General features: G+C 35.2%; 3 protein-coding genes and 2 non-coding genes across 5 annotated transcripts; 1 reads left to right on the top strand and 4 right to left on the bottom strand.

The window, feature by feature from the left end:
- The first annotated feature begins 387 nt into the window (after positions 1-387).
- On the top strand, positions 388-494 carry LOC139887229 (small nucleolar RNA R71). The gene has a single exon (XR_011773068.1). It is a non-coding gene; the product is annotated as a small nucleolar RNA R71 (small nucleolar RNA).
- An 8,478-nt stretch (positions 495-8,972) lies between these two features.
- Positions 8,973-9,079, bottom strand: LOC139886766 (small nucleolar RNA R71). Its single transcript, XR_011772633.1, has one exon. It is a non-coding gene; the product is annotated as a small nucleolar RNA R71 (small nucleolar RNA).
- A 33,460-nt stretch (positions 9,080-42,539) lies between these two features.
- Positions 42,540-45,162, bottom strand: LOC139844235 (3-ketoacyl-CoA synthase 2-like). Its single transcript, XM_071834459.1, has 2 exons — positions 44,557-45,162; positions 42,540-43,340 (listed from the first exon to the last, which is right to left on the bottom strand). The coding sequence occupies exons 1-2, from the start codon at positions 45,160-45,162 to the stop codon at positions 42,540-42,542; spliced, it is 1,407 nt and encodes a 468-aa protein (XP_071690560.1).
- A 6,348-nt stretch (positions 45,163-51,510) lies between these two features.
- On the bottom strand, positions 51,511-52,932 carry LOC139844225 (uncharacterized). Its single transcript, XM_071834449.1, has 3 exons — positions 52,702-52,932; positions 52,294-52,620; positions 51,511-51,996 (listed from the first exon to the last, which is right to left on the bottom strand). The coding sequence occupies exons 1-3, from the start codon at positions 52,930-52,932 to the stop codon at positions 51,511-51,513; spliced, it is 1,044 nt and encodes a 347-aa protein (XP_071690550.1).
- Positions 52,933-53,280: 348 nt separating this feature from the next.
- On the bottom strand, positions 53,281-54,061 carry LOC139844215 (uncharacterized). The gene is made up of 3 exons (XM_071834440.1): positions 53,954-54,061; positions 53,561-53,716; positions 53,281-53,415 (listed from the first exon to the last, which is right to left on the bottom strand). Exons 1-3 carry the CDS (start codon positions 54,059-54,061, stop codon positions 53,281-53,283), a joined length of 399 nt encoding a protein of 132 aa, XP_071690541.1.
- Between the last annotated feature and the right edge of the window lie 18,028 nt (positions 54,062-72,089).

The raw sequence follows: 72,089 nt of genomic DNA, 5'->3' as shown, positions 1-72,089 counted from the left end.
TTTATGTATGAAATATTCTCTCTTTGTTCGATTGTTAATTCAATACTGAGACAATCTTTTGTCAAATGTGGTCCTCCACACTACTCACAACTAATTCGTATTGAGTGAATATCTTTAGTCATCTTTTCCATTCGTCTCTCAACAGCATCTATCTTTGCGGAAATGGAATCTAAGTCATGGCTAGAATCGGCTCTAGCTGCTTTAGATGATCTAACTATATCTTTTTCTTGGTGCCACTCATGTGAGTGGGAAGCAGTGTTATCAATAATTTTGTAAGCATCAGTTTCGGTTTTCTTCATAATAGAACCACCAGCTGCTATATCTATGTCTTTCCTTGTAGTGATGTCGCATCCTTGGTAGAATATTTGTACTATTTGACAGGTGTCTAAACCATGTTGCGGACATCCTCTTAATAACTTTTCAAATCTTGTCCACGCCTCATATAGAGTTTCATTTGGCTTCTGTGTAAACGTAACAATTTCTGCTTGAAGTCTTACGGCTTTAGATGCCGGAAAGAATTGTTTAAGAAATTTTTCAACTAAAACATCTCATGTATCAATCGCCCCTTCAGGTAACGATTCCAACCAATCTTTGGCTTCTCCCTTTAAAGTCCAGGGAAATAAAATGAGATATATCTGTTCATCCTCCACTTCTCGGATTTTAAATAGTGTGCAGATCCTATTAATGGTACGAAGATGTTCATTTGGATCTTCCTTCGGCGCACCACTAAATTGGCATTGATTAGTCACCATGTGTAGAATTTGTCCTTTGATTTCATAATCTGGCGCATTAATGTCTGGATGAGTAATTGCGTGACCTTGGCCAGTGCGTTTAGCTCTCATTCGGTCTTCCATACTTAAAGGTTCCAGATTCTCCATAATTGAATTTGTTGAATCGGAATCACTAGAGGATTCTGATTTAATGGTTCGTTCCTCAACAATTTCTGTTTGAATGATTGGTGGTTCCGAAGGAAAATTTAATGGTTCATGATCTACGAATCGTCCCTGAATATTCTCCGGATTCTCAATTGTGAGGTCGGGTTCAAAAAAATGGATTATCGGAAATTTGAACTGGAGTACTTGGTCGACTGGATGACGATTCTAAAGAAAAATCAACGGCGGTAATATTTGCTAAATGTCTTGATCTAGTTACAGGTGGTGAACGTACAAAAGGTGGTGAACGTCTTGCTCGGTGCATTCACTGAATATCCTATTAGTTTTTTTTTAAAAAGAAAGAAAAATTATATAAGTTATCCAATTAATAGACTTTTCTGATTTTGCCCACGTTTCGAATAGCCAAAAGATGTAGCAGAGGGGCAGGATTCGTTTGGTCTCAATATAATTGAGGACTGTTTGGCTCCAATAACCCGGTCCACGTACAAATCCAACTATTACTACGAACCAGAAAATTTTGATGTCTATCAATTTAACCACTTAAAATAAATTTTCGTAATTTTAAGAAATTTAGATAAGAAGTAGAATAAAAATCTATGTCCTAAAACTAGAATAGCGAGAAATAAGAAAGAAAAAGAGTTCGTCGAAAAAGGTCGAAAAAGAAAAATGGTTGAAAAATAAAAGGTGACGGAAAAATAAAAGAAACTTATAACACTTAAAAACACTTGACTAACCTAACCTTATTACTACAACTAACTTAAAATTATAATCGCAAATTGAGATTACTAATTGGAATGATAATTGATACATAGGTAAAAGTCGTCTAAAAATATTAAAGCTTACAGGAAAAACTAAATCCCAAATGGAAATAACTTAAAAAGAAACTAAAACTTAAAAAGGCGTCGCAAAATTCTAAAGTACCTGAATCTTAGTCTAAAGAAAAAGCACTTAAGGAATTCTACGGCAAAGCCTAAAAATCTAGAAGTAAAAATAACTATGGCAAAAACTAAGTTTAAAACTAAATACTAGCGAAGAATACAAATATTACGCTAAAACAATTAAAAAGGGAAAAAATATAAAAATATACTAAAAGTTGTAAAAGGTACAATTTTTATAAAAATATTATTTTTATATTATTTATTTTATAAAACTATTAATTTTATATATAATAAAACTAATTAAAATTTAAAATACAATTTAATTTAAAAACTTAAACTAATTATATTAATAATTAAGTAATTAGGGTTTATTAATAATAATAATTATAAAATCCGTAATTAATGCGAAATTAGGGTTCTGTCACGTGTGTCAGAGTGTCTCCGCGAGTCGCGGTATTCCAAGCAGCAAACTCCGCGAGTCGCGGGGTTCCAATTTTCAACTCAGGTACAGTTTAAAATTTGACGCGTTTTTTTTATATGTTCTAAATAAACACAAAATATTTAAATAAAACTTATATTTTTATAAAATAAAAATAAAGAAACTTTATAAAACTTAAATATTTAACAAACTCTTAAAAATATTTATATTTTTGTTTTCTTTTTATATTTTCGAATAATTAAAAACGTATTTTTTACAAAAACGTATTTTTATAAAAGTAAACTAAAAAAAAATCTTTTTTTTATTAGCGTTGCGCTTCCGGCTTTTAAGCGAATCCCCGGCAGCGGCGCCAAAAATACTTGATAGTTAAAGCTAAGGGGTATAAAATACTATTAATTTTTAGCAGGAAATACTATTAAATACGATACAATTTTACACAAGATGTTTATTTATTTATAGAATGCATATACTTAAACCTTACTACAACACTTATAGGTAGTGTACCTAATCGTACAGTAGTGTAGTTTTTAGTAAGTCCGGTTCGTTCCACAGGGAAAATCTTTAAACAAAGCTTAACGCTATATTAGTTTACTTTTATAAAAATACAAATATATATATATATATAAGTAATATTATTATTATAAAGGGGGGTTTTTACCGTTTAATGACCAGTTTGTCAATTTTAAAACTTTAGTCGTAGTTAAAACCAAATGTAAAATAATAAATAAATACAAGACTTAATTTAAAGCGTAAAATAAATAACGATAATGAAATTGCGAATAATAAAAGTGCGATAAAATAAACTTGCGATAATTAAAAAGTACGATAATTAAAAGTGCAATTAAATACAATAACAATAAAAATGCGATAATTAGAAGTGCAATTAAATATAAAATAAAAGAAATTAAATATGAAATAAAAGAATTATGCTTATTTAAACTTCCGTAACCATGATGTTTGACGTGTTGATTTTAGCTTTATGCCCATGGGTTAATTGTCCTTTGTCCTGGATTATTTAATATGTCCGTCTGGTTTTTGTCCATAACAGTCCATCAGTCATAAATATAAAGTGCGAGTGTCCTCGTCAAATTATCCTTATACCCGAAGTTAAATATTCCAACTAATTGGGGATTCGAATTGTAACAAGGTTTTAATACTTTGTTTAATGAATACACCAGGTTATCGACTGCGTGTAAACCAAGATTTTACTACTTTGTTAACAATTACACCAATTACCCTTGAATGTAATTCACCCCTGTTTCAACAAGTCTATTAACTATTAATCCAGTTCCGTATCCGGTAAAATGAATAATTATTGATATTTATAGATATCCCGCCCACCGTACCCAGTCAAGCGTATGTGGTTATATATAAATACGTCGAATTATAAGTTTGTATATTAAATTAACAAGGTATTGTTTAGTTAATATAAAACCCATTAATAGCCCATAGTCTAATTTCCATAAGTGTCGTTCTTTTATCCAAACCCCAATTATGGTACAAAGCCCAATTACCCAATTTTAGTAATTAGCCCAACATCATGATTACTTCGGTATTAAATAAGCATAATAATAACTTAGCTACGAGACATTAAATTAAAAAGGTTGAACATAACTTACAATGATTAAAAATAGCGTAGCGTTACACGGACAGAATTTCGACTTACACCCTTACAACATTCGCTAACATACCCTTATTATTAGGATTAAAATTAAATTAAAATTAAAATATAAATTATAAATATAAATATTACGTATATAGATAGAGAGATTGATGGATATTGGATGATTTTTGCGATCAGAATTCGTTTGCTTTTATAGGGAGTTTCAGTTTTTGGGGCTCCGCGACTTGCGGTAATTTTTGCCTTCAAACTCCGCGACTCGCGGAGTTTGAAAATACAGCTCACCCTCATTTGGTTTCTTTCTTGCCGACGATTTATAAATATATTATAATATATATATTAATTTTAAGAATTAATTATATATTATATTATATTTATGTACATAGTTGACTCGTAATTTTTAGTCCATTGCGTCGAGCGTTGAGAGTTGACTCATGTCCCGGTTCCGAATTTTCGAACGTCCTTGCGTACAATTTAATATCTTGCACTTTGCATTTTGAATCTTGTACTCTTGTAATTTCGAGACGTTTCTTATCAATAATTGGAACCTCTTTGATTGTCTTTTGTACTTTTGAGCTTTTTGGTCGTTTGCGTCTTCAATTCGTCGAATCTGTCTTTTGTCTTCACCTTTTATTATTTAAACGAATATCACTTGTAAATAGAACAATTGCAACTAAAAGCTTGTCTTTCTTGAGGAATAATGCTATGAAATATATGTTCGTTTTTAGCATTATCAGGCTACAACCGCGCAAACGTTACTAGCACTCTAATGTCTTGCTATGGGACGACCTTTCTATCATGTCTTTGGATAGAAATTTGTCGAACCATTGTCCTCTTTTGCTTCGGGATAAGGTGGTTGATTTTGGGCCGAAACCATTCAAAGTTTTCGACGAGTGGTTTAACAAAGATGGGGTATCAAAAATCATCAAGGATGTGTGGGAACTACCTGTAAAAGGTTCTAAAAAGGATTGTAATTTTCGTGATCGACTTAAAAATGTCAAAAATGCTTTAAGATCTTGGAGCTCCTTGACATTCGGTGGTTTGGATGGTGAAATTAAAGTGCTAAAAGATGAGGTAAATATGTGAAAAAGTAAAGCGGAATTAAATCTTATCAATGATGAGGAGCGTTCTCAATGGTTAGATAGTAGGAGATGGTGGCTTGAGAAAGAAAAAACGAAGGCCAATATATTGAAACAAAAAGATCGGGTTCGTTGGATTCTTGAGGGGGATTGATAGTATTCCAAATGAACATATAATTAGGCACAATATCCTTCCAATATGTAAAGTTTTCAGTTGCAATTGTTCTATTTTCAAGTAATATTCGTTTAAATAAATAAGTGCGAAGACAAAAGAAGAAAACGACGATTTGAAGACGCAAATGACCAAAAAGCTCAAATGTACAAGATACAATCCAAGTGGTTCAATTTATTGATGAGAAACGTCTAAAAATTACAAGAGTACAAATTGCGGAACGCAAAGTACAAGATATCTCCGCGTACAAAAAGGCGAGCGAAAATCCGGAACTGAGACGTAAACCGAGCATCAACGCCAATGGTCCTAAAATTACAAGTCTACTATGCACATGAATATAATATAATATATATAATTTAATATAATTATATATTATTAAATAAAACGTCGGAAAACTAGAAAATAAACTGATGGGAGCATGTCAGGCTGGCCATGCGATCGCATGGGAATAACACTGAAAAGCCATGCGATCACATGGCCCTCAGGATCAGTTCACATCTATAAAAGCCAGCGAATTCTGCTCGAATGATACACCATTTTTTCATTTCTTTCTTTCATTCTCTGTAAACATAATATATATATATTTATATTATAATTTTAATTTAAGTTAATTTTAATAACGTTGTGGTTTAGTTGGGTTATTGTAAGAAATGTTTTACGGGTTTTAAAGTCAGAACTCTGTCCGTGTAACGCTACGCGATAAATAATCACTGTAAGCTATGTTCTTCCTTTTTCAATTAATGTATCTTAACTAAGTTATTATTATGCTTATTTAAATCAAAGTAATCATGATGTTGGGCTAAATATTAAGACGGGGTTATTGGATTTTGTACCATAATTCGGGTTTGGACAAAAGACCGACACTTGTGAACATTTGGCTATGACTATTAATAGATGGGGGGTATAGTCTAATTGAGCGACAACTCATTGGAAACTGTTGAACCTATCTTCAAATTATTTAATCTAATAATTATTAAAATGATTACGAATGTCCTATTTAGTGACATTTATACGACATCGTTTACAATCATTTAATTAATCAATTGGATTGGGTAATTGATTATTCATTTTGGCCAAGTGAATAAATTAATGTATCATGGATCAATTAAAACAGGGGTGGATTACATACAAGAATAATTGGTGTAATTGTTAAGAAAGTATTAAAACCTTGGATTACACAGTCCATAACCTGGTGTAATTATTAACAAAGTATTAAAACCTTGTCACAGTTCGAATCCCTAATTAGTTGGAATATTTGACTTCGGGAATAAGGTTAATTTGACGAGCATTTTATAATTATGACCGATGGACTATTATGGACAAAAACCAGATAGGTATCAAATAAACCAGGACAAAGGACAATTAACCCGGGAAACAATTAATTAAAATCAAAACGTCAAACATCATGATTACGGAAGTTTAAATAAGCATAATACTTTTATTTCATATTTCATCGCACCTTTATTTACTGTCATTTTAATTACTGCAATTTACTTTATCGCAATTTAAATTCTGTCATTTATATTATCGTCATTTATCTTTACGCTTAAAATATAAAATCTACAAACCGGTCATTAAACGGTAAAAGCCCCTTTTATAATAATATTACTATATATAATTATATATATTTTATATAAATATAGTTGTTAAAAATATAGCGTTAAACTCAGCTAGCTCCCTGTGGAACGAACCGGACTTACTAAAAACTACACTACTCTACGATTAGGTACACTGCCTATAAGTGTTGTAGCAAGGTTTAGGTATATCCCATCCGTAAATTAATAAAACTTGTGTAATATTTCATCGTATTTCGTAGTAAACAATAATAGTATTTCGTACACCGCCGCTCACACATCAAGTTTTTGGCGCCGCTGCAGGGGAAGCGAAAGCGAAACGCTATATTCTAAAAAAAAAATTAGTTTTTAAACTATTTTTGAAAAATATATAAGTTTTAAAAAAAATATAAAAGCATAAAAAAAAGAAAAATATATATCTATATTTTTAAGTGTTTAAATTAAAAAGTTTACATTTTTTTTATTTCTTTTGTTAAAAGTTATAAAAACTAAAGTAATTTTTTTTAAAATATAAGTTTTATTTAAATTACATATTATTTTCTATAAATATTAAACTCAGAATATATATATATATATATATATATATATATATATATATATATATATATATATATATATATATATATATATATATATATATATAAGTAAAAGAGTAAACAGGCCGAGAACTGTAGCAGCCCAAGATCTGAGCTAGATCCAGAAGCCATGCGATCGCATGGCCTAGACACGTAGAACTCATGCGATCGCATGAGCCTGTCTGACAGGTCTGAATCCTCTGACGTACGGATTAGGGTTACGTTTTTAATTATTATTAATTAATTAATTAGTTAATTAGGGTTTATATTTAATAATAATTAGTTTTAGTTTATTTAATTTTGTATATTTAAGTTTTAATTAGTATTATTAATTATAAAATTAATACTTATTAAAAATAATAATATAAAAATTATATTTTTATAAAAATAAGTAATTTTATCATTTTTGTCTCTTTTATTAAATTGTATATTTTTATTGTTTAATTGTATATTTATCGTTCGTAATTAGTTTTTAACTTAGTTTTTGCCATAGTTGTTTTATATTTCTTGATTTTTAGGATTTGCCGTAAAATCCCTTAAGTGCTTTTCTTTAGATTAAGACTTAGGCGCTTTAAAATTTTGCGACGCAGTTTATATATTTTAGTGTCTTTTAAGTTATTGCCGTTTTGAATATAGAATTCCTTTTAAGCTTTAATACCTTTAGACGCAAGTTTTAATTTTTAGTTTTTAGACTTTTAAGTTTCGACGCTCTACTTTCTTATTATTATTTTTCGACTTTTTGTTTTTCGACGCTTGTTTTTCGACCGCTTGTTTTTCGACGCACTCTTTTTCTTTCTCATTTCTACGCTCTAGTTTTTAGGACATAGAATTTTCTTTATTTTCTTTAAAATTTCGACAAAAAAAATTATTTTAAGCGATTAAATTGATAGACATCCAAAATTTTCTGCTTCGTAGTAATAGTTGGATTTGTTAGTGGCTGAGTTGTGGATTTTCTGACTTAAAGGATCCTGGCTCCCTGCTGCATCTTTTGGCTATTCGAAACGTGGGCAAAAGCAGAAAAGTCTATTAATTTGATAACTTATATAATTTCTAATAGGATATTCAGTGAATGCACCGAGCAAAACGTTCACCATCTTTCATACGTTCACCACCTGTAACTCGATCAAGACATCTAGCCAATATTGTCGCCGTTGATTTTTCTTTAGAATCATTATCTAGACGAACAAGTTCTTCAACTCAAATTTCCGATAATCCATTTTTTGAACCCGACTTCATAATTGAGAACCCGAAGGATATTCAAGGACAATTCCAAGATCCTGAACCACTAATCATTCCTCCTGAACCACAAACCATTAAATCAGAATCCTCTAGTGATTCGTATTCAACAAATTCAATTATGGAAGTAACGGAACCTCTAAGTATGGAAGACCGAATGAGAGTCACACGCACGGGCCAAGGTCACGCCATTATTAAGCCAGATGTTAATGCACCAGATTATGAAATCAAAGGACAAATCCTACACATGGTAACTAATCAATGCCAATATAGTGGTACGCCAAAAGAAGATCCAAATGAACATCTTCGAACCTTTAATAGGATCTGTACTCTATTCAAAATCAGAGAAGTTGAGGATGAACAGATCTATCTCATGTTATTTCCCTGGACTTTAAAGGGAGAAGCCAAAGATTGGTTAGAATCGTTACCTGAAGGGGCGATTGATACATGGGATGTTTTAGTTGAGAAATTTCTTAAAAGATTCTTTCCGGCATCTAAAGCCGTGAGACTTCAAGGAAAAATTGTTACGTTTACACAAAAGCCAAATGAAACATTATATGAGGCATGGACAAGATTCGGAAAGTTGTTGAGAGGATGTCCTCAACATGGTTTAGACACTTATCAAATAGTACAAATATTCTACCAAGGTGTCGACGTTGCTACACGAAAAAACATCGACACAGCAGCTGGTGGTTCCATTATGAAGAAAACCGCTACCGAAGTTCACAAAATCATTGATAACACAGCCTCCCACTCACATGAGTGGCATCAGGAAAAAGATATCTTTTGTTCATCTAAAGCGGCTAGAGCCAATTCTAGCCATGGCTTTGATTCCGTTTCCGCAAAAATAGATGCTTTCGAGAGACGAATGTAAAAGAGACTAAAGATATTCACGCAATACGAATCAGTTGTGAGCAATGCGGTGGACCACACTTAACAAAAGATTGTCACATTGAGCAAATGATGGAACAACGTGAGAATGTTTCCTACATGAACCAAAGGCAGGGAAATAATTATCAAAATAATTATCAACTGCCAAGGCCAAACTTTAATCGAAATCAAAACATTCTTTACAATCCAAATGGACCCAACAATAACTCGTATAACCAACAAGGTCTGAATAACCAACCAACTCAAAATAACACTTTCAATCAACAAAGACCTAGCTTGTATAAACCACCACAACAAACCGAAGAGAAAAAGCCAAATCTGGAAGAAATGATGGCAAAGCTAATGGAATCTCAAACACAATTTATTGCAGCTCAAACCCAAACAAATGAGAGGTTTGATCAGTCATTAAGAACTCAACAAGCTTCCATTTTGAATCTAGAAAAACACGTAGGTACTCTTGCTAGCATGATGAGTGAGAGGGAACAAGGAAAGCTACCAAGTAATACTGAAGTAAATCCTCGGAATGAGAATGTTAATATGGTATCAACAAATTCTGAAAAATCAGCACCAGAAGATGGGAAGATGGGAAGATTTTAGATGTGAGTAACAATGAAGAAGTTACAACACCACCACCACCCGAGTATGTAAAGCCAGTGGTGGCACCGTACAAACCACCCATCCCGTTTCCAAGAAAAGGAGTTGAGTTTGAGCAAGTGATAGGTAATAAAGTTTGTGATACCTTTGGAAAGAAGAAGAAGAATAAGAAAGTGCAAGAAACAAAAATGGTAAAAATAAACCCGATGAACACAGTTCCACCAAAAGTTCCACCCAGGTTGGGTGATCCGGGTGAATTTATTGTTCCTTGTCTACTTAGTGATTGTGTCATGTATGATGCACTAGCAGATTTAGATGCGAGTGTGAGTGTTTTGCCTCTTTCATTATATAAGAGATTAGGAGTAGGTGAGTTAAGTCCAACGAAAATGAGTGTTCGACTCTTTGATCAAACCATTAGGCACCCAGTTGGAATTGCTGACAACCTACCCATTCAAGTAGGTAATTTAACCTTTCTAGTCGAATTTATTGTCATTGACATAGAAGAGGACCCAAACATTCCTCTAATTTTAGGTCGACCATTCTTAGCGTCCACCGGGGCGTTATTTGATGTAAGAGAGGGTAGAATGACACTTAGTAATAATGAAAAATCAATCACCTTTGTGAGTCGAAAGGCTAAATCTCCACCAACCAAAACCGTTGAATCAACAAAAATGATTGGTAAGAACCATATTGTTTTACCAACTCCAACGGTAGTGCTTAACAATAATAAAACACCTAAGTGTGGGGAAGATGAAGTAACACCTAATGATAACTTGATAACAAAGAACCCCGTTGTTGATACGAAATTAAATGACCCCGTTATTAACAGTTCAATGAAGAAACTTATTAAACGGATTCGCGATGCTAGAACCAAGGGGAACTTCAAGTTATGTAACCGGTTAGTATCCAATCTATCACCTAAAGAAAAAGCAAAACTAGTTAAATTTGTGGAAATTACACAGGAATCCGACCAATGGCTTAAAGCAAAAGTCACAGATATGCAAGTTGATTATGGTCCAAAAGAAATTGACGATGAAGTTAATCACAATTTCGACACTACAGCTACCTAAGTGTGGGAAGATTCAAATGTTCTAAAAAGAAAACGTTGTCTAGAGTTAGTTGTTCTGTTCTCGTGTAGTTCCGAGAATGGAATCCGATTTATAACAACCATCATTTTTCCTTCATGAAATGACAAAAAATGCCCTGAAGGTTCATTCTTTGTTTGTACATTATAACTAGGGTTGTTATCCGGATAAACTAAATGGAGTGATTAATACTAAAACCCTAATATTACTTAAAACCCTAAACCTAACCCTACCTATTACATACTAAACCCTAACCCTAATATAAAATTTATAATATAAACTATAGGTAATAAATTAAAAGGGACATTTATATATATTAAAAAAAAATTAGAAGTGAATTTAAAATTTATAAAAGATATGGACAAATAATGTAAATCAAATAAATACAATTTATTAGAATAAATGTAATTTAAAAAAATATATATAAAATATATAAATAAATGCAAGAATGCCAAAAAAATATAAAAAATATATATACTTATTAAATAAAATCGGCTATGAGATTAGTATAAAAGGAAACCTAGTTAACAAGTAATTACTAATCCTAATTAATGTCTAATACTTGTATCATAATCTTCACCTTAAACACCAAGTTTGATGAATCTTAGATTAATCCCAATACATGATTTGTTTCCTATAAATAGGCTCTTATTCTTCCATATTTGTACCACAAAATAAACCCCCAAAATCCCTAGTATTAGTCGACTTCTTCCTGCAATTTTTCCCTCTATTTTGGTCGACTAAAAAACATCCCCAATTAGCCTATTTTAGTCGATTAACTCCAGCCTCTTTTCCCTCTTCTTTTTTGATTAAAAACAGCTTTCCTTAAGCCTGCAAGTCGACATTCAAACCTCCAAAAATAGCCTCCTGTGTCTGCTGTGTTATTCGACATATATATACAGCCCATAGCCGATTATTTTGCTGCTGCAATTACGCCATCAAACAACCCTTTTAATCGATAACCTATTTCTGTTTTCTTGCTACAAATCACCACCAAAACAGCCCCTAATTGCCATCTACTACAGCCCATTTATCTCCTTCTTTCCTGCTATGTTGTCGTGATCAAACAGCCCAAAGGAGTCCACAATTATCTGGTTTCTTGCTGCTGCTGTCTGCCTGTTTTTCTGTCAAGTTTATTCTGGCCCAAAACAGCCCTTTTGGGTCATGATTTCTTACTGTTGCTGCTGCATCTATTTTCTGTTTTACTGCTTCGCGAATCATTCTCAATCCTTGGTCTCCAATCTTGCTTAAGGTAGTCCTAAACCCTAGTTAACTTTGTTCTTTATTTAATTACATACAAGTATATTAATAAGTATTATGTTATGTATAAGATTATGATAATCATAAAAGATGTATGATAATAAACTAGTTGTTATAATAAAGAGTTATGAATTGTGAATTGATCATGAAGTATTTAGGTTATGTTATAAGTGTTATGAGGGTTAATAAAGATGATTATTGAATAAGTATTAAGTATGTTCAAGAGGTAGGTGGTTAGTGAATGTGTAAAAAGAATGATCATAAGAACAAGCATTATGTTTAATAAGAATGGTTATAATAAATTAAATGTAATGGGTTAAGTTGAACTAGTTAATAAATATCATGTATGAATTATAATTATGGAGTAATAAGATAAAAAAAATATGATGATTAGTAATAAAGATAAAAGGTGAATGACTATGATTTTATGAAAGTGAAAGTAAACAAGTATGAATATATGTAAAGTTAATCAGAAGATTATGATATTGTGATGGGTAATGTTAAGGATAAAAGATTATGATTTTATGTGAAAAGTAATAAGGTTAAGTAGGGTTAATAATAGTTGATTAGTAAATAATAGTGATTATGATATAGATTATGAAAAGGAATTGTTTATGTAATAAAGATTAGGGTTAATGAATATAACTAGTAATTATGTTGAAAAGTTATGATTTTATGTATCGATTAGGTTAAGTTTATGATAAAAGTTTTGATTGTAAGATTAGTAATGTAGTAAAGAATATTGATAATAATAATACATGTGCATGCATGCATGCATACGTACGTATGTGCATGTATACACTGTATGTATATGTGTATGTGTGTGTGTGTATATAAATATATGCATACATGTATATGTATGTGTATATATGTATGTATATGTACGTGTGTATGTAAGTATGAATGTGTATTATGTAAGTTATGTTAATTTAGTAAATATAATAATGAAAAGTCATATATATATATATATATATATATATATATATATATATATATATATATATATATATATATATATATATATATATGTAACACCTACACCTAATGTATATATATATATCGTAAAGTTATGAACACATACATGTATAATAATAATAAAGAATATATATATATATATATATATATATATATATATATATATATATATATATATATATATATATATATATATGAATGTATCACATAGGTATAATTATATAATGATAAGTATACATAATAGTTGATTAATTAAATAATAATACTATTATTTGTATAACCTATACACTTATCTATATAGTAACACATAAGTACACTAAGTATATTATCACATATATAGATATAACTTTTCTCGAGAACGGTCACTGTTAATATAGTTTGCTATATTAATAAACAAACTTTATGTCTATTAGACATTAATTAATTGAACATTATATCTCTAGGTTGAGATCTCCGTGTTCAACACTCCGATCATTTAACTTGCGTGGAATATCTATCTGCTATTAAGGTGAACTTCATAGCCCCACTTTTTAACTTTCTCTATTACTTATTTTGAACTTTTGGGGTGAGACACATGCTTGCTTTTAAACTGTTTTACGCTTAGACACAAGTACCTGAAAACTGTTTAGCTGTGCTGACATGCTTTGTTTCATGCTAAATCCTTGCCATGATATCGTTAATTGCTACGTATAAAGGCAAGCTTAGTTATTGTGAATAGCGCTATTGAGAGTGACGTCTCTAACCATTTGACCATTGGTCTTTGATTACATAATAATGATTAAACGACACTGACAGTTCAAGGTGTCCTGGGGTAACTTTGTTTACGTCTCGATATCATAACTTCAGCATTTACTTTTGATAACTAAATCTTGTGGTCTAAAACTATTTATATTAAACCTATGTTGTTCACTCAACCTTTTTGGTTGACACTTTAAGCATGTTTTATCTCAGGTGAAGATTGCTGAAGATTGTGTGCTTTTTGGACTTTACTGCATTTGGAGTCCGCATTTTATTATGTAAAACATTTGAATTTACATTTAAATTTTGGATTTACAAATTATAATAACTTAATACATTCCGCTGTGTTAACACATTGGTTTTTAATTAAAACGTCTCATATAGAGTCGTTCTCGGTTATACATACTTGTGTTGTGATATTGTGAAGTCATATTTCCCCGGCCCTATTTGGGGGTATGACACGATTGGTCTTTTCCACTAGCAGACACTAAAGAACTAGTTTTCTCCCCCCATTCTGAATTTTTGTTTTATAGGTTTTTATGAAATTAATTTGCATTTTTAAATTTAATTTTTTTGTGATTTTAAAAAACAAAAATTACTTTATTTCATTAAGTTTAAAAAATGATTTCTAAAATTCATCGTAAGTTGAAGACTAGGTCATGGAACCGAAATTGCTTTATCCGAGGACGGGCTAAAAATTTTGTTATCATTATTTTTAATTTTATTGATCTAAAGTATACCAAAAAAAAAAACTCAAAAATCTTTGCTTTTAAAACAATCGCTTTAACGACAAATTTTAAATTTTGTCGAGGGACGGACTAGGTAAACATTCCAAAACTACCTAAAGTAAAAGGAAACAAAATTTTAAAAAATTATTCATTTAAATTATTTTAATAAATAAAGATTTTATAAAAAAAATAATAATAATAATAAAAATATTATGTATGTTTGTAGTTTATCTTATGTACAAAACAGAGTAAAACATCGCATTTTCAAAGACTGACATTAAGTTCAGCAAAAGCTACTAATTTTAACGACAAGACGTAAAATATCAAATGTGATATAAAACAATATGTTTGCAAACTCGGTATTTTTAATCGCTTTTCTACACTAATCACCCTCTTGAATTTATAATTATAGTATGATTTCATGCAAATGAGGGCATTGCAAGATCTCAAGTGTGGGGAAGGGTTATAAATTCTCTCGGGTTTACACTTGGTTTAATTGCCAAATTTTATGAAAATTTGAAAAAATTTCAACTAAATGAATTCAAAATCATGTTTATACATATTTATGAACGATAAAACTAGGTGATAATACCGAAATTATTGTTACCTCGGAAAGAACATAAATGGAGAAACAACCCAAAACGCTTGAATTCATTTAAAATGAAATAGAAGAGAATAAAAAGGCAAAGAAAAGAATAAATAAAAACTAAGTGTGGGAAGAATTTACCAAGTTCTTTAAAACACATATCACATATTTGGTACAGATTATTGCAGGTACTTTTGCTTTGGACTAAACTAATCACTTTTACCCGATTACCTTTGAAAGAATAGATAGATCTACACGATGAATCAATTCGATCATTAAAAGGAAGTAAAGTCTTCCAAAAAAGACACGCGCTTCTTGATTTAGGTCAGGAAGATTATGATATTGTGATGGGTAATGTTAAGGATAAAAGATTATGATTTTATGTGAAAAGTAATAAGGTTCAGTAGGGTTAATAATGTTGATTAGTAAATAATAGTGATTATGATATAGATTATGAAAAGGAATTGTTTATGTAATAAAGATTAGGGTTAATGAATATAACTAGTAATTATGTTGAAAAGTTATGATTTTATGTATCGATTAGGTTAAGTTTATGATAAAAGTTTTGATTGTAAGATTAGTAATGTAGTAAAGAATAATGATAATAATAATACATGTGCATGCATGCATGCATACGTACGTATGTGCATGTATACACTGTATGTATATGTGTGTATATATGTAAATATATGCATACGTGTATATGTATGTGTATATATGTATGTATATGTACGTGTGTATGTAAGTATGAATGTGTATTACGTAAGTTATGTTAAGTTAGTAAATATAATAATGAAATGTAATAAGTGTATATATATATATATATATATATATATATATATATATATATATATGTATCATCTTACGCTTATGTATATGTAACACCTACACCTAATGTATATATATATATATATATCGTAAAGTTATGAACACATACATGTATAATAATAATAAAGAATATATATATATATATATATATATGTATGTATGTATCACATAGGTATAATTATATAATGATAAGTATACATAATAGTTGATTAATTAAATAATAATACTATTATTTGTATGACCTATACACTTATCTATATAGTAACACATAAGTACACTAAGTATATTATCACATATATAGATATAACTTTTCTCGAGAACGATCACTGTTAATATAGTTTGCTATATTAATAAACAAACTTTATGTCTATTAGACATTAATTAATTGAACATTATATCTCTAGGTTGAGATCTCCGTGTTCAACACTCCGATCATTTAACTTGCGTGGAATATCTATCTGCTATTAAGGTGAACTTCATAGCCCCACTTTTTAACTTTCTCTATTACTTATTTTGAACTTTTAGGGTGAGACACATGCTTGCTTTTAAACTGTTTTACGCTTAGACACAAGTACCTGAAAACTGTTTAACTGTGCTGACATGCTTTGTTTCATGCTAAATCCCTGCCATGATATCATTAATTGCTACGTATAAAGGCAAGCTTAGTTATTGTGAATAGCGCTATTGAGAGTGATGTCTCTAATCATTTGACCGTTGGTCTCTGGTTACATAATAATGATTAAACGACACTGACAGTTCAAGGTGTCCTGGGGTAACTTTGTTTATGTCTCGATATCATAACTTTAGCATTTACTTTTGATAACTAAATCTTGTGGTCTAAAACTATTTATATTAAACCTATGTTGTTCACTCAACCTTTTTGGTTGACACTTTAAGCATGTTTTGTCTCGGGTGAAGATTGCTAAAGATTGTGTGCTTTTTGGACTTTGCTGCATTTGAAGTCCGCATTTTATTATTTAAAACATTTGAATTTACATTTAAATTTTGGATTTTCAAATTATAATAACTTAATACATTCCGCTGTGTTAACACATTGGTTTTTAATTAAAACGTCTCATATAGAGTCGTTCTCGGTTATACATACTTGTGTTGTGATATTGTGAAGTCATATTTCCCCGGCCCTATTTGAGGGTATGACACGATTAGTCTTTTCCACTAGCAGACACTAAAGAACTAGTTTTCTCCCCCCATTCTGAATTTTTGTTTTATAGGTTTTTATGAAATTAATTTGCATTTTTAAATTTAATTTTTGTGTGATTTTAAAAAACCAAAATTACTTTTTTTCATTAAGTTTAAAAAATGATTTCTAAAATTCATCGTAAGTTGAAGACTAGGTCATGGAACCGAAATTGCTTTATCCGAGGGCGGGACGAAAAATTTTGTTATCATTATTTTTAATTTTATTGATCTAAAGTATACAAAAAAAAAAAAAAAAACTCAAAAATCTTTGCTTTTAAAACAATCGCTTTAATGAAAAATTTTAAATTTTGTCGAGGGACGGACTAGGTAAACATACCGAAACTACCTAAAGTTAAAGGAAACAAAATTTTAAAAAATTATTCATTTAAATTATTTTAATAAATAAAGATTTTATAAAATAATAATAATAATAATAATAATAATAATAATAATAATAATAATAATAAAAATATTATGTATGTTTGTAGTTTATCTTATGTACAAAATAGGGTAAAACATCGCACTTTCAAAGACTGACATTAAGTTCAGCAAAAGCTACTAATTTTAATGACAAGACGTAAAATATCAAATGTGATATAAAACAATATGTTTGCAAACTCGGTATTTTTAATCACTTTTCTACACTAATCACCCTCATGAATTTATAATTATAGTCTAATTTCATGCAAATGAGGGCATTGCAAGATCTCAAGTGTGGGGAAGGGTTATAAATTCTCTCGGGTTTATACTTGGTTTAATTGCCAAATTTTAAAAAAATTTGAAAAAATTTCAACTAAATGAATTCAAAATCATGTTTATACATATTTATGAACGATAAAACTAGGTGATAATACCGAAATTATTGTTACCTCGGAAAGAACATAAATGGAGAAACAACCCAAAACGCTTGAATTCATTTAAAATAGAATAGAAGAGAATAAAAAGGCAAAGAAAAGAATAAATAAAAACTAAGTGTGGGAAGAATTTACCAAGTTCTTTAAAACACATATCACATATTTGGTACAGATTATTGCAGGTACTTTTGCTTTGGACTAAACTAATCACTTTTACCCGATTTATTGTAATACCTTTGAAAGAATAAATAGATCTACACGATGAATCAATTCGATCATTAAAAGGAAGTAAAGTCTTCCAAAAAAGACACGCGCTTCTTGATTTAGGTCAGGAAGATTATGATATTGTGATGGGTAATGTTAAGGATAAAAGATTATAATTTTATGTGAAAAGTAATAAGGTTAAGTAGGGTTAATAATGTTGATTAGTAAATAATAGTGATTATGATATAGATTATGAAAAGGAATTGTTTATGTAATAAAGATTAGGGTTAATGAATATAACTAGTAATTATGTTGAAAAGTTATGATTTTATGTATCGATTAGGTTAAGTTTATGATAAAAGTTTTGATTGTAAGATTAGTAATGTAGTAAAGAATAATGATAATAATAATACATGTGCATGCATGCATGCATACGTATGTATGTGCATGTATACACTGTATGTATATGTGTGTGTGTATATGTAAATATATGCATACGTATATATGTATGTGTATATATGTATGTAAATGTACGTGTGTATGTAAGTATGAATGTGTATTATGTAAGTTATGTTAAGTTAGTAAATATAATAATGAAAAGTAATAAGTGTATATATATATGTATCATCTTACACTTATGTATATGTAACACCTACACCTAATGTATGTATATATATATATATATATATATATATATATATATATCGTAAAGTTATGAACACGTACATGTATAATAATAATAAAGAATATATATATATGTATGTATCACATAGGTATATTTATATAATGATAAGTATACATAATAGTTGATTAATTAAATAATAATACTATTATTTGTATGACCTATACACTTATCTATATAGTAACACATAAGTACACTAAGTATATTATCACATATATAGATATAACTTTTCTCGAGAACGGTCACTGTTAATATAGTTTGCTATATTAATAAACAAACTTTATGTCTATTAGACATTAATTAATTGAACATTATATCTCTAGGTTGAGATCTCCGTGTTCAACACTCCGATCATTTAACTTGCGTGGAATATCTATCTGCTATTAAGGTGAACTTCATAGCCCCACTTTTTAACTTTCTCTATTACTTATTTTGAACTTTTGGGGTGAGACACATGCTTGCTTTTAAACTGTTTTACACTTAGACACAAGTACCTGAAAACTGTTTAACTGTGCTGACATGATTTGTTTCATGCTAAATCCCTGCCATGATATCATTAACTGCTACGTATAAAGGCAATCTTAGTTATTGTGAATAGCGCTATTGAGAGTGATGTCTCTAATCATTTGACTGTTGATCTCTGGTTACATAATAATGATTAAACGACACTGACAGTTCAAGGTGTCCTGGGGTAACTTTGTTTACGTCTCGATATCATAACTTCAGCATTTACTTTTGATAACTAAATCTTGTGGTCTAAAACTATTTATATTAAACCTATGTTGTTCACTCAACCTTTTTGGTTGACACTTTATGCATGTTTTGTCTCAGGTGAAGATTGCTAAAGATTGTGTGCTTTTTGGACTTTGCTGCATTTGGAGTCCACATTTTATTATTTAAAACATTTAAATTTACATTTACATTTTGGATTTACAAATTATAATAACTTAATACATTCCGCTGTGTTAACACATTGGTTTTTAATTAAAACGCCTCATATAGAGTCGTTATCGGTTATACATACTTGTGTTGTGATATTGTGAAGTCATATTTCCCCGGCCCTATATGGGGGTATGACAGAGTGGTATCAGAGCCAGGTTGTTATAAATAACCAGGATTGCATATTATGTGTGCCTTATGTGTTAGTTAGGTGCCTTAGCAATCTATAGGACTATAACCTTTCCTGTTTTAGTTTCTAGTGCTTTTTCCCTTACATTTTATTCATGCTTTTGCGTCATCCTTAGAACCTACCTAATTGTCTCTCTTTCTTTTCATTTAGGATGTCTCGCCATAACCCGATCGTCATTTCTGACTCCGAGGAATCCTACTCCGAAATATCTGTCCGCACACCGACTTATGGACCCGTTTCCCCGCCATTTTCACCAACTCACCCAAACTATGTCCCTGCTAGTCCACCACACTCCCCTCATTTATAAGAATCCCACACTAATGATAACTATGATGGGGATGACGAGGAGGAAGAGTTTGTGGAGGAGATGATTGAAGAAGAAGAAGTTGAGGAAGAATCCAAGTCCGAGTCCTCTGTTTAAGTCAATGGCAACAATGGCTTACCGCGAAACCTTTCTACTATTCGTTCTCATCAAAGTTTTATAAGCTACCCGCCCCCTACGTACAAGAGTACTGAAAGACCTGGGCTCAGTAATATAGAAATGGTGAATGCTGATCTCATGAGCTACACCAACCGATTTCAAGAGTTTGCTCTCATGGCTACTCCCGAGTATCTAGGGATCCAATGCTACATCAATGGATTGCCTAATGAAGTCCGAAGAGATGTTATCTTGGAGAACCCAAGCACCATACAAGAAGCTGCTTGCATGGCAAGCTATTTCATCGACAAACATAAGGAGAAAGAAAGTGCAAAAAGGAAGAGAGAAGGAATGGAGCAAGAAAATTCTAAAAGCAAATTCAACAAGCTTTATAAGGGAAAATTCAACAAGTTGTATAAGGGAAAACGTCTTTATTGCAAGAGATGTGAGAAACATCATGAAGGATGGTGTAAGTCCAAGTGCACCAAATGTGAGAAGGTGGGTCACGTAGCCAAGAATTGTAGAGTTGTTATCCCATCAATCAAAACTTCAGCAAATGCAACCGTTCCTACTTGCTATAACTGCGAAGGAGTAGGGCATTTCAAAAATCAATGTTTGGATAAGAAGAATAATGAAGAGGCACAATGAAGAGTTTTGGAAACCACTAGAGACATTTAAATTTTTCATTTTCATAGTGTTCTTTATGTTACCACTTAGTACTTTTACATTTTGGAAGGTTTCGTTAAAGTTTCTGTAATACTCTGGTTATTTTTTTTCTTTTAAAAGAATGAATGATGTTATTTTCTTTTCTTTCATTTTCCATTGAATCATTTACCTCGAAGAAGATGAATATTGACTAGATGACATAGTAGTAACTTTATGGAGTGATAAAAGTATGATTTAGAATAATATAACGACACTTGATCAACGTAGTTATATTATGATAGGTCATACAGAAATCCTAATGGATCATGATGGGAATAAGATTTGATCAACCTTAGGACCATTGTGTACCATTACATACTCCTTATCACTACATTGTCAACTAAAAATATCAACCCTAGATATTATATATCCTTCACTTGTCAATTATCCATGCCCGGTACTGTACCTATTGCATAGGTACCATACCTCATAGCTCCATCCGAAAGGAAGGAATTATCTAACCAACTCCAAGAACTTTTGGAGAAAGGTTTCATACCTACTCCTAGCTTGCCTCCATGAGGAGCACCCGTTCTATTTGTCAAAAAGAAAGATGGCACGTTGAGAATGTATATTGATTACCGGGAACTCAACAAGCTAACCATCGAGAATCGTTATCCATTTCTGCTTATTGATGACCTATTTGACCAACTGCAAGGGTCAAGTATCTATTCGAAGCTTAACCTTAGGTCGGGTTATCATCAATTGAGAGTCAATGAAGTTGACGTTTCTAAGACTATTTTCCTAACTCGTTATAGACACTATGAGTTCTTGTCATGCCTTTTAATTTAACCAATGCTCCTACTGTATTCATGGATCTTATGAACCATGCATGCAAGCCTTATCTTGATAAATTCGTGATAGTCTTCATTGATGACATCTTAATCTATTCCAAGAGAGAGAAAGAGCATGAGCAACCTCTGCGACTTATTCTAGAGCTCTTAAGGAACGAACAAATGTATGCCAAGTTTTCCAAATGTGAACTTTGGCTACGAATCGTACAATTCCTTGGACATGCAGTTAATAGTGAAGAAATACATGTCGATTCTATAAAAATCACCGCTATTCATAAATTTTTCAAGAAACTAGTCATGGATGAAGTCCATAGGACTAGATATTCTAATCACCTAGGCTCTTTTGGCTGAAATTTCATACAATATCAACTCTCACTCAAGTAGATCCCCACTATAATTAAGTGTAAACCTTGTTTTAACAAAACGTTGACCGAATGGTAATTTTTAGTCAACACTTCCTATTAATTAAAGTTCATACATTTCACATCTCGAATCTTAAAAAGTGCTCTGTTGATGACACACTTGTTAAATGGCACTTCACCGAAAAACCTAGAGAAGTTCTGGATCATGAGGATAAACGTTTGAAACAAAGCTCTATTCCTGTTGTTAAGCTCCGTTGGAATCCACGTAAAGGCCCCGAGTATACCTGGGAACATGAAGACCAGATAAAGCGAAAGTATCCACATCTATACTCACCTGCTGATGCCCCCGAGAAACCTTCCTGAAACTTTAGGACGAAGTTTAAATTAACGGGGAGGTACTATTTCAACCCTCATTTTTCCTTCATGAAATGACAAAAAATGCCCTTAAGGTTCATTCTTTGTTTGTACATTATAACTAGGGTTGTTATCCGGATAAACTAAATGGAGTGATTAATACTAAAACCCTAATATTACTTAAAACCCTAAACCTAACCCTACCTATTACATACTAAACCCTAACCCTAATATAAAATTTATAATATAAACTATAGGTAATAAATTAAAAGGGACATTTATATAAATTAAAAACAAATTAGAAGTGAATTTAAAATTTATAAAAGATATGGACAAATAATGTAAATCAAATAAATACAATTTATTAAAATAAATGTAATTTAAAAAAATATATATACAAATAAATGCAAGAATGCCGAAAAAAAAATATAATAAATATATATACTTATTAAATAAAATCGGCTATGAGATTAGTATAAAAGGAAACCTAGTTAACAAGTAATTACTAATCCTAATTAATGTCTAATACTTGTATCCTAATCTTCACCTTAAACACCAAGTTTGATGAATCCTAGATTAATCCCAATACATGATTTGTTTCCTATAAATAGGCTCTTGTTCTTCCATATTTGTACCACAAAATAAACCCCCAAAATCCCTAGTATTAGTCGACTTCTTCCTGCAGTTTTTCCCTCTATTTTGGTCAACTAAAAAAACATCCCCAATCAGCCTATTTTAGTCGATTAACTCCAGCATCTTTTCCCTCTTATTTGTCGATTAAAAATAGCTTTCCTTACGCCTGCAAGTCGACATTCAAACCTCCAAAAACAGCCTCCTGTGTCTGCTGTGTTATTCGACATATATACAGCCCATAGCCGACTATTTTGCTGCTGCATTACGCCATCAAACAACCCTTTTAATCGATAACCTATTTCTGTTTTCTTTCTACAAATCACCACCAAAACAGCCCCTAATTGCCATCTGCTACAGCCCTTTTATCTCCTGCTTTCCTGCTGTGTTGTCGTGATTAAACAGCCCAAAGGAGTCCACAATTATCTGGTTTCTTGCTGCTGCTGTCTGCCTATTTTTCTGTCGAGCTTATTCTGGCCCAAAACAGCCCTTTTGGGTCGTGATTTCTTGTTGTTGCTGCTGCATCTATTTTCTATTTTACTGCTTCGCGAATCATCCTCAATCCTTGGTCTCTAATCTTGCTTAAGGTAGTCCTAAACCCTAGTTAACTTTGTTCTTTATTTAATTACATACAAGTATATTAATAAATATTATGTTATGTATAAGATTATGATAATGATAAAAGATGTATGATAATAAACTACCACCTCCGTCTCATTCCAATAGGGCAGTATTCCATTTTGGGCTGTCCCATTCTGATAGTCCACTTCTATAAATAGAAAGGAAAGAAGATATTTCATTGGTGGATCTGGAGAGAGAAGATATTTTATTGGTGGAGAAATGAAGTTAGTGGAATTTTCTAAAACTGCGTGTTTTTTGTCTGTAGACTATTGGAATGAGACGGAGGGAGTAGTTGTTATAATAAAGAGTTATGAATTATGAATTGATCATGAAGTATTTAGGTTATGTTATAAGTGTTATGAGGGTTAATAAAGATGATTATTGAATAAGTATTATGATCAAGAGGTAGGTGGTTAGTGAATGTGTAAAAAGAATTATCATAAGAACAAGCATTATGTTTAATAAGAATGGTTATAATAAATTAAATGTAATGGGTTAAGTCGAACTAGTTAATAAATATTGTAGCGACCCGACCAAAACCGTTATTGACGGCGTCGTTAACTTAGGTCCCGTTGCGTGGTCGTAGTCCCTATATGAGACTCGTTTGACCAAAATTATGTCGCGTTCATTTGAAAGGTACAAAGTTTAGTTTAACAAACGGATCGACAAAAAGTTTAAGTTTACAAAGTTATAAAGTATAAATGAAATAACTTGCGACATAATATAAGTTGAAAAACACAGTTGCTATAAATAGCGTAAGTATGTAAACAAAAGTTTGAATCCAAAAGTGCTATCCCTAGCGTATGTATGTATGTATGCTCGACCCCAAGCAAGAAATCAGAGTGTATGCATGTATGCTCGACTCCAAGCAAGTATGAGTGTACGCGGAAGCATGTATCAAATAACCAAGTATGAACCTGAGAAAACATAGAAGAATCTGTCAACGCAAAAACGTTGGTGAAATCATAGGTTTGAGTAAGTGAGTAAAAGTAAAGTAAGTCGAACCACAAGATTTGCAAAGTTGAAATAATAGTAGTACATTCTAAAAGTTAATATTCACGAGCACCCAATTATCAAAGCTTAACGTTCCGTCCGTTGAATACCCCATCAATTAGTGCTAGAACAACACTGTTCCCGAAAATATATTTCATTCGTAAACGGTAGCGAACCGTTTGAATGAGGGTTTGTCAAACCCATATGGCCATATAACATAAGTTCTCGCTTACACCATCTGATGTAACTAATGATAATCGGATTGAGGATTTTCGTTCTAAACTCGTATGTAGAATGTTTGTTTTCCCGTTCTTGTGTTCACTTAGTTCAAAAGAATCGTTTATGTTTTCTCATCCCAAAAGTAAGTTCAAAAGAGTAAAAAGTGGGACTATGATCTCACCTCGAGTGCACGAGTATAAATGTACTTCACAAAGTAACGTATGCATGAAAGTTGCTTAGCCTTGACCTAAACAAGTAAGTTGTATCAATTAACCGGTTACGACACAAGGTCGGGTGAAATGTGTTCAATTAGTCCTATGGCTCGTTACGACTCGAATAGTATAGCATGTGAATCACGTTGTCAAGTTTCATGCAAGAATCAAGTATAAAAGCATGTTAGAACGATTGTAATAAAGTTTGAGTTGACATTTCAAAACCTTACCATTAGAAAGGAAATCTTATTACGTTTCCAACGATATTTGATTCATCGAAAACGGAGTTACGGTCAAAAAGTTATGGCCAAAACAAGTTTGCTGAAGTTCGGATGAAACAGGCAATTGTCACGGCGCGACAAATTGCTCCGCGGCGCGACAAATGCCTATGTTGAAGGTCAGAAAGCTTGAAAAACATGTTCTAAAATCACCCTTTGGGCCACGGCGCGACAAATTTCTCCGCGGCGCGACAATGGCCGTGGTCTGGTCCCTGGCCTGTTTCACTTGTTCAAGGCTTGGTAAAATTTCAAACAAACGCAAAACTCAAACCGTAAACAATTAGAAAGCGTATCTTATACCGTTGGAAAGCTCTTTTGACAAGGAACACAACTAAACATGTTTCATCAAACAAAAACAACATTTTCCATAACCGATTTCTCGTCAAGTGATCGTTTAAAAGTCCGTTTTCAAAGTTTCAAGTTCATCAATTGCATTTTAAGTTTCGGGAATCCAATTTACACATACGATATGCCGTTTCGAAGGTAATTAAGCATACATTACAACTAATCACTAACAATTAACATTCCATGGCATTCAAGCATCAAAAGTTCATGTCAAGAACTATCAAACCCTAGTCAAACATCACAAAATCATTAATCGGGTTTTTGAAGTTTTCTTAATCAACCTACACATCCAAATGTGGCTAATGATACTAGTAACACAATTAAAACATGCACTTTAACAATCTAACAACATTAACTCATCCAAAATCAAGGATTAAGCAAACTCATTTCAAAAACTCAAACTAGTTACTCCAAACCACAAATCGAGCAAACAAAACATATATTCATGTTACACACGAGCCATAGACACTAACTAACACAATTTCAAGTATATAAAACGAATCTAGAGAAATTTAGTGTTTTAGAAATGTTACCCAAAATGGATGAAATTGGTACCAAATCGAAGAGGATGATGAGAGGATCACGAATATGTAATTTGTTTTGAAGTTTGCTTCCCGATCCGGATTTAGATGATGATTTATGTTTGTGTTCTTGAGAGAAAAAAAGAAAGAAAGAAAGAAAAGAAATGGATGAATGAGGGGTGGAGGTGGTGAGTGGTTGACTAGTCAACTACTAGCCACCTCTTTGGTCAAGTGGCGGAACTAGTCCCTCAAGTTTCAGAGCGGGTGCGGGAATTAACCAAACGAATATTTTTAAAAACGCTCGAGTAAACGGGTGATGTCAAAATTAAATAGCGGGAATATAATGAACGTTACTCACGAAAACTATTTATTTAAATACGAAAGATATTATTTAAAAATAAAAAGACGGTGTTAAAAATAAATTTAACGGAAAAACGCGGGATGTTACATTATCCACACCTCAAAAGAAATTTCGTCCCGAAATTTAGTTGGAAGTAGTAGTTGTTGAATCTTCCTCGAGATTTTGTGTTGCCAATTCTACGAATGAGGGAGAAGTACGTTCTAGGGTATTTCAACGAATTTTGACTGTCGGGATCATATGTTGTTTTAAGGTTTGGCTTCACGATTTATGGTTTCAACCAGTCCTCCTAGGAAGTGAGGGTTATCGTCGATAGTGAGTTCATCAAAGGAGATAACAAGTTCTCGTTTCGCAAAACACGTCTTTAAGTTGATACATCGAATGTAGGATAAACGGAGACTCGAAATGAGTCGGAAAAGTCTAAACGGCTAGCGACGGGTCCAAAACGCCCCAAGAATTTAAAGGATCAAAATATCACGGATTTAGCTTCCTACGTTTTCCAGAAACGGATTGCACCTTTCCAAGGTGCGACTTTTAACGTGATGCGGTTTCCCACGTGGAATTTGAAATGTTTACGTCTAACATCGGCGTAGCTCTTGGTGATTACGAGTCGCGTAGGGTTTTACCTGAATATGAATAAATTTTCTCGGTTGCTCATGAATAATCCCGGTCCCGGTGAATTGGTCATCGTTTACTTGGTTCGACAAAAGGGGAATGACGTTTCCGGTCATATAAGGTTTCTAAGGTGTGGCGTCAATACTCGAATGAAAATTTTTGTAGTAAGAGAGTTTGATTAAAGGCAAAGACGTTTCTCAAGAAAATTTGAAGTTGGTAATACAAATTCGTATTATGGTTTTCAAGACTTAAATCGTATGTTTGTTCGGTCCGTCGGGTTGTGGATGGTACGCGGTACTCATGTCTAAACGCGGTCTCGAGGCTTTTTGTAAGGTACTCCAAAATCTAGAAGTGAAACGAGGATCTCGATCCGAAACGGGGTACATTTCCCTAAGGCATATTGAACAAGTTTGCTAGGAATTGAAAACGTTAGCTAGGACAAGTTTCTCAAGGAAAATTCGCGTCGCGGAAGATTTATCGGTTTCCAAAAACGTTCGTCGGGGCAAGTTCTTATCGGGTTTTGAAAACGATTGTTAGGACTATCCACCCTCGCGGCGAATACTTGTATGACGTGAAGAGTCGCTCTCCATTGAGAATTTAGAATAAGGACCTCCTGAACCGGAAGTACGTACGGGTAATGCAAGAGAAGTTTCCGCCCCGATGTGAGCATAACGAGTAAATTGTAGTTAGTCAATAAGACTGCGCGAGGACGAGCTAGTATACCCGTGCGACATACGGTTGAAGTCAAATGGAATCGGTAATTCATTCGGAAGCATAAGTATAGTTCGACAAAAGTCGAAGGGGTGTCCCCGGTATGGTTGTTATCAATTTTTCTCGGAGTTTTCGGATGTCCAAACATGAAAGGATGAAGTCATGTACATGGCACATGGTAGTGTTTAGGTTGATCGAGTCTAACCACCATCACGCGTCACTAGAACTTTGGTATGTCTTACCGTAATATAACCACGTTGATCGAGTGTCGTTATATTACGCCAAATCATACTTCCATTCCCACATCACTCCATGAATTCAAGTTCGTGTCATCGTGAAAATCTAAAATGAACAAAATGTAACGTCGTCTCAAACATGATTCGTATTGAATCGAAAGAATTAGTCCAACTCTAAAGATGCGTTCCCCGAGGGAAGTGTATAAGTGATTGTTCACGTCAATGCGGTTCGAATCAGACAATAAAGTAGTTAGGTATGAAAAGAGTAACGAGTCATGATAGCGAGTAGTACGCAACCGTAGCGATAAATAGTGATGACGATACTCACCTAGAGTAGTGACAGTGACTTTACAATCCTCATGGATAGTAAGCTAAGACGGGGTGGATAACAACCAAAAATTTGAGTTCCCGAGCTAGAGTAGCTAACGAAGTCGCGGTCATCCGTACGCGTATGAATCTTGAATTCACGTGTTTTACCAAAAATTGGCGGAATACGAGTTCGTATGATGAAGGTTGGGTACCATTAAAAAGTTTGCCTAAGAATGATTCAAGTATAATGCACAAGTAGTCAAGTAAGTGCTATCTATAGCAATGTATGTCAGAATGCAAATGCTAACTATCCGGTTGTAGTCTAGACTCACTAATGCGTCCTAACGACTCTGTTAGACACACTAATGCACGTCCTAGTTCCCTACAACCAACGCTCTGATACCACTTGTAGCGACCCGACCAAAACCGTTATTGACGGCGTCGTTAACTTAGGTCCCGTTGCGTGGTCGTAGTCCCTATATGAGACTCGTTTGACCAAAATTATGTCGCGTTCATTTGAAAGGTACAAAGTTTAGTTTAACAAACGGATCGACAAAAAGTTTAAGTTTACAAAGTTATAAAGTATAAATGAAATAACTTGCGACATAATATAAGTTGAAAAACACAGTTGCTATAAATAGCGTAAGTATGTAAACAAAAGTTTGAATCCAAAAGTGCTATCCCTAGCGTATGTATGTATGTATGCTCGACCCCAAGCAAGAAATCAGAGTGTATGCATGTATGCTCGACTCCAAGCAAGTATGAGTGTACGCGGAATCATGTATCAAATAACCAAGTATGAACCTGAGAAAACATAGAAGAATCTGTCAACGCAAAAACGTTGGTGAAATCATAGGTTTGAGTAAGTGAGTAAAAGTAAAGTAAGTCGAACCACAAGATTTGCAAAGTTGAAATAATAGTAGTACATTCTAAAAGTTAATATTCACGAGCACCCAATTATCAAAGCTTAACGTTCCGTCCGTTGAATACCCCATCAATTAGTGCTAGAACAACACTGTTCCCGAAAATATATTTCATTCGTAAACGGTAGCGAACCGTTTGAATGAGGGTTTGTCAAACCCATATGGCCATATAACATAAGTTCTCGCTTACACCATCTGATGTAACTAATGATAATCGGATTGAGGATTTTCGTTCTAAACTCGTATGTAGAATGTTTGTTTTCCCGTTCTTGTGTTCACTTAGTTCAAAAGAATCGTTTATGTTTTCTCATCCCAAAAGTAAGTTCAAAAGAGTAAAAAGTGGGACTATGATCTCACCTCGAGTGCACGAGTATAAATGTACTTCACAAAGTAACGTATGCATGAAAGTTGCTTAGCCTTGACCTAAACAAGTAAGTTGTATCAATTAACCGGTTACGACACAAGGTCGGGTGAAATGTGTTCAATTAGTCCTATGGCTCGTTACGACTCGAATAGTATAGCATGTGAATCACGTTGTCAAGTTTCATGCAAGAATCAAGTATAAAAGCATGTTAGAACGATTGTAATAAAGTTTGAGTTGACATTTCAAAACCTTACCATTAGAAAGGAAATCTTATTACGTTTCCAACGATATTTGATTCATCGAAAACGGAGTTACGGTCAAAAAGTTATGGCCAAAACAAGTTTGCTGAAGTTCGGATGAAACAGGCAATTGTCACGGCGCGACAAATTGCTCCGCGGCGCGACAAATGCCTATGTTGAAGGTCAGAAAGCTTGAAAAACATGTTCTAAAATCACCCTTTGGGCCACGGCGCGACAAATTGCTCCGCGGCGCGACAATGGCCGTGGTCTGGTCCCTGGCCTGTTTCACTTGTTCAAGGCTTGGTAAAATTTCAAACAAACGCAAAACTCAAACCGTAAACAATTAGAAAGCGTATCTTATACCGTTGGAAAGCTCTTTTGACAAGGAACACAACTAAACATGTTTCATCAAACAAAAACAACATTTTCCATAACCGATTTCTCGTCAAGTGATCGTTTAAAAGTCCGTTTTCAAAGTTTCAAGTTCATCAATTGCATTTTAAGTTTCGGGAATCCAATTTACACATACGATATGCCGTTTCGAAGGTAATTAAGCATACATTACAACTAATCACTAACAATTAACATTCCATGGCATTCAAGCATCAAAAGTTCATGTCAAGAACTATCAAACCCTAGTCAAACATCACAAAATCATTAATCGGGTTTTTGAAGTTTTCTTAATCAACCTACACATCCAAATGTGGCTAATGATACTAGTAACACAATTAAAACATGCACTTTAACAATCTAACAACATTAACTCATCCAAAATCAAGGATTAAGCAAACTCATTTCAAAAACTCAAACTAGTTACTCCAAACCACAAATCGAGCAAACAAAACATATATTCATGTTACACACGAGCCATAGACACTAACTAACACAATTTCAAGTATATAAAACGAATCTAGAGAAATTTAGTGTTTTAGAAATGTTACCCAAAATGGATGAAATTGGTACCAAATCGAAGAGGATGATGAGAGGATCACGAATATGTAATTTGTTTTGAAGTTTGCTTCCCGATCCGGATTTAGATGATGATTTATGTTTGTGTTCTTGAGAGAAAAAAAGAAAGAAAGAAAGAAAAGAAATGGATGAATGAGGGGTGGAGGTGGTGAGTGGTTGACTAGTCAACTACTAGCCACCTCTTTGGTCAAGTGGCGGAACTAGTCCCTCAAGTTTCAGAGCGGGTGCGGGAATTAACCAAACGAATATTTTTAAAAACGCTCGAGTAAACGGGTGATGTCAAAATTAAATAGCGGGAATATAATGAACGTTACTCACGAAAACTATTTATTTAAATACGAAAGATATTATTTAAAAATAAAAAGACGGTGTTAAAAATAAATTTAACGGAAAAACGCGGGATGTTACAAATATCATGTATGAATTATAATTATGGAGTAATAAGATAAAAAAATATGATGATTAGTAATAAAGATAAAAGGTGAATGACTATGATTTTATGAAAGTGAAAGTAAACAAGTATGAATATGTGTAAAGTTAATCAGAAGATTATGATATTGTGATGGGTAATGTTAAGGATAAAAGATTATGATTTTATGTGAAAAGTAATAATGTTAGGTAGGGTTAATAATAGTTGATTAGTAAATAATAGTGATTATGATATAGATTATGAAAAGGAATTGTTTATGTAATAAAGATTAGGGTTAATGAATATAACTAGTAATTATGTTGAAAAGTTATGATTTTATGTATCGATTAGGTTAAGTTTATGATAAAAGTTTTGATTGTAAGATTAGTAATGTAGTAAAGAATATTGATAATAATAATACATGTGAATGCATGCATGCATACGTACGTATGTGCATGTATACACTGTATGTATATATGTGTGTGTGTGTGTGTATATAAATATATGCATACGTGTATATGTATGTGTATATATGTATTTATATGTACGTGTGTATGTAAGTATGAATGTGTATTATGTAAGTTATGTTAATTTAGTAAATATAATAATGAAAAGTCATATATATATATATATATATATATATATATATATATATATATATATATATATGTATCATCTTACACATATGTATATGTAACACCTACACCTAATGTATATATATATCGTAAAGTTATGAACACATACATGTATAATAATAATAATAATAAAGAATATATATATATATATATATATATATATATATATATATATATATATATATATATATGAATGTATCACATAGGTATAATTATATAATGATAAGTATACATAATAGTTGATTAATTAAATAATAATACTATTATTTGTATAACCTATACACTTATCTATATAGTAACACATAAGTACACTAAGTATATTATCACATATATAGATATAACTTTTCTCGAGAACGGTCACTGTTAATATAGTTTGCTATATTAATAAACAAACTTTATGTCTATTAGACATTAATTAATTGAATATTATATCTCTAGGTTGAGATCTCCGTGTTCAACACTCCGATCATTTAACTTGCGTGGAATATCTGTCTGCTATTAAGGTGAACTTCATAGCCCCACTTTGTAACTTTCTCTATTACTTAGTTTGAACTTTTGGGGTGAGACACATGCTTGCTTTTAAACTGTTTTACGCTTAGACACAAGTACCTGAAAACTATTTAACTGTGCTGATATGCTTTGTTTCATGCTAAATCCTTGCCATGATATCGTTAATTGCTACGTATAAAGGCAAGCTTAGTTATTGTGATTAGCGCTATTGAGAGTGACGTCTCTAACCATTTGACCGTTGGTCTTTGGTTACATAATAATGATTAAACGACACTGACAGTTCAAGGTGTCCTGGGGTAACTTTGTTTACGTCTCGATATCATAACTTCAGCATTTACTTTTGATAACTAAATCTTGTAGTCTAAAACTATTTATATTAAACCTATGTTGTTCACTCAACCTTTTTGGTTGACACTTTAAGCATGTTTTGTCTCAGGTGAAGATTGCTAAAGATTGTGTGCTTTTTGGACTTTGCTGCATTTGGAGTCCGCATTTTATTATTTAAAACATTTGAATTTACATTTAAATTTTAGATTTACAAATTATAATAACTTAATACATTCCGCTGTGTTAACACATTGGTTTTTAATTAAAACGTCTCATATAGAGTCGTTCTCGGTTATACATACTTGTGTTGTGATATTGTGAAGTCATATTTCCCCGGCCCTATTTGGGGTATGACACGATTGGTCTTTTCTACTAGAGACACTAAAGAACTAGTTTTCTCCCCCCATTCTGAATTTTTGTTTTATAGGTTTTTATGAAATTAATTTGCATTTTTAAATTTAATTTTTGTGTGATTTTAAAAAACAAAAATTACTTTATTTCATTAAGTTTAAAAAATGATTTCTAAAATTCATCGTAAGTTGAAGACTAGGTCATGGAACCGAAATTGCTTTATCCGAGGGCGGGGCGAAAAATTTTGTTATCATTATTTTTAATTTTATTGATCTAAAGTATACAAAAAAAAAAAAAAAAACTCAAAAATCTTTGCTTTTAAAACAATCGCTTTAACGACAAATTTTAAATTTTGTCGAGGGACGGACTAGGTAAACATACCGAAACTACCTAAAGTAAAAAGAAACAAAATTTTAAAAAATTATTCATTTAAATTGTTTTAATAAATAACAATTTTATAAAATAATAATAATAATAATAATAATAAAAATATTATGTATGTTTGTAGTTTATCTTATGTACAAAACAGGGTAAAACATCGTACTTTCAAAGACTGACATTAAGTTCAGGAAAAGCTACTAATTTTAACGACAAGACGTAAAATATCAAATGTGATATAAAACAATATGTTTGCAAACTCGGTATTTTTAATCACTTTTCTACACTAATCACCGTCATGAATTTATTATTATAGTCTGATTTCATGCAAATGAGGACATTGCAAGATCTCAAGTGTGGGGAAGGGTTATAAATTCTCTCGGGTTTACACTTGGTTTAATTGCCAAATTTTATGAAAATTTGAAAAAATTTCAACTAAATGAATTCAAAATCATGTTTATACATATTTATGAACGATAAAACTAGGTGATAATACCGAAATTATTGTTACCTCAGAAAGAACATAAATGGAGAAACAACCCAAAACGCTTGAATTCATTTAAAATGGAATAGAAGAGAATAAAAAGGCAAAGAAAAGAATAAATAAAAACTAAGTGTGGGAAGAATTTACCAAGTTCTTTAAAACACATATCACATATTTGGTACAGATTATTGCAGGTACTTTTGCTTTGGACTAAACTAATCACTTTTACCCGATTACCTTTGAAAGAATAGATAGATCTACACGATGAATCAATTTGATCATTAAAAGGAAGTAAAGTTTTCCAAAAAAGACACGCGCTTCTTGATTTAGGTCAGGAAGATTATGATATTGTGATGGGTAATGTTAAGGATAAAAGATTATGATTTTATGTGAAAAGTAATACGGTTAAGTAGGGTTAATAATGTTGATTAGTAAATAATAGTGATTATGATATAGATTATGAAAAGGAATTGTTTATGTAATAAAGATTAGGGTTAATGAATATAACTAGTAATTATGTTGAAAAGTTATGATTTTATGTATCGATTAGGTTAAGTTTATGATAAAAGTTTTGATTGTAAGATTAGTAATGTAGTAAAGAATAATGATAATAATAATACATGTGCATGCATGCATGCATACGTACGTATGTGCATGTATACACTGTATGTATATGTGTGTGTATATGTAAATATATGCATACGTGTATATGTATGTGTATATATGTATGTATATGTACGTGTGTATGTAAGTATGAATGTGTATTATGTAAGTTATGTTAAGTTAGTAAATATAATAATGAAAAGTAATAAGTGTATATATATATATATATATATATATATATATATATATATATATATATATGTATCATCTTACACTTATGTATATGTAACACCTACACCTAATGTATATATATATATATATATATATATATCGTAAAGTTATGAACACATACATGTATAATAATAATAAAGAATATATATATATATATATATATATATATATATATATATATATATATATATATATATATATATATATATATATATATGTATGTATCACATAGGTATAATTATATAATGATAAGTATACATAATAGTTGATTAATTAAATAATAATACTATTATTTGTATAACCTATACACTTATCTATATAGTAACACATAAGTACACTAAGTATATTATCACATATATAGATATAACTTTTCTCGAGAACGGTCACTGTTAATATAGTTTGCTATATTAATAAACAAACTTTATGTCTATTAGACATTAATTAATTGAACATTATATCTCTAGGTTGAGATCTCCGTGTTCAACACTCCGATCATTTAACTTGCGTGGAATATCTATCTGCTATTAAGGTGAACTTCATAGCCCCACTTTTTAACTTTCTCTATTACTTATTTTGAACTTTTGGGGTGAGACACATGCTTGCTTTTAAACTGTTTTACGCTTAGACACAAGTACCTGAAAACTGTTTAACTGTGCTGACATGCTTTGTTTCATGCTAAATCCCTGCCATGATATCATTAATTGCTACGTATAAAGGCAAGCTTAGTTATTGTGAATAGCGCTATTGAGAGTGATGTCTCTAATCATTTGACCGTTGGTCTTTGGTTACATAATAATGATTAAACTACACTGACAGTTCAAGGTGTCCTGGGGTAACATTGTTTACGTCTCGATATCATAACTTCAGCATTTACTTTTGATAACTAAATCTTGTGGTCTAAAACTATTTATATTAAACCTATGTTGTTCACTCAACCTTTTTGGTTGACACTTTAAGCATGTTTTGTCTCAGGTGAAGATTGCTAAAGATTGTGTACTTTTTGGACTTTGCTGCATTTGGAGTCCGCATTTTATTATTTAAAACATTTGAATTTACATTTACATTTTGGATTTACAAATTATAATAACTTAATACATTCCGCTGTGTTAACACATTGGTTTTTAATTAAAACGTCTCATATAGAGTCGTTCTCGGTTATACATACTTGTGTTGTGATGACCAGCTGTAGGTTGACGAAAAATCTAGAAAAGTCATCTCTAAAATCAGCAGGAAATCCACGGACCTCAGCATCAAACAGGGTCGCCAAGTGGCCAGACTTATCCTAACCATGAGAGGATCTGTCTTGTAAAATGGGGAGGGCGTCGTGCAAATTAGCTTGATAAGACTAATGAATCAGACCCCAGAAAGGATAATCTCCTTAAAGATTAAAAATCAGCTTTTAAGCCTGATATTACTCAATCCTTGAGATTGACCATAAAGATTGAGAATTACAAACTCAAGAAATTCAATGATATCTTAACTCGAGCTTGAACGAGAAAATATTTTGATCAAATTAAAACCGATTTGTTTTCTGAAAACCTATTTTCAATGCGTTCATTACCATTGAACGTAAAATCCTAGGAATTCACCTGAAATTCATTAGGTCACCTGAACCAAATCGGGTCTCAACCGTAAGAACGGTGGTTGTATAGCATGGTCGAAGACGGGACCTTGTGCCAGACCGAAAAATTACAGGGTGATCTTTACTATTGCTCCTACAAAGGATAGTAATTGCATCCGACACATTGTGGACCATGAACATCTGCATGTCATTCGACATTGCCTTAACAGTTGCTTGTTCATCGCTTTCCTTTACAACCGGACGGTAGTTTACCGAAAGGTAATATACGGAGCAAGTATACTGGACGTGTGCTTTCCTATTACAAGGATTAGCAAGTGGGTGACACAAAACCATAAGTTTTGAGCTAAAATTTGAAAATATGAAACCCACAAAATCCACAAAAATATTTTGCAGACACCGATGAAGGGTTATTCCGGAAAACTTATCTAGGGTAAAATCTAGAATGAATTTTCAAAAGATCAAATGTTTTCATAAAGATCCAATTTCCTAAAAGGATCTAAATTTTCATAGTCATGTGGGACTGTAAACCACATCGTTACTATCATTGTTCATACCGCCGTACCAAAATCACTGATGTATAAAGTGTGAAAATAAAAAAGTGATTCGAGTGAAGTGTGATTTAATTTCAAATTCTGTATTGCTTGAGGACAAGCAATGCTCAAGTGTGGGGATATTTGATAGTACTCCAAATGAACATATATTTAGGCACAATATCCTTCCAATATGTTAAGTTTTCAGTTGCAATTGTTCTATTTTCAAGTAACATTCGTTTAAATAAATAAGTGCGAAGACAAAAGAAGAAAACGACGATTTGAAGACGCAAATGACCAAAAAGCTCAAATGTACAAGATACAATCCAAATGGTTCAATTTATTGATGAGAAACGTCTAAAAATTACAAGAGTACAAGTCACGGAATGCAAAGTACAATATATCTCCGCGTACGAAAAGGCGTTCGAAAATCCGGAACTGAGACGTAAACCGAGCATCAACGCGCGAGTCAACGTTCCTAAAATTACAAGTCTACTATGCACATGAATATAATATATATATATATATATATATATATATATATATATATATATATATATATATATATATATATATATATATATATATAATTATATAAAATTTTATATATTATATTATATTATTAAATAAAACGTCGGCAAACTAGAAAACAAACTGATGGGAGCATGCCAGGCTGGCCATGCGATCGCATGGGAATAACACTGAAAAGCCATGTGATCGCATGGCCCTCAGAATCAGTTCACATCTATAAAAGCCAGCGAATTCTGCTCGAATGATACACCATTTTTTCATTTCTTTCTTTCATTCTCTGTAAACATAATATATATATTTATATTATAATTTTAATTTAAGTTAATTTTAATAAAGTTATAGTTTAGTTGGGTTATTGTAAGAAATGTTTTACGGGTTTTAAAGTCGGAACTCTGTCCGTGTAACGCTACGCGATAAATAATCACTATAAGCTATGTTCTTCCTTTTTCAATTAATGTATCGTAACTAAGTTATTATTATGCTTATTTAAATCAAAGTAATCATGATGTTGTGTTAAATATTAAGACGGGGTTATTGGATTTTGTACCATAATTCGGGTTTGGACAAAAGACCGACACTTGTGAACTTTTGGCTATGACTATTAATAGATGGGGGGTATTGTCTAATTGAGCGACAACTCATTGGAACCTGTTGAACCTATCTTCAAATTAGTTAATCTAATAATTATTAAAATGATTATGAATGTCCTATTTAGTGACGTTTATACGACATCGTTTACAATTATTTAATTAATCAATTGGATTGGGTAATTGATTATTCATTTTGGCCAAGTGAATAAATTAATGTATCATGGATCAATTAAAACAGGGGTGGATTACATACAAGGATAATTGGTGTAATTTTTAACAAAGTATTAAAACCTTGGATTACACGCAGTCGATAACCTGGTGTAATTATTAACAAAGTATTAAAACCTTGTTACAGTTCGAATCCCTAATTAGTTGGAATATTTGACTTCGGGAATAAGGTTAATTTGACGAGCATTTTATAATTATGGCCGATGGACTATTATGGACAAAAACCAGATAGGTATCAAATAAACCAGGACAAAGGACAATTAACCCAGGCAACAATTAACTAAAATCAAAACGTCAAACATCATGATTACGGAAGTTTAAATAAGCATAATACTTTTATTTCATATTTCATCGCACCTTTATTTACTGTCATTTTAATTACTGCAATATACTTTATCGCAATTTAAATTCTGTCATTTATATTGTCGTCATTTATCTTTACGCTTAAAATATAAAATCGACAAACCGGTCACTAAACGGTAAAAACCCCCTTTTATAATAATATTAATATATATAATTATATATATTTTATATAAATATAGTTGTTAAAAATATAGCGTTAAACTCAGCTAGCTCCTTGTGGAACGAACCGGACTTACTAAAAACTACACTACTCTACGATTAGGTACACTGCCTATAAGTGTTGTAGCAAGGTTTAGGTATATCCCATCCGTAAATTAATAATACTTGTGTAATATTTCGTCGTATTTCGTATTAAACAATAATAGTATTTTGTACACCGCCGCTCACACATTAGGGATGAAAATTCAAAGTACTTTCACGCATCCATTCGTCGAAGGTATAATAAAAGCAATATTCGTGGGTTGTTTATTAATGGTGTTTGGACGGAAAATCCCATTGAAATCAAATCAAATGTATTTAACCATTTCCAGAATGCTTTCCGGCAATCTACTGGTGCACGCCCAAATTTAAGCAGCTGGGCTGCTGTTGGGCCTAATGGGCCGAGCTGTGGGAGGTTGACAGAGTCTGAGGTGGCCCAGTTAGAAACCCCATTTTGCGAGGATGAAGTGTGGTATGCAGTTAAAATGTGCGGTAGTACAAAAGCTCCCGGGCCGGATGGTTTTAATATGCGTTTCTACAAAAAAATTTGGGATATAATCAAGTGGAATTTAATGAATGCATTAAACCATTTTTGGGTTTCGGGCGAGATTTCTTCGGGTTGCAACGCATCTTTCATCACTCTTGTTCCGAAAAAAACTCGAACCTATGGGATTAAATGATTTCGACCAATTAGTCTTATTGGTAGCTTCTACAAAATTATCGCGGAAATTCTTTCCTTTCTACTAAGAAAAGTAGCTCCTAATCTTATTGGGTCAGAGCAAAGCGCTTTTCTGAAGGAAAAGAATATCTTGGATGGTGCCCTTATTGCAAATGAGACTTTAAACTACCTCAAAAATCATCGATTAAAAAGTCTTGTGTTTAAAGTGGATTTTGAAAAAGCATTTGATTGCTTGAGTCGGGACTTCTTGTTGGAAATGATGAGTATTATGGGGTTCGGTAGTAAGTGGAAGGGATGGATTTTATCATGTTTAAAGTCGGCTTCAATTTCTGTGTTGGTCAATGGGTCTCCAACAAACGAATTCAACCTTGGTAGAGGTGTTAGGCAAGGCGATCCTCTCTCGCCTTTCCTTTTCATTATTGCAGCGGAAGGTTTAAATCTATTGACTAAGGCGGCGGTTCGAGCTAATCTCTTCTCGGGGGTAGAAATTGGGAGCAATAAAATCCTTATTTATTATCTCCAATATGCGGATGATTCTATATTCTTTGGTAAGTGGAGTGGTTCGAATGTGGATAATCTCTTGAAATTATTAAAGTGTTTTGAATTAACTTCCGGCCTTAAAGTTAATTATAACAAAAGCAATCTATTCGAGATGAATGTGGATTCGAATGAAGTGGAGGCAATGGCTAATCTTTTTTATTGTAACGTCGGATCTTTCCCATGTTGTTACCTTGGGCTTCCGGTTGGTGCTAGCATAAATAAATACAATACTTGGAAGCCGGTTGTCGATAAATTTTAAAAACGTCTCTCGGATTGGAAAGCTCGTATGGTGTCTTTTGGTGGTTGCTTGACTCTCGTTTAGTCGGTTCTTAATAGCTTTCCGTTGTACGTAGTACTATTTCTCACTATTCCGTGCTCCGCAAAATGTGTTGAAAAAACTTGAGAGTGTGAGGAGAAATTTTTTTTAGGGAGGGACAGGGAGTGATTCAAAAATTCCGTGGGTTAAATGGGATGAGTTCTCCTTCCTTTCGAGGAAGGAGGGCTTAACTTGGGGTCTTTGAAATGCAAAAATTTAGCATTAATTTGTAAATGGTGGTGGAGGTTTAAAACCGAAATCGACTCTTTGTGGGTTAATGTTATAAAAAGTATTTATGGGGATTCGGGGGGCTTATTATCGGGTGGGGTTTTTCCTAATACATATAAGAGTTCGTGTTGGATGAATATTATTAAAACAGGTTTCGAGATTGACACGTTGGGCGTGAACTTCAGTGACTCGTTTTCTATAGTAATTGGAAATGGTTGTTCGACTTCATTTTGGTGCGGCTACTGGCTGGATGGTGGTCTGCTTCGAGATAGATTTAGCCGGTTATTCCATCTTGAATCCGACCCAAGCTCCACCGTTGCAAGTCGGGGACAAGCTGAAGGTCCATCGAGAGGGCTGTTACCAAGCTGGAGTAGGGTACCGAGAGGCAGAACAAGTGGCGAGCTGGATGAGCTGCAACGTCTGATCAGTAACGTGGTATTACACGCGGAAAAGCAAGATTCGTGGCATTGGAAATTGTGTACTTCGGGCGTCTTTTCTACGAAAATTATGACGGGGTTGATTGAAAGAAAGTTCTTGGGAAATGGTGTAAACTGTGGTGAGACTTTAAGGAATAATTTAGTACCGAAAAAAGTTGAAGTTTTTGTGTGGCGGGCTAAACGGGGGCGTATTCCAACGCTTTCGGAGTTAGACAAACGGGGTATTGACTTACATACGGTCCTTTGCCCGGTTTGTGGTAATTCCATCGAGACGGTTGAACACTCTCTTGTCGATTGTAATCTTGTGCGGGAGATTTGGGCCAAAGTTTATGATTGGTGGGGCTTTACCTTTCCTACTAACATTGGCTTTGGCGATATTTTTAGTGGGTTGGTTGTTCAAGGTGCTTCGGATATAGGTGCGAAGATTTGGCAAGCGGTGGAATGGTCATGTGGGTATTTGACATGGAAGAATCGAAATCAACAAGTTTTCAAAAGGAAATGTTGGACTTCTCCTAATGCCTTAAGTGAGATTCAAGTTTTAAGCTTTGAGTGGATTGCAAAAAGATGTAAATCGAAATTTATCGATTGGCACTCTTGGTTGCATAATCCTTCTTCTTTTCTTGTATAGGCTAGCTATATTGGTAGGTTACTAACTTAGCATCTTATTGTATAGTAGCCTTTTGCACTCTTTTATTGTGGGGTTGCCCCTTTCGGCTCCCGATTCTTGTACAGTTTTATGATTTATAATATATTGCCTTTCAAAAAAAAAAAAAAGTCTTTCTATTTTTTTTATCAACCTATATAATAATTACTACCTTACCTTTAAAAAATTATTCACCCATATAAACGTGTTATGATATACATATACTCCGTATATGTTACTACGTCACAACCTAACATTTTACCTAGTCATCATCCTAATCATAATCATAACTTAACGTTAAATTGAAAATATTCATACACAAAGTTCAATTCAAATACTAAATGAACAAATTCTAATTGAGAGATTCAAAAAATTCAGGAAATGGTTGCAAGTCCGTCAGATCGACCGGAAATGCAGCAATCTCATCCGTCCAAGGATTCTTATCATCACGATCAACGGTCTCCATTGCATGCCAAATAACACTTTGACACTTAAAACCCGACCCGAATGCAATCTGCCAAACCCGATTACCTTTTCTAACCCGACGCTTTGCTTCCACGTAAGCAAGCTCATACCATATCGAACTACTAGACGTGTTTCCATACCTGTAAAATGTCATTCTAGAAGCTTCCATGTTTTCATCTGAAAACCCTAACGTCTTCTGCAGCTCGTCGAGCACCGGCCGACCGCCGACGTGCGGCAGGAAATGATCGACGGCGGTGCTGTAATTAGGAACGTACGGACGTAATTTCATTGCCGGAAATAGTTTTCGCAACATATGGATTATCATGTAGATCATTTTCTCGTGTATCGGAAGGATTAGGTTACCTACGGTGGCTACGTTAGGTCTGATTGTTGCGATTGCAGCAGAAATTAGGTGTTTGTTGATCGTTATGCCGACTATACCTGCGTTATCTTCTTCACGAATGATAGAGTTATAGGATCGATCTGAACTTGATGTATTGGTATGTATCGTGTGAAGGAGTAGATATTTTGCTGTTTTGTGATCGGAGGTACGGTTGGAGAGGAGGATTGCTGCACCTCCCATTCGGAACAAGCAGTTGATCAGGAACTTGGAGCGATCGTTTCCGGTGTAGCAGTTTTCAGTTATGATTTCGGTACTCACTATCATTGCGTAAGAGTTGCGATGAACCTGAAAAAATTTGTAATTAGACTAACTTTATGTGTAATTTGTGGCTCTTTCATAATTGCCAAGATAGTAGTCACTTTTATCTATTTTAGTTTATATTTATATAAATAAAATAATAATATTATTAATATTATTATGTGAAGTTTTGTTATCTCATTATCTGATCTTACAGTGACGGAGCTTGAACTTGTTCATTGGGGGACCAAGATCAACATATTATACAATTAGAGGACATTGGATTTGTTCATTAAGGGGTCATGATCACTGTTATATATATATATATTTTTTTGTTTATATATAGTATTATTATGAATATAAAAGTACTTTGAGTTACGACCGTTTTGACTTTTGAATCAACTAAATCGAAATCCGTATAAAAAAAAATATGACAAAAATGGTGAAGACTCGCTGAACCTGCAAGTTGTCACCGTTTTCATCATAACTTCTTCATACAGACTTCGATTTAGTTGATTCAAAAGCCCATACTCTCGTAACTCAAAGGGCTACAACTTTCATTTTTGTTGGGGTGGCCAAGGCCCCCTCCTACCCTCATAAAGCTCCGTCCATGCTTACTGATTTTGGCATAAGAACAGGCTTACATGAGTTGTCCTTGTATATTACTGCCGAGAAGTACATGGAAGTCATAATAATTATGTATATGATGGTAGGTCAATGTTAATTGCAGATGATGAAACAACCATAGCACAATTGAATGTAGGTGCACTTTAGGCAATGTTAACACGAATGAAACTGACACACATTACATGCAGTTTTGAGAGCAAGGTGTAATTGAAAACGGAATGAATTATTGTGTCACTAAAGCCCTTAGGTCCACACCCTAATCGCCCTCCCGGATCAAATATAGGAAGTACTAGCAACTTTTGAACAAACGACACTAATCACTCTAAGTTTGTCTTTACTAATATAATGGTATGCCCTTGCCCTTCAACTGTAAGGTTAAGATTTATGGTTATATTTATATTATATGGCCTGCAGAAAGTAATAAGTACTAAAGAGACTAAATATTTATATTATATGGTCAAAGGGAATAATTATGTCAGCTTGAAGCCTGTCAGAATAGGAATGGCCTTGTTAGCATATTTCCAAGAATCAAAGTAAGATGTGATTGGTTTTATGTTAAAACGAGTGTGTGTTGATAGGAAGACGTTACACGTATATGATGTAAGGGGGATACAAAAGTGTATTTAAGCCAAATAACCTGGAGGAGCTGTTTAGCAAGTCCTATTGCCAGAAGTCCTGCGCTGCATCCCATTCCAACAAGATTGTAGGTGATAATACTTTTTTTAAACTTATACCGATTAACTATTAGGCTAGTAACAGAGGGTGATGTGTTATAAATACAGCAATTCACAATTAGTATACCAATATCCTCACATCTTACACCTGTTTTTGCAAGAAGTGTATCTATCGAACCAAAGATCGTCATCTCGACTTCCTGTCTTGCATCTTTCATGGATGGATCATATTTTGGTCTGAAAAAGATATCTGGCAGGTAAGTTTTGTCGCCAAGACCAGATCTTTCCATAGTTTTTTTCATGAAATCCAGTGTCTCTTCTGAGAAATATCCGCTTCGTATAGTTTCCTTTACAGCAAGCTCTCTTGTGCACATCTGTGAAGTAAGAGGCTTGTAGCAGGCAAAGTCTATTAAGTAAACTTTGCATGAAGTTCTTTTGTTCATTAGAAAACATAGTAGAAGAAGACAAATGAGTAGGGCTAAGAACATAATTTCTGCGTTGGTATTTAAGATAGGATAAGTATGGAATTCATTGAAATCTTTCAAATTGAGGTTGATGATAAACATCATTGGGGCATGAAATCTTTTTAAGGGCTTGTTCTGGTACAGTTACTAAATCTTATGGTGGATTTGAGTTTTTATGAAGGGCTCTCTAACAGATCTAAAGAAATTTTTTAAGATGAAGTAAGCTTTTATGGATATAAAACCTATGACATCTAGTGGTCCTAGCTCTTGTGTTAGATGCGTAGAGTTTCCATATTGCACAATAGGGGAAGAGGGTCTTGAATATAGGTTTGTTTTTGTTAACCGAACTCCATATATTTTCATATATTTTTCTTGCACAATTTTAAGGAAATCAAGATAAATAGTTTTCTTTGTCATGTTTGTTATTTTTCATACAATTTATTTGTTCATGTAATTTGTTTCATTCGTATGGTTTTCGCTATACTAGAGATGCTTACCGATTTGTACATGGTTTCACTTTGTCTCAAACTGACCAAAATTTGGTGAGTTTGATGTCTATTTCTTGCAATGTTAGGTTTAAAAAGCCCATCTATTGTCATATTAGAGATTACATATACATATGGATTTGCATGGTCAAATTCGTATCCAAAGTAGACATAAATCTGGTGTGCTGTATTTGTATCGGTTCTGGAGTTGACATTAAAGATTGCCACTATGTTGCTATGCTAGCAATACATATGAATGTGCATGGTGAACTTTGTGTAGAAAGTAGCCATAATTTTTTTTATAAATCAAACTTATTACTGGAGGTAGCAATAGTTTGGAATATACACTTTTGTTCACAATTTGTTGATACTTGTCTGTTTGGCAGTTCATCAATGAGGCTAAATTATATTATCTTCTTTCTTTTAACATGTATCAACTTTTCAGTTTAGTTATTTACTCCAACTTAGTTATTGCATTGATAAGGAGTTAACATGATGTATATATAGCTGGACACTGATGTTTAAAAGCATTGGGTCAATTCTTTTCCATCTTAACCCATTTTCTTCTTGTCATACGCGGTTATCTATTTGATTAGGGGGTTAACATGTTAATACATTTAGCTGGACGCTGATTCTTAAAAGTCTCGGGTCATTATTAATTTCCATTAGTATCCATATCCATCTTGTCATACACAGTTCTTTTTTATTTGGGGTGAGCAAGATTAAGATGGGATCACAAAAATGAAGAAAGATTGAAGGCTGATGTTGAAATGGATTAGCCTTTAGTGATCAACGTCGAAATAGGTTTCTTAAGCTACTACGCTCGCTGGTTAGCAGCTAAACTTGATGCATTATTGACAACTCGGTAATGATGTGAGAATTAGAGATATGTGTATGATTAAAAGGTTGCAGTGACAACTTCATGTGTTTGTGTAGAGTGCTGGAGCCGTGTGTACTTTCTTATCCCCCTATGCAGAGGCGGAACATTGTGGAGGCAAAAGCGGGTATCCGCCCCGGCTCGATTTTGGGGAAAAAAAATTTACACTAAAAGTTTGATTTCTCGGGTTCAAGTTCTGCAAGTGTATGTTGGCTGCATAATTGAAGGGATATTCTATGTGTTCGAACAAAATTAACAACGGTTTTACCAAAAAAAACACCTGGTACCACTGTACCAGGTCTCGGCCTCGGAGGGCTTGATTACCCGAGGTTTTTACCGGGAGTCGATGTGCTCATTCATATGAGGGTTTCCTCGCTTACAAAAAAATAAAAATAAAAATAAAAATAAAAAAAAATTACCAACGGTTTTTGTGGTCGTTGGTAATACTTTCTCTGTGATTTTTTCCCTCAATCTGCCTTATCAAGTCGTGGCGCATGTAAATAAATTTACATAAATATTTCGTTATCCTATATATAGTTCAGGTAAGTACTATACAAAAGCCTTTTTTTGTTTGTTGCAAGTATGTGGTTAGACAAGGTAAAAAAGTCTATATAATGCCGTGTAGGGTTATGGGCCAAAAGAGACTTTTCATTTCTTTCTTTCATTAGCACGTGAACTTCCCGTTGGTTGTTTATTACGCAATATATGAAAATGTACAAGCAGGTTTAATATTCAAAATAAATAGAAATACTTTTTTATGATTGTTGAAAAATGCAAATTAAGTGCTAGGATTTCCCATGTGCTAATGCTGTCATGGAATTGAGTTTTAGAGCAAAACGGTAATTAGGTAAGTAAGCTATCCTTCAAAAGTCTTCAATATAGCTTAGGCGTAAATATTGTCGGTCACGTATATGAGACCTTTGATACTGGATGCACATGCATATGCTGGTCGCTGAGTAAGGAGTTTTAACATTGATGGTTATTCGTGTGGTGTCAATTTTGACTCATTTAGTTACTGGGTTTGTTCGGTTTGTTTAATCTCAAATGGGTGGTGTGTTCAATACATAAACCTCTCAAATACGTCTACTAAATGTTACACCTGAAATTATAAATTATTGTATTCATAATCATACTTACGATGCTTACGTTGTAAATTATTATTTTCATAATCATATTTAACATCGCTTGTTGCTTAAACTATCTTTCAGTTGGACAACAGTGCACTGCGGGTTCAACTCGACTTTCAGCCCATACTAAGAATAATGACAGGTTTTACAAGATATTTTCCTTATCACTCAATCTGTCCTAATCGCTCATCTTTCCAACTCCTGTATTTTTATTCGCTTTTCAAAAGTTAGAGGTGTAGAAATAACAGACAAAGATATATATGACCGACAACTCACACCTTTAATCTTGATAAAGTACAGTACTATTTTAGAAGTTTTAACATAGCCTTTTGGGATTATCACCAAAATGCCCTTTTTTTTTAAGCTTGTTGACTGACAGCCCTAAAAAAAAAAGTTTGACAATTTGCCCTCGCAAGGCGCAAGACACCTTGCGTCTTTGCGATCTTGCGACCATGCGACCTTGCGTTACTGACAAACGCAACAAAGAGACTTGCGTCCTTGCGTATTGCGTCTTGCGTCTTGCGTCTTGCGACTTGCGCCTTTGCGTCTTGCGTCTTGCGTCTTATCCCGATAAGATTTTCATGATTTCGTGGATAAGATTTTGTACGATTTTTGTACTATTACGGATAACTTTTTCAATTCATATAAGGTATTACCAGCTCTATTTTCACTTCATTTCCACCATTTCAACATAAATCATATAATTTCAAGCGTCATTAAGGTAACTTTCTTTGTTTTAAATAATGAGTTTTAGTGATAATGAAACCTTTGTTATTCATATACGTTGTGGTGGTTCTTTTCAATTTATTAATAACTTACCTATGTATTTGCCTCTAGATTGTTTTAGAACACGATTAAAACTCCCAGTTGCTCCCCAAAAACTAATTACTCGAAGAATATTGTTAAAAAATGTTCTTAGAAAAATTAATTTGCCACCTAATGCTCCTGTTTCAATGAGATATGTTGTCGATAATCTTGTTTTTGATATTACTGATGATTATGAAGACTTTCGTGATTTTCTACAACATGCAATATCAAATGCTCCTATTAATATTTACATTGTCGACAAAGTTACAATGCATCAACTCCCAGAAAACTTACAGTCAGTGCAAATCCTACCAATACACAATGTCCATCAAAACCTACCAACACACGATGTCCAACAAAACCTACCAACAAACGAGGAGAGCACAAACCTTCAGACACCCAATTTGGAAGAAGCACGACCTGAAGTACCACCTCCAAACACAGAAGAGTTTGATTTCTTCAACTATGGAGTTGAGAACGTATGTAAAATTAAAAAAACAGATCACCCTTTTGAATCAGTTGTCGCGTCTAGTGCTTCAGAGGAAGAAAATGACAGAGAAGATCAAGATGAAGATGAAAATGAAGAAGAGGAAGAAAAAAAGGATGTATTCTGGAATATGCCACTTTTATTGAGTGAGCATGACCAAGAGACTGAATCTACGAGCCAAATAACAACCAGTTATAGAGTATCCGATTTGATTAAAGTTCGACAAACTTTTTTAAACAAGGATGATTTTGTAAACCATCTATACACAAAATGTCTTGAAGAAAACTTCCAAATTAAGCCTGTAAAGTTTGACAAATCTCGATTTACTGCTAAATGCATGTTGCCAAATTGTGAGTGGAAATGTAGTGCATACAAAATACGTCACACTGACAACTTCATCGTAAAGAAATTGTATGACGTACACACATGCTCACGTACCCAAATTATGGGAAATAATAAACATGCTTCCAAAAAGGTGTTAGGAAGTATTCTGATGGAATCGTTCAAAGCTGCAAATCGAGACTATAATCCAAAAGATATACGTGATGATGTTGGCAACCGTTTTCGGGTGAGCATTTCTTACAATCAAGCATGGAGAGCCAAGTGTCATGCAATAGAGATGCTTCGTGGCAGTATGGATGACTTGTTCCGAATGCTTCCCATTTATCTTCATAACATTAAGATTCATAACCCAGGAAGCATGACAAATGTGGTGACTGACAATGAAAATAGATTCGTGATGTGTTACATGTCCTTTGGCGCAGTTGTAAGTATCACTCATCCTACAATTGTTTTATCTTAAACTAATAGCAATCTCATTTGATTTGTTTGCGTGCAGATTCGATCATTTGTCCAAAATGTTCGCCCTATTATCATCGTTGATGGTGCACATTTGAAAGCTGGATACTTAGGTACAAATTTAGTCGCTGTTGCAATGGATGCCAATAACGGAATTTTGCCATTGGCTTATGGAATTGGTGAAGGCGAGACAAACGAGGTTTGGTCATGGTTTTTTGGCAATCTAAGAGATCATTTAGAGAGTTGTGGTATGAGTAATCGTATGTCAGAGATTACCTTTATTTCTGATCGTGCTCCTTCAATAGCACATGGTATTTCAAATGTGTTTCCTGAAGCTTTTCACTCTTTTTGCGCACGTCATCTATTCATGAACATAAAAACGATGTCCAACAAATTCAAATATTTTGAATGGCACTATTGGAAAATGGTTAAGGCTTATCGTTTGTCAGATTTTCAAGATCATGTTAGTGTATTTCAACGAAGATTAAAAGCGTCTCACAAGTATCTAAATGACGTTGGTTTCAACAAATGGTCCAGAAGTCATGCTGGTCATGTTAGGTATGCATACCTTACTAGCAACAGTGTAGAGTCTATTAACGCTCTATCCAAACATGCTCGCAAACTACCAGTTTGCATGTTATTGGAATTTTTTCGCGCTTCTATACAGGATTGGTTTTTCAAACATCACAACAAAGCATTTAGTCTCACTTCAACGGTTACTCCATATGTTGAACGTAAATTAGGTAAGAGGACGAACAAATCAAGAAGATGGCAAGCATTTCCATCGACAAACAATCTAATAGAGGTGCGTGATGGAAGGAAAAACGGCCTCGTTAATCTAGAAGATAGAACATGTACATGTGGGCAATGGCAATTATCAGGCATACCTTGCGGACATGTATTGGCAGCAGCACGACTCTTCGGAGTGGAAGATGTTACATGTTATGTATCACATTGGTTCTTGTCTCAAACTTATATAAATACATATTCCGAACACATCCTTCCTTTGCCCCATCGATCCGAATGGTCCGATCCAGGGCCCAAGATCTTGAAAATCGTAAAGCTCACAATTCAAAAGAAAAGAGCACCTGGACGCCCAAAAAGTACCGATCGGATTCCATCTCAAGGTGAAGAAACTGAAAAGAAAGTAAGAACATGTACTCGTTGCAAGCAAGCAGGTCATAACCGAACAACATGTAGCGCTTCTTATGACCTAACCGGTGAATCTACTTCTCAGAGGGTTAAAAAAACAGCCTCAAAATCAAAGTCAAAGTCGAAAGAGAAAGTCGAACCTTCGCAAGCTTATCAGTCTCAATTTTATCAAACGTACGATTTAGACCAGAATTAGGGGACCAGAATTAGTTGCTTGATTATCAGTCTCAGTTTGTTGTTTATCAGTCTCAGTTTGTTTTTATGTTTATCAGTCTCAGTTAGTTGTTTAAATATGTGTTATGGATTGACCTACATACAGACGCAAGAACGCAAGAAAAATCTTGCGTATGTCATCAAACACACGCAAATACGCAAACAATAACTTGCGTCTGTCTTTAAAAAAGACGCAACTTTTCAAACAATACCTTGCGTATGTCATGAAACATACGCAAGCACGCAAACAGCAACTTGCGTATATCTTTTAAAGAGACGCAAGGACGCAAACATAACCTTGCGTAAGTCTTCAAACATACGCAAGAACGCAAACAAAACCTTGCGTAAGCCATTTAAAGAGACGCAAGGACGCAAACAACACCTTGCGTCTGACAAAAAACCAGAAGCAAGGACGCAAAAAAGGCCTTGCGTCTGTCCCAGATTATTTACATACAAAAATTACATGTTTTACCTAAAAAATGTATAATAATTACATCTACAAGTTAACTAATTAACAACATTTGGGTCCTCTGGGTCCTCTGATGGTGGTGGTTCCTGTGTATCAAAGCGTGCACGGAAGAATGTTCTTGCCATTCGAATTCTATAGTCCTTAGCAGCCTTTTTAGGGTCTCCAATGTTGTCAATCTGATCCCAACCAAAAACTATCCTCTCCATATGAAGGCAGACCCAAACACCACAATCACCATGGCCACCACTCTGCATTGGCACATACGGTGCATCCTCGATCATCAACTCTACATCTTCTCTGTTCTCATAATAGTCAACAATTTGTGAGTCCTGCTTCTTGTTAAAGTAATCAATAGCCTTCAAATATAACGGCAAGTTGTCTGATAAATTTTTGAAGACAGCCCCGAGTTGACCTTTTTTCAAACAACCCTTTAAACTATCATAGACTAATACTCTCTGTTCATCTAAGTTCAAAGTGAGTAGTATAAAATGTTCAGGATCTGAAAAATGTACTGGAATCAAAATCTGCAGCAAAAGAAACATAAAAAGTCAATAAGGAAGGACGCAAGGTTGATCTTGCGAGACACGCAAGGACGCAAGGTAGACCTTGCGTCAGGCGCAAGGACGCAAGGTATACCTTGCGAGTGGACGCATGGACGCAAATTTGACTTTGCGTCCATAATGAAGACGCAAGGTTAATCTTGCGAGGGTCGCAAGGACGCAAGAGAGTGTTTGCGAACGGACGCAAGGGCGCAAGATTTGTCTTGCGCCTATTACAGTTTACTCAAAATGTATAGTTTATATAAAAAAAAAAGGACTAACCTTATCACATTCAGCCCAGGATGGATAAAGGTCATCACTACCATCCCCAAGACCAATCAAATACATATAATCTGGGGGATTGAATTTAATGATCCCCTCTGCTTCAGGATTAGATGTATCCCCCTTCTCCTCCTCATTTTGAGTGTCATCATCATAAAAGGACTTGAATTTCTCCAGTTGATTGAGGAAACCCAATGGCATAATCGTCCATCGAGAACTACATGTATAATCTGCAATCGGAAACTGAGGACTCGAGGACATCTGGCTAGCTCGGGGCAGAAACCTCTGCCGAAATCTCAACAGGAAGGTAGCCCATCCATCAATATGCTATAATCAGATCAAGTTGATTATGAATGTTATAAAAACAAAACAAAACATGCATAAGTTTATAATTATTAACAAACTTACTATGTTTTCCAAATAACCAGAAAATGCAATTCCCAATAAACGTTTCCAAAACTCAGTATCAAGGAAGAGGAAGGTTTCATTTTGGAAAATGAACATGCAACGCGTATCTTGCTTATTGAGGATTAGTGATTTCAAATCTTTTGCTGGCCCCACATGCTTCCTTTGATCTCTCCATGCATTTGGTGGTGGTGGTTGCAAAGTTCCTTGATCGTTTATAAATTTATCAACCATTGACCAAATTTCCTCCTCACCAACCCAATCCTTTTCCTTCCTTTTTCTCTTCCTTTCCTTTTTCTGGAAAAAAAAAATTAGTAATAAAGACGCAAAGACGCAAGAATTGTCTTGCGTCGGTGTAATGCAAACGCAAATACGCAATATAGGTCTTGCGTCCATCAGTGAAGTATACGCAAAGACGCAAGGTAATCCTTGCGTCCAACAATGAAGAAGACGCAAAGACGCAAGGTGATCCTTGCGTCATTCACTAACCTCATGCTGGTCTGCTTGTTTTTCTGCTTCATTAACCAATGGCAAATCAACTCCTTGCTCAATCTCCTCAGACACCAGAGCCACGTTCTCATCTTATTTATCAACAGCTTTTTCAGCCCCTTTTTCAGTAGGCTTTTCAGTTTCCATTGGCAACACATTCTCAGCTTCTTTAGTCCCTTGATGAGAAACTTTCAGCCTTTTTACTCTAGAAGCTACTTCGTCAGACAACTGTATATAATCTATGAGTCAGCAAACATACGCAAGGACGCAAGATATATCTTGCGTAAACCAAGACGCAAAACGCAAGGTCTTATAAACATCAGGCGCAAGGACGCAAGGAAAACCTTGCGTCTGGTGAATGTTACAGACATACCTTCTCCAATGGTTTTCTGTAGCCCGGTGTTGTGAAAGGGGAATTTAAAAAATGAGTGGGCCTTCTTTCTCTTTTCCCACGTCTAACAACCCTCGGAGATGTATCATTGTCAGAGAAAGATCGAGGATCCACATATGCATCCTCGTTATCAACATACTATAATGAACAAAACGCAAAAAATAAGAAAAGTAGCCATACGCAAGGTCGCAAGTAAGTCCTTGCGTCTGAGTTAGGGACGCAAGTACAACCTGCACCTAAATTACAATCAAGACGCAAGGACGCAAGATGGTACTTGCGTCTGATATAACGTCAGGCGCAAGGACGCAAGTAAAACCTTGCGCCAACATAACAGGCAAGATGCAAGGTCGCAAAAAAAACTTGCGCCTAGTTTACCTGATGTTCCTGGTGTTCCTGTTCTTTCAAACGTTTTTCATGATCATCAAGCTTCTTTTTACAATCAGCCAACTCCTTTTCTTGATCATCCACCCTCTTAGTCAACATATTAACCATACGCAATAATTCCTGCAAATTATTGCCTTTTTGTGTTGGATGAGGGTCCGAGGTCTGCTCTGACTCCTCCTGCAATAATTCCTTCAAACTGCCACCCAACTCCTCTTCAACTTGATTATCATCTTATGTATTTTTCTCGTCTTCAACAACATCTCCTTGAAAGTAAGAGGAACTCTGGATCCACCATTGACAACCTCTCTCTGTCTCAGATGGGTGCAGGGAACGAAAAGGTCTTTTTCTCTTCGGACAATCATCCTGAAATGAAGTTATATTAGTAAAAACAAAAGGACGCAAGGACGCAAAAGTCATTTTGCGTCTAGACGCAAGAACGCAAAGATCATCTTGCGAGTAGACGCAAGGACGCAAGAGTAAACTTGCGACACACGCAAGGACGCAAGCATGATTCTTGCGCCTGTAACAAGTATAACCCAGGGTTCACACGCAAGGACGCAAGGATATCCTTGCGACACACGCAAGGACGCAAGGTGTATCTTGCGTCCTCATGCGACACACAAAACTGCTCTGTTAAAACAGAAACTGCTGTATATACACTATATAAAAAGCTCTTGGAGATATTAACTAACCATTATATGTAGAAGTTTTAGGTAGTCAGACACTGTAAAGGTTTCAGCAGATGAACGCTTCCAAAATAATGCTCTTGGTACTCCATCCTTATCAGTTTTGGTTGCAAAACTCTTAATGGTACGACGGTATGCCTCGAGGATCCAAATCTTAAATGCCCACATAAAACCAGCCAAAGTGTAAGCCTTTCCACCCCCACTCTCTAATTGGCTTTCTCGAACCTCAAAACCTTCGCTCACCGCTGAGTAAGTAGCATCCCAAATACGAGACCCCCATGGGTACGCGTTCACCTTATTGAAATCTTTAACCAACCATAGAAACTGTTTACTAACCACATGTTGCCCCTGCTTCCCCATAAACGCTCTCTCTACGATCAAAATTATAGCTAGTCGAACAATATCATCGTCACTAACCTTGGGAACCTTTACATCACCTTGTTTTTTGATAAGGATGTTTTGTATATCACTAACCAAAATGTTGCTGGCATCGGGACGTTCTGGAAAACAACGTCGTCTAATGGGTGCGGTCTTAGATTCATAATTTCGAGGGATGTAATGTGCCATGTCCGTCCGGATACCAAACATAAAGCCGGTGACTAAACAAAATTCACGCCGACCAAATCTAATCATAAAATTAGGAGAAAAATGAAACCATATATCTTGTTGCTCTTCAGGGTACTTACTAGCATCTAATTTTGCTGAACGCTCACATTTCCGTTAGAGCATGGCATGTACTAGGCCAGGATCATTACCCGTGTATGAAAGATCTAACCAGGGACCAAAGCATGTACTTCTAAATAATTTTTCTTGTCTCTCAGTCAACATTTTCTTGACCTGAGGAATCACGGTCAACATATTCTTCATGGTCAATTTACCTTCCACATAGCCCTGTAAAAGTCAGAAGAACATCAGAAGAAAATCACATAGACGCAAGCAAGCAAGACAGAGATTGCGTACAAGGCCGCAAGGACGCAAGGTTAACCTTGCGTAACAGATGTGCAAGACGCAAGGACGCAAGGTTAACCTTGCGTAACTTATGATCAAGACGCAAGGACGCAAGGGTTACCTTGCGTGCACATGCAAAGGTAAAATTATAGCAAACGTAAGGTCGCAAATATCACCTTGCGTACATTGTGAGGCATACGCAAGGACGCAAGGATTGTCTTGCGTCTACATAGCAACAGAGTTACACAACTTGAATCTAGCAAAAATTCCTGGGTATCGTACGCAATCTCAATAATATACAATCAAAAACACAAAATACAAACAAATTCCGTTGACACATTTTTTCGAACAGTTGGCGTGCAAAGAGTGCAAAAACTTTGTTTTAGCACATAAATCTAAGCACTATGAAGTAGATCGAATAATATAACATAGATCTAAGAAATCTAACCTGTTCTTGAGACATAGTGAACGATGATGGTGATTCGATGATGTTGGTGTTGTAGAAGCTCGCTTGTACTCGGGAAGATCGAAGATGGAAGGATGAAGAAGATCTAGTAACGATGAAGATGTGAGGAGGATGACGTGAGGATGATGATGAAGAATTTGCGAGTGATTTGCGAGTGTTTGGAGAATGTAAGAAAGCTTGATAACGATCTTGCGAATGACGAGCGAAAGGGCACCAGAGAGGAGTTTGCGTATGTGTGTGGGAACAGTGAACGCAAACTGATCATTTAACTAGTTCTTTTACTGAAACACGCAAGGTCGCAACGTCGCAAAGACGCAAAGACGCAAGGTCGCAAGGACGCAAGCTGTCTTGCGCCTTGCGAGGGCAAATTGTCAAACTTTTTTTTTAGGGCTGTCAGTCAACAAGCTTAAAAAAAGGGCATTTTGGTGATAATCCCCATAGCTTTTGCTTAAAAGAAACGTACGTGGTCGAATTTTCAGGGTGCAAAGAGTGCAATTGCATGGATCCCAACACCCAAAGAAGCCCAGAAACATAACACAACAAAATATATATGTGGTATACTTATTTATAAAGTTTTAAAAATATTACGTTTTTTTCAACCATTATTTTAACTAATGCCTAATACATACGGAGTATTACATTTTTCAATATTATTGATCTTATTCTTATATATATATATATATATATATATATATATATATATATATATATATATATATATATATATATAAAGCTTTCGTATATAAAGGGCATCTTTTTCTTATTAAACAGGACCATTAAAATTAACAGGCCGACCCTGAAAATGTATAGTGGTTACATTTGACTTTTTGGTGACGGTTATTAAATTTTACAAGTTTTTCATGCACGCTAATGACAGCTGAACTGTCGTTAGAAAAATCTTAAAGTTAATAGCTGTGTTTTATTTGATTATTATTAATTATAATTATTATATCGTCTTTAGTTAATAAATAATAATTATTATCACCGATACATTACCTGAGTGGTATACGAGGGGGCAGCCTGTTTGTTCTCAACGAGTAGGCGCATGTTCGATTTCAAGAGTCGGGATCTAATTGGTACTGCCAGCAATTAGCTTCTCGGAGGAGGTTTTTTCAACTTTCAACTGTACTGTCAGGGTTCTTGCGATTTGAGTTTCCTCCTAACGCATGCGTGGGTGACATATGATCACGAAGGTCGTTAAGAAGCCGATATTGACGTTAGAATAAATAAAGTAAGGTATAGTACTCCTTAGGACTATCAAGTCACAACAAAGGTTGCGAGATAAACAAAGATCACCTTACCATAATGACAAAATCTTTCATCGTTGGGATGTTGTAAATGGCTGAAAAGTATATGGAGACCGATCCCCAATTCCCTTTAAAATGTGTACCGCAATCTACCTCATATAGGCTTTGATGATGTCCGACGCTTTCTATAGCATGTGCAATGGAATGGCCTACAAAATTTAGTTGTTTATGTATGCCTAACCAGTTGTAACAACCCAACCCTTATGCAACCGAAATATGCAAAAATAAAAATAAAAATTTGTTTGTTCAGCAAATGGCGCGGCGCGCCAAACTGGTCTGTCCAAAAAGTCTTTAAACGTGAAAAAGATTGGCCACTTTCTGACATATTTAGACGAAACGCTTTTACCCACATCTTCAAATATGTAAAACTAACACGATTCAAACATAAAATAAGTTTTACAAAGTGGGGCCCACATCGGCCGTCTTACGAGTTTCATACAAAAGTTTGAGTTTCGACCACATTAGTTTAATTTCCAAACAAACTACGAGCATGATGTTTGGGGATAAACTACCCAAATCCTAGGTCGAATCCACAAGTAATCCAAGTAAGCAACCAAAAAGGGAAATCATCTAAATCTCGAGCATACCCTTGCCACGTCCGCCTCCGAACCTAAAAATGTAAACAACGAGAGGGTAAGCTAATGCTTAGTGAATGCAATATTTATACGCATACATACATAATCTAATTACTTGCATACACCTACACAACAATACAATAACATTAGCAAACCACAATATCGAATAAACGAATAATCGTACGTACAACAAGTCAACATCATTAGCATAGAGATCTCAACAATAATATATGCCAAATACAAATACGTACAATGCTAATAAAATTACACATCCCAATATACCCAATGTCCACATTCGACTCGATGGTGGCTGACGAAGAGTAGTAGGTCAAAATCGTTAACTACTCACCACCCATCGCACGCGTACGTGGCCGACGAAGAGTAGTAGGTCAAAATCGTTAACTACTCACCACTACGCACCATGAGGCCGACGAAAAGTGCAACCGAAACGTTAACACTTACCTCAATCACAAGGATGGCTGACGAAAAGCGAAACCGCTTACCATCCCACGATAAGTGGCCAACGAAGAGCGGATCCCCAAACAGATACACTCACCACTTACCCCAACACACATATGCGGCCAACGAAGAGTGATAGGTCAAACATTAATAACTCACCACATATCTAAACATACACATGTAGCCGACGAAGAGTGATAGGTCAAACGTTAATCACTCGCTACATGCCCAAACACACATGTGACCGACGAAGAGTGATAGGTCGAACATTAATCACTCGCCACATGCTCACCTCCAATCGTGGTCAACAAAGAGTCATTCCTTTCGGATATAACTCACCACATTCCAAACACCATATATATATACACACGTGGCCGACAAAGAGTGATAGGTCATACGTTTATCACTCGCCACAAACACAAAACGAATATAGCCAACGAAGAGCTATCCACACGGATATTACTCACTATATTTTTCCATCTCAATCGTGGTCCACGAAAAGTGAATCCTAACGGATGTCACTTACCACATCGCACACAAGCAACCAAATTATATACATAAGCGTATAAATATTCCACTCACCTTGATTACTTGAAAAGCAATCCCGCTTGAGCTCCTAATCGTCCAAATGCAATTTACCTAAGTAATTCATAAACAAATAAGCTAAACACTCTAGCTTATGCCCAAAACACCAATAAGTGCAATTTCGACCCATTTGCACTTCCAAGCACAAACCGCGCCCAAACTAACCAATAATCACTAACACAAGTGAGAATGGTCCTAATATGCCAATCAAACCCAATCATAGGTGTTAAACACCTATGTTGCCCAAAATGACACTTAAACCCTAATTTGACCCATAAGAAGTCAATATCACGCCATTAGCAAGTTTTGACACCAAAACATATTTAACTCGGTTCTATGCTTCAACTTAATCCATTTTAAGTTTATAAACCTCATTAAATCGGTAATTGAGTCATAATCATCAACAAACCTTAATTTTGACTCTAGTCAAAATTAGTCAACCATAAGAACCCTAATGGTTTCCAAAACACCAATAATCACTAACACTAGTGATTATACACCATTTACAAGTCTTAAACATGGTTAAATCATTAACCAACCCAAAACCCGCCAAATATCAAAATAGCAAGTTTCCATAAACCCTCTTCATCAACCAAATGGGTTTTACAACTAACAATATCAAACCCTAACTTGAATATCAAATCTAACAATGAAATTCGGAGATAGAACTTACCAATACTACCAAAATGATGCCGTTGACGAGTAGAGCAACTTTAAAACCCGAGCTTTGGTGAGAATCCAACTCCTTCTTCTCCAAATCAAGCTCTCTCTCACTAAAAGTGGGTTTCTCTCACTAGGGTTTGATAAGGGTGTTTGATGAGTGAAATGTGATCCAAAATGACCAATGGATCAGTTTTGATGACCCCAAACCGACCCCAAGTGAAAAGACCAAAGTACCCCTCATTTAGACCTTTTAAAAAGGCTGAAAATTGCATCAGCAGCAATCGGCGCGCCGCGCCAAATGGTGGAGCGCCGCTCCAACCTGCAGGTCAGTTTTCAGAAACTTGTTTTGGCCATAACTTTTTGACCGTAGCTCCGTTTTCGATGAATCTAATATCGTTGGAAACGTAATGAGATTTCCTTTCCAATGATAAGGCTTTGAAACATCAACTCAAACTTTATTTAGGGTTGAAAAGATACGTACACACCTTGTCACTTTAGACAACGTCCAGTTTCCTTCGGCGTTCGAGCAAGCAACACTTACACTTCATACACGCATCGTACACCATAAATACATTATGTACAATAAATATTTGGGTCTTACAACTCTCCCCCACTTAAACTCGATCACGTCCTCGTGATCCTTGCCATTCTAACAAACAGGAACCACAATTCATGGCCCTCCGACATCTGTCCAAATTCTATGTCCTCAACAATTTCCACAACTCCGAAGATTCACACAATTCCCTTAGGCGACTTTACACAAAGTTACCTTTCCGATTTAAATCATCATCCTTGATTTACCAAATCTACCAAATCGAGCACTAAGTCTCGCTTCATTCCTAAACCGGAACGAACTCATGCCTCGACCACATGACATAAACAAGTTAACATTCCAAATCCCGTACCAAGTTAGCAATCCCTTTAGCGTACCCTTTTCATGTACATCGCTAAAGTAACAACACATCGATAACATGGACAACAAACATTACAATGGAGCCGACAAAAAGTGAATCCTCACGATTGGATACCACTTGTCCCATATTCTCAAGCATACGTGGCCGACGAAAAGCGGTAGATCAAACGTTAACCACTTACCACTACGCAACAAGAGGCCGACGAAAAGCGCATCCTTACGGATCACACTTACCTCTCCTCGCATATGGCCAAACAAGTGCGATTCCTAACTAAAAAACGCACTCCGCACAACAATAAGTAGCCGACGAAAAGTGTGATGCCCCGTACAAAACCATCGTGTACGAATCATCAACAACAGGATCATTACAAGGTTAAGTACTATATGCGTTTTCAAAAAGATTTTGCATTCAATAATAAAGGGTGACGTCATAACTAACGTCAAATGTTTTACAATCCAAAAGCATGCTTCGCTAAGTAGAAGCAATAAATAAGTGTACGTGACCCCAAAGGTCGTTACATAACATAGTTTCAAAAGAAAAAAAATAAGTTTGAATGCAAGATAAGTAATCATGCGATAACAACTCTAAGCAGCGGGTTCTACAGCACGACTAGTACACAGCGGAAGCAACCTCAAGCACCTGAGAAATACATGCTTAAAAACGTCAACACAAAGGTTGGTGAGCTATAGTTTAAGTATAACAGTATGTAAGGTAGGCCATGAGATTTCAGCACTACAACGAGCGTTTCAAAACAGTATGATAAAGTATATGTTAACCGTGGGCACTCGGTAACTAACTAAACGTTTAATAATATATCACCCCCTGAAAGTACACTTGGCAAGTGCGTATGTTTACGAAGTATTAAACACTCATTAAATGCTAGCGCGACTAGCCCGAGTGGGGATGTCAAACCCTATGGATCCATATCTAAGATTCGCGTTCACGGTTCAAAAACCAATGATTAAACGTTACCGAGCTAAAGGGAATGTTTATGCCGTTGTATAACCCACACATATATAAGTTTAAGTACTCGTGCCTAGTATTTAAAACATAAAATCCGCATGTATTCTCAGTTCCCAAAATAAGTTTAAAGTAAAAAGGGAATGCTATAACTCACAATGATAATGTAGTCGTAAAGTCGGTTCCGAAAAGGTGTGCAAGTAATCGGTCCGAAGGTCCTCAACCTAAGTCAAATAGTACTAAGTCAGTAAATCGTCTTAATAGGTTTAAAAGTATGTAATTAAGGTCTTAAGGGTCATCATCATTCATCATTAAACAAAAGGCATAAGGTAGGTTTCGTTTATGAAAGTAGTTTAAAACAAAGTCTGACTTCAGTCAGTCACCACGGCCTCTACCCTTACTGAATTAAGGTGAGACCAGTGGCCATGGCTCCGTCTATGAGTCCCTTAAGTGTGGTAAAAATTCCAGAAGCAAAATCGTCTTCGTTTGACCGTGGCGACGGTCTAAGTGCGAGTAGGTCAGAAATTTCTGCACAACGTTAAAGGACATAGTGACGATCGGAGGGCCATAAATCCTAAACCGTAACTCGGATTAAGACGAGTCCTATATGAAAAGTTATCTAATCGAATAGTTCTATCTAAAAATCATGTTAGAACAGCCCAGGTCTGCTGGTCTGTTACAGAAACAGCAGGTCAGTAGGTTTTGGACAGAAACAGTAAGTTTAAAAGGGTTCCGGTGGTCTTGGTGCTTGATGTTCATCATGGTTCTCGTCCTTGATGCATATAGCTTCAAGTGTACAACTCATTGATGTATCTACATCATCTTAACCAAGTCTTGACCATCATAACCCTAGTGCAAGTCTAAGACATGAAGCACAACTCACTTAAGAGTTGCATGTAGTTTGATGAACCCAAGTTACATCAAAGTCTTAGGTTTGACACTTACATGAACTATAAGACTAATAATTAGTTACAAACTTGAAAATGAACTTATGAAATCAAGATCTTAAAATGTAGAACATAGTTCTTAGTTAGATCTTGAAGATCCAAGACTCAAAAGTCTAGATCAAGCATAAGTATACAAAGTTATAATTAAAAAGTTTCCTTTATATGTTCTTGAACTTTAAAGTTAACTTTAAGTCCAAGATTAATAAGATCAAGACTAACTTGTAGTACTTGACCATTTAAACTAATTACATGAAATTAAAGTACAAGTAAATGAAGTAAATAAGCTAGGTAAACAAGTAATTAGTTCATTGTTGTTCATACTTTAAAGATTCAAACCAAAGTTTGATCTTTAGAAAGTAAACTTTAAAGTTTACTTCATGAACTTCAAGTATGTCTTCAACCATGAACTTTATAAACTTTGAACAAGTATTAAGTGAAGATCATAAACTAGAGAGTTTATGTCTTGTATGTTCTTGAAGATTCAAGATAAAAGAAGAATTAAACTAAGAAGTTTGATCCTTGTAAGTATGTAAGTAAAGAAAGATAATAACTAGTAAGTAAGTAACAATAATCAAGTAACAACTACAACTAACAAAAGATGATAACAATCAAAGAATGATGATGATTTAAGGGTGTTAGGATTCGGTTCTAACAAGAAAAAGATGAGAGAAAGAACTTGAAAGTAACTCACACTTTGAGAGAAAAGTTGAGAGGAAAGTAATTGCAAGTTTGTGTGTGTGTTTGAATTAGAGAAGTATGGATGAAGTAATGTGAAAAATGAAACCAAACCTCCCTTGTATGGGATCAAAACCTACGGCCAGCAGCATTTAGAGGGGAGGGGGAGAAGTTTGTTGGTTAATAGCTTGTAAAGTTCATTAAAGTTGGTTAATGGAGGTAGTCTCATGGGAATTATGGACAAACTAGATTCCAAGTCAAGTTAACCAACTAGTTTCCATTTAACTTGATACTTACAAGTTCTTGGTGGGCTAACTAAGTCCATTAAGAAGTAGGGTGGGCTTACATAAGTCCATTAACACTAACAAGGCCCAAGTTCAAGTATTTACCAAGTTAAACCAATTAAAGCCCAAGTAACTAACAAGTAACCTTTGTTAATTAAAATGATTAATAAAACTAATCATGAATGCAAATAATATCTAGAAATATTATTCGTGAAAGTTTCGGGTGTCACAAAGACGTTTCGGGCAATTAAAGTCAAGTTCGGGCAATCATGGTAACATGTAAATGTAATAACATACATTCGTTTAATCACACGTATTAATAATAATAATTATTAATAAATAAACGTTGGAAATTCCAGGGTCGTTACATTACCCACCTGTTAAAGAAAATTTCGTCCCGAAATTTAAGCTGAGGTAGATGGAGGAGTCGGGAAAAGGTGAGGATACTTCCGCATCATTTGGTCCTCTCGCTCCCAAGTAAACTCAGGTCCTCGTTTGGCATTCCACCGTACTCGGACGATCGGAATCTTGTTGCGTTTCAAAGTTTTGATCTCACGATCCATAATTTCAACAGGTTCCTCCACAAAGTGGAGTTTGTCATCAATTGTAAGTTCTTCCAGTGGTATGATAAGTTCTGGTGCAGCAAGACACTTCTTCAAGTTTGACACGTGGAAGGTAGGATGAACAGAGCTCAATTGTGCTGGTAGATCCAAACGGTATGCATCGGGTCCAACACGTTCCAAGATTTCGAAAGGACCAATGTATCGTGAGTTCAACTTTCCACGTTTTCCAAAACGGATCACACCTTTCCAAGGTGCAACCTTCAACATTACACGATCACCAACGTTGAATTCAAAGTCTTTACGTTTAAGATCGGCATAACTCTTTTGACGATCACGGGCAGTCTTAAGTCTAGCTTGGATCTGAGCAATCTTCTCCGTCGTTTCGTGGACTACCTCGGGTCCGGTGATTTGCTTTTCGCCTACTTCGACCCAACAAATAGGAGATCGGCACTTACGGCCATACAATGCTTCAAAAGGTGCAGCATTAATGCTCGTGTGATAACTGTTGTTGTACGAGAATTCGGCGAGTGGCAAATGTCTTTCCCAGGCCTTTCCAAAATCAATGACACATGCACGCAGCATGTCCTCCAAGGTCTGAATCGTTCGTTCACTTTGCCCGTCAGTCTGAGGATGATAAGCAGTACTCATGTCGAGACGAGTTCCCATGGCTTCTTGCAAAGAACGCCAAAATCTAGAAGCAAAACGGGGATCGCGATCGGAGATGATCGATAAAGGTACACCATGTCGTGATACAACCTCTTTGATGTATAACTGAGCAAGTCTCTCCATTGTATCAGTTTCCTTTATCGCTAGAAAGTGTGCAGATTTGGTAAGGCAGTCAACAATAACCCAAATAGTATCGTATCCGCCCACCGTCTTCGGCAGCTTAGTAATGAAATCCATTGTGATCCTTTCCCACTTCCATTGTGGGATTTCCGGCTGTTGAAGTAACCCAGAAGGTCTCTGATGTTCGGCCTTAACTTTCAAACAAGTCAAACACTTCCCAACATAAGTTGCAACGTCCTTCTTAAGATTAGGCCACCAATACTGTTCTTTAAGGTCCTGGTACATTTTGCCTGCTCCAGGGTGAATCGAATATCTCGATTTGTGTGCTTCATCAAGTATCAGGTTTCGTAGATCTCCATAATATGGTACCCAAATTCTTCCGGCATAACATCGGAGTCCAGACTCCCTAACCTCGAATCGAGAGACAAGTATGTTCAAATGTTCATGAGATATGTTCTCCTCCTTGAGAGCCTCATCTTGAGCTACTCTGATCTGGCTGTTGATGTTCGAATGGATGGTGATGTTCAGAGCCCTAACACGAAGAGGTGCCGTCCTCTCCTTTCGGCTTAAAGCGTCAGCTACAACATTGGCCTTGCCAGGGTGATAACGGAGTTCACAATCGTAGTCGTTGAGCGTCTCGATCCATCGACGTTGTCTCATATTCAGTTGATTCTGATCAAAGATGTGCTGGAGACTCTTGTGATCGGTGAAGATAGTGCTCTTAGTTCCATACAAATAGTGTCTCCACAATTTAAGCGCAAAGACAACGGCTCCAAGTTCAAGATCATGTGTAGTGTAGTTCCGCTCGTGAATCTTCAATTGGCGGGAGGCATAGGCAATAACTTTTGATCGTTGCATCAGTACACAACCAAAACCACTCTTCGATGCATCACAATAAACAACAAAGTCGTCACTGCCTTCAGGAAGTGATAGGATAGGTGCGGTGGTTAACTTCTTCTTCAAAGTTTGAAATGCTGATTCGTGTGCGGGTTCCCAAATGAACTTCTTACCCTTGTGAGTCAGTGCGGTCAAAGGACGCGCAATCAGAGAAAATCCTTCGATGAATCTTCGGTAATAACCGACGAGACCTAGGAATTGGCGAATATGCGTCGGAGTAGTGGGGGTCTCCCACTTGCTGATGGCTTCAATCTTGGTGGGGTCAACTTTGATACCCTGGTCGCTCACAACATGACCCAGAAACTGGACTTCCTTCAAACAAAATTCACACTTGGAGAATTTGGCGTAGAGTTGCTCTTGTCTTAAGAGTTCAAGCACTAATCGGAGGTGTTGCTCATGTTCTTCTTCGCTCTTAGAGTAGATGAGGATATCATCTATGAAGACGATAACAAATTTGTCCAAGTAAGGCTTGCAGACACGATTCATGAGGTCCATGAACACGGCAGGTGCATTTGTCAAACCGAATGGCATCACGAGAAACTCATAATGACCATAACGGGTCCTAAATGCAGTTTTCATCACGTTACTTTCCTTCACCCTCAGTTGGTGATATCCGGATCGTAAATCGATCTTTGAATAAACGCTCGATCCTTGTAGTTGATCAAAAAGATCATCAATTCGTGGAAGAGGATACCGATTCTTGATAGTCAGTTTGTTGAGTTCACGGTAGTCGATACACATACGGAAGGATCCATCCTTTTTCTTCACAAACAATGCAGGTGCGCCCCAAGGCGAGGAATTTGGTTGGATAAATCCTCGATCAAGTAGTTCTTGCAGTTGGCTTTGTAATTCTTGCATCTCGGAAGGTGCGAGTCTATAAGGTGCGCGAGCTACAGGTGCAGCTCCTGGCACTAAATCAATCTGAAACTCTACTGCTCTCTGCGGCGGCAATCCAGGTAATTCCTCTGGGAAGACATCAGAAAATTCGTTCACAATTCGAACGTCATTCACGCTCTTCACCTCAGTTTCTACCGCTTTCACATGTGCTAGGACAGCAAAATGTCCCTTCTTCATAATCTTTTGCGCTTTCACGTAACTAATGAGGTTCAACTTCGAGGTACATCTCTCTCCATAGATAACCAGTGGTTTGCCATCTCCTTGTGGTATGCGAAGTGCTTTATCTCCCCAGATTATATCGGCCTTTATCTTGCTCAACCAATCCATATCGACGATCACGTCAAAACTTCCCAGTTTGATAGGTATCAAATCAATTTCGAAATCTGCACCAGCTATGTTGATAATAGCTCCACGACTAATATGGTCAACCTTTTCAAGTTTTCCATTTGCGACCTCGACAAGCATACTTTCTTTTAACGAGACTAATGACCAATTAATCTTATCGCAAAAATGTCTACATACATAACTTCTATCCGCACCAGTATCAAACAAGACAGAAGCTAAAAGATTGTTGATTGTGAATATACCTGTCACCAAGTCGGGGTTATCGCGTGCATCCCTTGCATTAACATTAAAAGCTCTACCACGGGGTGGCCCGCCATCTTTTCGCTTGTTTGGGCACGCATTTCTGAAATGGCCCGTCTGCCCGCATTCGTAGCACTTCTTCGGTCCATTGGTGTTTGGCTTCCCATTCAATGTGGTAACCTTGCAGTCTTTCCCGATATGCCCAGCCCGTTGGCATTTCTCACAGACAACATTGCAATACCCAGTGTGGTGTTTGTAGCATCGCTTGCATTATGGTAAGGTTCCTTTGTAGTTCGGGTTGGTGTTGGTGTTGTTGTTAGGATTAGGGTTTCCACCATTTTTGTGCCCCTTGGCGGGGGTTTGATCGTAGTTTCTCCCCCTGTTGTTGTTGTTATTGTGGTTGTTGTCCCATTTCCTCTTCTCGGTACTACTAGTTTCAAACTTAGCCTTCTCCGGCTCGTCAAGGATGATTTGATTCAATAGAGTATGCGCCATGCGCATTGCTTCGGGAACACTCGGTGGCTTAGATGAGGTAACATTACCCTTGATGGACTTAGGAAGTCCCGAGAAGTATTTCTCCAAGCGCTTAAATTCGGGGGTGACCATGGTCGGACACATAAGAGCCAACTCCAAAAACCTACGATTGTAACTGTTAAGGTCATTCCCTACGGCCTTTAACTGCATAAATTCGATTTCCATCTTCTGGATTTCGGTTCTCGGACAATACTCATCAATCATAGCCGTCTTGAATTCCTCTCATGGCGTAGCATACGCCTCATCGATACCTTTCGCTTGAGCTAACGTGTTCCACCACGTTAGCACGCCGTCAGATAGCGTGCAAGATACAAACTTGGTCTTATTGTCCTCCGAACAGTTGCTAACTCGGAATACTGATTCAAGTTTCTCGAACCATCTGGTGAGACCAACTGGTCCCTCGGTGCCGCTGAAGTTATGCGGTTTGCAGTTCTGGAATTCCTTGTATGTACACCCATTTCGAACGGGTGGAATAACTGGTGGTGGTGGCGGTGGAGCTTCGAGATTTCTTTCTGCTAGGGCTGCAGCGACCCGTTCGTTGATCATGTCCTCAATCTGGGCGGCGGTAGGTGTGGATCTTCCGTTAGCCATGATATTCTAAACAAAAATTTTGACCCAAGTCAAAATCCAGCATTCAGTGTAGTAATAATATAGTATATAGCAACCAACATGAAAACAGCACAACACATGTTGATTAAGTAACGCAACTAGATATAAGTACCACAAATCACCACATAGTAATGTAAATAGGACACTTGTGCAAAAAGTAAACAACACAAATTTCCATTAATAATAATAAGTTTCATACATCGCATAAGTTCGTACAATACATATGAAATACATGAAACTACAACTAGATTACATCATGAAATATAAATACAAAGTCCTACGGTGAAGGCAGGTGAACTGCTCCTCGAGCCAACTGCTCCTCGAGCTCGGAGGGTCTCAATCTCCCTCATCAGTTCCTCGTTAGAGGGAGCTGGTGGGGCAGGCGGTGCAGGTGGGGCGGGTGGTGCGGGTGGTGCTGATGTAGATGGTCCGGCTCCGGATGTAGACGGTACGTCCCTAGATGTAAGTGGTCCGTATCTAAATCTAGGTGGTACGGTTCCAGGAATAGTCAATACGTAACGGGGAACCTTACGTATCTGTGGGTCGGTAGGGTATGGCACAACTCGTTTACGAGCAGTAACCCTACGACGATGGACAAAAGCGTCAGTAAAAGCACGACCTCCATTCACCCGTGGAATGACGGTGCCGTCGAAATGGTACCGCTTCCTCGGCGGGGTGGAGGGTGTCTGAATAGGTCTATCAGCAGGATCCTCATCATCGCTGGAGTCGTCTGATGATGAAGAATCGGCGGATGATGAGTCATCCGAATCGTGTGGTGGTGACACTGGTGGCTGAGCTGGTAATCCGAAGCGTCCGAAGGCGGCCAACATCTGTCTGTGTCTGCCTGGCGGAATCACGACTAAACGTCCGTCGGGAGTGCGTCGGAAAGGCGTGCGCATGTGGTTACGAAACGGCCCTTCCCCGAACTCCGCGGGGATCTCAATACCACCAATGCGGGGCTGTGACCTCGAGGGTCCGGGAGCAGACACTGGGGCAGGTGCACTAGTACCAGCTCCGGAAGTAGAAACGCCGGGATCACTAGTGGGTGTCGGGGCCGGTGTATCGGCAGTAGCAGCAGCAGGTGTAGCAGTAGGTAGGGCGACGGGGTCTGAGTCTGTACTACCCGAAATGCCAGCAGGTGGAACATCCGACATCTGAACAAGGAAAAATAAATTTTCCATGTCAGTATGTCATAAGCAAGAACGTATTAGGCCAACAGTTTAAATCATGTATAACAATAAGTAGCATGGCAATAATAACGAATCGTACAGAAGTAGTATGCAATTGAAAACAAGTAATATCATGCAGTAGTGAAATCATGTAGTAGCATACGGCATATAGCAGTAAAATTAAACAGCAGCATGCAGTAAGTTCAGCGAAAACAAGTAAACTAGCAAGTTGTAGATTAGTCCTATTAGTGAATCCTACTCGGGTCGGTCTTAGACTCACTAATGCAACCTAATTCCCTACAACCAACGCTCTGATACCAAATGTGATGCCCCGTACAAAACCATCGTGTACGAATCATCAACAACAGGATCATTACAAGGTTAAGTACTATATGCGTTTTCAAAAAGAGTTTGCATTCAATAATAAAGGGTGACGTCATAACTAACGTCAAATGTTTTACAATCCAAAAGCATGCTTCGCTAAGTAGAAGCAATAAATAAGTATACGTGACCCCAAAGGTCGTTACATAACATAGTTTCAAAAGAAAAAAAATAAGTTTGAATGCAAGATAAGTAGTCATGCGATAACAACTCTAAGCAGCGGGTTCTACAGCACGACTAGTACACAGCGGAAGCAACCTCAAGCACCTGAGAAATACATGCTTAAAAACGTCAACACAAAGGTTGGTGAGCTATAGTTTAAGTATAACAGTATGTAAGGTAGGCCATGAGATTTCAGTGCTACAACGAGCGTTTCAAAACAGTATGATAAAGTATATGTTAACCGTGGGCACTCGGTAACTAACTTAACGTTTAATAATATATCACCCCCTGAAAGTACACTTGGCAAGTGCGTATGTTTACGAAGTATTAAACACTCGTTAAATGCTAGCGCGACTAGCCCGAGTGGGGATGTCAAACCCTATGGATCCATATCTAAGATTCGCGTTCAAGGTTCAAAAACCAATGATTAAACGTTACCGAGCTAAAGGGAATGTTTATGCCGTTGTATAACCCACACATATATAAGTTTAAGTACTCGTGCCTAGTATGTAAAACATAAAATCCGCATGTATTCTCAGTTCCTAAAATAAGTTTAAAGTAAAAAGGGAATGCTATAACTCACAATGATAATGTAGTCGTAAAGTCGGTTCGGAAAAGGTGTGCAAGTAATCGGTCCGAAGGTCCTCAACCTAAGTCAAATAGTACTAAGTCAGTAAATCGTCTTAATAGGTTTAAAAGTATGTAATTAAGGTCTTAAGGGTCATCATCATTCATCATTAAACAAAAGGCGTAAGGTAGGTTTCGTTTATGAAAGTAGTTTAAAACAAAGTCTGACTTTAGTCAGTCACCACGGCCTCTAACCTTACTGAATTAAGGTGAGACCAGTGGCCATGGCTCCGTCTATGAGTCCCTTAAGTGTGGTAAAAATTCCAGAAGCAAAATCGTCTTCGTTTGACCGTGGCGACGGTCTAAGTGCGAGTAGGTCAGAAATTTCTGCACAACGTTAAAGGACATAGTGACGATCGGAGGGCCATAAATCCTAAACCGTAACTCGGATTAAGACGAGTCCTATATGAAAAGTTATCTAATCGAATAGTTCTATCTAAAAATCATGTTAGAACAGCCCAGGTCTGCTGGTCTGTTACAGAAACAGCAGGTCAGTAGGTTTTGGACATAAATAATAAGTTTAAAAGGGTTCCGGTGGTCTTGGTGCTTGATGTTCATCATGGTTCTCGTCCTTGATGCATATAGCTTCAAGTGTACAACTCATTGATGTATCTACATCATCTTGACCAAGTCTTGACCATCATAACCCTAGTGCAAGTCTAAGACATGAAGCACAACTCACTTAAGAGTTGCATGTAGTTTGATGAACCCAAGTTACATCAAAGTCTTAGGTTTGACACTTACATGAACTATAAGACTAATAATTAGTTACAAACTTGAAAATGAACTTATGAAATCAAGATCTTAAAATGTAGAACATAGTTCTTAGTTAGATCTTGAAGATCCAAGACTCAAAAGTCTAGATCAAGCATAAGTATACAAAGTTATAATTAAAAAGTTTCCTTTATATGTTCTTGAACTTTAAAGTTAACTTTAAGTCCAAGATTAATGAGATCAAGACTAACTTGTAGTACTTGACCATTTAAACTAATTACATGAAATTAAAGTACAAGTAAATGAAGTAAATAAGCTAGGTAAACAAGTAATTAGTTCATTGTTGTTCATACTTTAAAGATTCAAACCAAAGTTTGATCTTTAGAAAGTAAACTTTAAAGTTTACTTCATGAACTTCAAGTATGTCTTCAACCATGAACTTTATAAACTTTGAACAAGTATTAAGTGAAGATCATAAACTAGAGAGTTTATGTCTTGTATGTTCTTGAAGATTCAAGATAAAAGAAGAATTAAACTAAGAAGTTTGATCCTTGTAAGTATGTAAGTAAAGAAAGATAATAACTAGTAAGTAAGTAACAATAATCAAGTAACAACTACAACTAACAAAAGATGATAACAATCAAAGAATGATGATGATTTAAGGGTGTTAGGATTCGGTTCTAACAAGAAAAAGATGAGAGAAAGAACTTGAAAGTAACTCACACTTTGAGAGA

The sequence above is a fragment of the Rutidosis leptorrhynchoides genome, chromosome 1 (assembly GCF_046630445.1).
Source record: "Rutidosis leptorrhynchoides isolate AG116_Rl617_1_P2 chromosome 1, CSIRO_AGI_Rlap_v1, whole genome shotgun sequence".
Classification (NCBI taxonomy): Eukaryota; Viridiplantae; Streptophyta; class Magnoliopsida; order Asterales; family Asteraceae; genus Rutidosis; species Rutidosis leptorrhynchoides.
This window is presented reverse-complemented; position numbering and strand designations above follow the sequence as displayed.

Excerpts from the sequence above, each read along its gene's own strand:
- LOC139844215 (XM_071834440.1), bottom strand. The coding sequence starts at position 54,061 with ATGTTGACTAAGAGGGTGGATGATCAAGAAAAGGAGTTGGCTGATTGT. Across the intron at positions 53,717-53,953 it reads AGGAACACCAGGAACATCAG|TATGTTGATAACGAGGATGC; the intron begins GTAAACTAGGCG and ends TGTTCATTATAG. Across the intron at positions 53,416-53,560 it reads ACAGAAAACCATTGGAGAAG|TTGTCTGACGAAGTAGCTTC; the intron begins GTATGTCTGTAA and ends GATTATATACAG.
- LOC139844235 (XM_071834459.1), bottom strand. The coding sequence starts at position 45,162 with ATGATGTTTATCATCAACCTCAATTTGAAAGATTTCAATGAATTCCAT. Across the intron at positions 43,341-44,556 it reads TTGCTAAACAGCTCCTCCAG|GTTCATCGCAACTCTTACGC; the intron begins GTTATTTGGCTT and ends AAATTTTTTCAG.
- LOC139844225 (XM_071834449.1), bottom strand. The coding sequence starts at position 52,932 with ATGGTTGATAAATTTATAAACGATCAAGGAACTTTGCAACCACCACCA. Across the intron at positions 52,621-52,701 it reads CTGGTTATTTGGAAAACATA|CATATTGATGGATGGGCTAC; the intron begins GTAAGTTTGTTA and ends ATCTGATTATAG. Across the intron at positions 51,997-52,293 it reads CCTGGGCTGAATGTGATAAG|ATTTTGATTCCAGTACATTT; the intron begins GTTAGTCCTTTT and ends CTTTTGCTGCAG.